The sequence below is a fragment of the Manihot esculenta genome, chromosome 8 (assembly GCF_001659605.2).
Source record: "Manihot esculenta cultivar AM560-2 chromosome 8, M.esculenta_v8, whole genome shotgun sequence".
Classification (NCBI taxonomy): domain Eukaryota; kingdom Viridiplantae; phylum Streptophyta; class Magnoliopsida; order Malpighiales; family Euphorbiaceae; genus Manihot; species Manihot esculenta.
Genome location: NC_035168.2, coordinates 6,280,795 through 6,341,742, shown reverse-complemented (window position 1 = coordinate 6,341,742; position 60,948 = coordinate 6,280,795). Strand labels below are relative to the sequence as shown.

The following is a 60,948-nucleotide window of genomic DNA, read 5'->3' as shown; positions in this document are numbered from 1 at the left end:
ATCAATTCCCAAATGATGAGACTTTACCGTATGACCTGCTGGAGACTAGAAGGTAATATAAAAATCCCTACAATATACATTGTTGAATGGTTGTTTATACAAGAGATCAACACTACAATCTTGGCTAAAATACGTTAAAAAAGATGGAAGGAAGTTGGTATTGCAAGAAATACATGAAGGATAGTGTGGGAATCGAAAAAAAGCCAAGGCTATAACTAGAAAGACGTTAAGGCAAGGGTTCTATTAGTCGACAGTAATACAAGACTTTAAGGGGATGGCCAAGAAATGCATTAAACATCAACATCACTCAAACGTTCTAAGGTTACAGGTTGAAATGCAAGCAACAATTGGAAGCTCGTGGCATATCTAATCAATGAGGAATTGATATACTTGGTCCTTTCTTGAGGTGACTAGATCCATACAATTTGTCATTGTGGCAGTTGCTCATTTTTCCAAATGGGTTGAGGCTGAGGCATCCCAGTTAGTAAATGAAGATAAAGTAATCACTTTTGCTAGTAAAAGTGTATTTTGCAAGTTTGGTGTTCCTAAAGTTTTGATTATAAATAATGGTAAGTTTTTTATAGCAAAACTTTTGCCATATTCTATTTGAGAATCATGTATTTCATTGTCTTTCTTGTTGTGAGCATTTACTCCATTTATATGAATCAAACACTAAAGCTCACTAAAGGGAGAATAGTATCGAACCACTCATCCATAATAGCTCGATATTATGAATAGCCTTGTATCAACCAAGATGAGAATATCCAAGTGTGAGACTCGGAACCTAAGGTTCAAGTGTGTATATACTAGGAATTTAAGGTTTGAGTGTGGATATATTCGAAAACCTAGAACCAAGTATGAATACTCATAAACCAATACTCGAGTACAAGACACTCAGAAATTCGAGATTTGAAGTATCAATAAAGTTAACGAATGCTCAAAAACTTATTGTTATCAAATAGCCAATCTTGTCTTCAATGATAGTATTTTTCCGTTTTTGAATTCAAAGCAACAATCACTTCTTCACACCATATAAACAATGACTTGTTATATTTTAGGTGTGCATCTCTAAGCATACTAATTAAGCACTTTTTATATTTCTTACTCTCAAAATGAGTAGGTTATAACTTGAGTATTGGAGTGACTATTGTTACGCAATATTCGCTTCACTTGTTTTTATTGTACGTATTAATTATTCATTATAAGGTGGATTTTGACTATGGACTATGTAAGATAGTTGTTAAAATAAGTTGATAGTTAATATTTAGTGTATAATATAGTACAGTATATTATATTTTAAATATTTTAAAAATGATTATCGTAATAAATGTGTTTAAATTAAAAAAAAACTTTTAAAATACAATTAATTATGTTTGAAATTTGAATTCAAGATATCCAATTGTTAAAACCTTGAAATTTATTGGCAAATTAAAAAAAGTTTCTTATTAATATTAGCCAATTATTTATTAAATTATTAAAATTAAATTAATTAATAATTCAACTCTTCAATTTTTGCATTTAAGGCCAGCTGTGCAGGGGATGAATTAGAAAAGAAAGGAAAAAGAAAAGAAAGCCACAAAAACTCCTTTAATTCTTGGATTGATCAGTTCTCACTCCCTCGGAACTAGAAAACACTTACGATGTTCAGAGCACTCTCTCTTAGACGTTCCATCCAATCTCTCCACAACCACCGCCACCCCTCTAAAGCTCTCGCCGCCGCCGCCGCCGCCGCTGGTGGCCCGCTAAAGGACCCGTTTTACCCAGTACGTGCATTCTCAACATCCACTCAGTCTTCTTCTTCAGATGCTGAGCTCCGCAAGTACCTAGGCTACACGGCGCTTGTCCTTTTTTGTGGAGCCGCCACCTATTATTCCTTCCCTTTCCCAGAAAACGCCAAGCACAAGAAGGCCCAACTTTTCCGCTATGCTCCTCTACCTGAGGATCTTCACACTGTCTCCAACTGGAGTGGGACCCACGAAGTTCAGACCCGAGCCTTCCACCAGCCTGAGAATCTCCAACAACTGGAGGAGTTGGTGAAGGAATCTAATGAGAAGAAGGCCAAGATCCGCCCTGTGGGGTCAGGGCTTTCCCCGAATGGGATTGGGCTGGCACGGGCCGGGATGGTAAACTTGGCGCTGATGGATAAGATTCTGGAGGTGGATAAGGAGAAGAAGACTGTGAGGGTTCAAGCTGGGATTAGGGTTCAGCAGTTAGTTGATGGGATTAAAGACTATGGCATTACTATGCAAAATTTTGCCTCCATTAGAGAGCAGCAAATCGGTGGCATTGTTCAGGTTTGCTGTCAGATTTATATTTTGGCTCATCAAATGTGTAAAGTTAGTCTTTTTATACAAGAAAAAGCTGTTGCACTGCACATTTATTAGTTGATTCTGACCCTTATCTTATAATTTTGGTTTTGGAGAGGGAAGTGTTTTTTTTTGGCTCCCTAAAGTTTAGGAATTTGAATGGATCTCACATTCATAGCATCTGAATTATTTTCCTGTGTTGGATTATAGAGAGTGAGGTTCCTGATCCTCGTAATGTTTTATGATTCCTACTTGAAATTGCTTGCGGGTTTTACAATGATCCTCACTTTTGGTTTAGGAGGCTCAACTAGTTGGCTTAAAAGATACTGAAATGTTAATTTGCAAGAATAATAATAGTAATGCTCGTTTCAGTCTTTCAGATTAGTTTGCTTTGATGCATATCTTTTATGCCCACTTGTTGCATCGTTCAGCAGCTGGAGCTTTTTGTCATATAAGATCCGGCAGTAGAAAGACATACCTGAACAATATTTGATTATTTCAGAAATGAAGTGTAGTTCCAAACAACGCAAATAGATTAGCTTTTGCACAGTCCTTGATAAGCACAGTCCCAGGAAGAAGCTGTGTAGTCATTGAATTTAGCTCCCCATTTAGAAATGGCTTTTCTCTCTGCTTCTTAATGTGATACTTAAAAGGGTATGAACAACCATAGTAATAAGAGAAATTCTGAATATCTAATTGCGCAAGGACTATCAGGATTAAATTGGTATAAAAGTATGCCTTTTTGCTTATTAGTTTGAATCTGAACTCTTCTTGTATTTGCTTCTCTTTAGGTTGGTGCACATGGTACTGGTGCGAGATTGCCTCCTATTGATGAGCAGGTAATTAGCATGAAACTTGTTACTCCTGCCAAAGGAACAATTGAGATTTCAAAAGAGAAAGATCCTGAGCTCTTTTATCTAGCCCGCTGTGGTCTTGGGGGCCTTGGAGTGGTTGCTGAAGTCACCTTACAATGTGTGGATAGGCAAGAGCTGGTGGAGCATACATTCATCTCTAACATGAAGGAAATCAAGAAAAACCACAAGTAATTATTTGCTTATTTTATTTGATCATGATGATGGTTGAAAATTCATACCAAATTCAAAGAAATTAGATTTTTGGGCAGTTGCAGCCTTTTAGTTTCTCCAAAGATTAATAATTTGAAAAACAAAAAGGTTGTTTGGATCCTTAACTTCTATCTCAATAATCTATTAGGTGCTGAAATAGTAGTAGTCAGAACACAAAAAATTGTCCAAGTCTAGTGTTTGACTATGAGTGTCTTGTAATTTAAGTTCACCCTGTAATATGTTTTATGCTAAAATTTTCTGCCTTGTAGTTGTGATGCATGTAGTGATTAAAGACATGCCTCAAGCTCAAGACCTACTCGGCTTTGACCCCCATGCATTTACAGGAGAAAAGCAAACGACATTCACCAAGCACCTGTGCTATGCGCTTAGGTATACAACTTGTTCTAGGCGCAAGGCTCTAGAAAAGGGTGTCTTGGTTATTTCAACCTTCGGTGTGCGCTTCTGAATGGCAGAAACGCTACTAGTTGACTGAAAATTTTTCGATCTTCTACTAGAATTTGATTTGACACACTAGGATGTTTTGGAATTAGCATTGCTAGTGATAACTACTTGCCAAAATTTTATCAAACCATCACACTTATGATTGCTAACCTCCCACATTTCCATTTTTAATATTTATGGTCAATTTAATCCCTCTTCTCACAAGTGTTTTTCAATATTCTCTTATAATCTTTTTCATCTTAACTGTTATTTGGACTCTTCTCTTTCTTGTTTATCTGAAATTGTCCTCTTCTTAAATATTGTTGACAATGTTATGCTGGTCCTTTATTTCAGTGTTTTTCTGATATTATTTCTTTATTTGTTATTTAAAAAAGATGCTGACATGTTATTTAGGTAATTTGTTCCTTGATTGTTTGCCATCTATTTCAAAAGAAAAGTAATATTAACATGTTATTTAGGATCTCCCTTTCTTTGTTATCTAAAATTATTTCATCTCATTTTATCGAACAACACTAAATGCTATTTGATTTGTTTGTGAATATAAAAGGTCAAGTGTTTGTTTTTGAATGTCCTCAATTTGGGCTTATTTTATTTTCTGACAAGCTCTAAAAAAATGATATTAATGGTAAAGTTTATATTTATTTTTTGCTTTTTTATGCTTCTCAATACTTTATAGATTGGTAGCTTTGATAAGTTTGGTTAAATAGAGCTACATCTATTATTATTTCATTTTAATTTTTATTAAATTTTAGTTTTTTTTAGCCTCACCCATTCATGCACATGCTTCTACTGAGGCTTCAAGATCCTTTTAGACCTCTGTGTGTCTTGAGACTTTAATAACTATGGTGGTGCATCATTACCTATATTTCTTGTGTTGCTTTTATCTCTTCAATTGTTTTAAGCACAAATGTCTCCTATCTCTCTCATTCCAAAGTTTAAAGAAATAATCATTTTCTATTTGTTTTTCTGGGTTTAAAATCCATGTATTTTTGTTTTGCAGGAAATTGTTATCTGAGAATAAGCATGTGAAGTACCTATATATTCCATACACTGACAGTGTTGTGGTTGTGACATGCAACCCTGTCTCCAAATGGAGAGGTCCACCCAAATTCAAACCGAAATATAGCAAAGATGAGGCTATACAGCATTTTCGCGACCTTTACAAGGAGTCCCTCACTAAGTACAGGTAAAGCTATTGTCTATTTTTATAGCTTAATGTTGTATATTTTACTTGTTTATTATTAGACTGCAGATTTAAATCAAGATAACTGATGATAGTTGTGCATTTTATTTTTGCCTACAATATATGCGTATCACAATAAAGAAAATATATTACAGATCTTGAATTTTCTAAATAGTAACCACGGTCAAATGAGGAGGGAAAACTGGAAATGACATTGCTTCTGGGCTTTATTAAAGTCTGCATAAGCTGAACTCTTCTGTTTACTTTCTTAAACTTTATTTGTCTCCTCTCATCTTTAGCTTGGCTTGAATATTGAGAGATCTTTACTCTTTATATTTAACCATTAGGTAGTAAAGGCATAAAACAATCTTTGGATTTGTTTGGCTCAATGAGAAGAGAAAATATTTGAAGTTTCTTGCTTTCTGCTTTATCTTATGTATAGACTATACAATATGGTTTTACTCATGTCTAGCATTAACACTTTATAAAATTAAGATATGAATTCTTTAAATAGTCATATAATTTTAGTAATAGGACTTATAAAATTATATTGGAATTAGATAAGATATAAAATATATTATTGAAACCATATAATGAAATCATAATATTACTAAAATTATTAAAATATATATATATAAAATTTGGTTCTTCAAAATGGCTCCGGTGCGTTCTTGACAAAGAACTAGAACCAGAACCAGATAGCTAAATAAGTTCGGTTCGGTACAATTTGGTTCTTTTCGTTTCGGTACAGTTATTGGGTTCGGTTTGGGATCCCCAAAAACTATGCTCAACCCTATCTAGCATATCCTTGGTTTATTTGGTACTGCAATCTGCAAATCGCCTGAAATTCTGCCAAACCAAACAAATTCAGCTTATCATTTTAGCATATGAATTTCTTGCAACAAATTGAACATACAGAATTCATAGAGGGTTTGTTAACAATGTTTAATTATCTATTGAAACAAATAAGAAAATGTCACTAACTAAGGGTACAATATATTCAGAGGGCTTACTCAGGAACAAAATTTAGAAGGCTTGTTTAAGATAAGAAGACTCAGAAGGCTTGCTCATGATAAAAGAAGAAAGTAACTTTGAAGAGAAAAATATTGATGCAATGAGTTTTGGTTGGTTAACACTTGTTTTTAGGGAGTTTGCAGCCACTGATTGAAATCTCGTTTATATGGTTTCTCTACTTCAGCTATTTGTGGTATCATTTTACTTTGGAGTTACTTTTTCTTCAATTTATCCATTTAACAATTTCTATTATTTTCTGTTCATCTGTCAGTTAATGGTGTACCTCAGTTACTTGCAGGACTGGTGAAAATGCAGCTAAATCAGTCGATGATGATGAAACAGACATAGATCAGCTTTCATTTACAGAGTTGAGAGATAAATTGCTTGCTCTTGATCCTCTTAACAAAAACCATGTCATAAAGATTAATCATGCTGAGGCTGAATTCTGGAGGAAGTCAGAAGGATACAGAGTGGGTTGGAGTGATGAAATCCTGGGCTTTGATTGTGGCGGGCAACAATGGGTGTCGGAAACTTGTTTTCCCGCTGGTACGCTCGCCAGACCAAGCATGAAAGACCTTGAATACATAGAAGAGCTGAAGCAGCTCATAGAGAAACAAGAGATACCTGCACCTGCTCCTATAGAGCAGCGTTGGACGGCTTGCAGCCAGAGCTCCATGAGTCCTGCTTCAAGCTCATCCAAAGATGATATATTCTCATGGGTAATTTCAGTGCATCTTTCACTAACTTTATTTTGATGGATTTATTATTTTTCTGAGTCTTTGTTTTGATGTAGTTGCTCTCGTATATCAACTTTGACCATGATGCAGATGCTTAATGATTTTTGTATCTTTTTTATCATGCTGCATGTAAGACCATGTTTAGTTCCTTATACACTATAACGGAAAATATCCTAGTAATACAATAATAGAAAAAGCATTGAGATATAATCGTCCATGTATCTGCATTTGGTAATCTTATTCCTTGTAAATATTAGGAGAGAGCATGTGGTTGGTTTGGTTCGATTAAGAAAAACCAAACAACCAAAATACTAAAATCATCAGAGTGAACCAAACTGATATTACAAGTATAACCAAATCAAACCCAACTGGCAAATATGAGTTGGTTTCGGTTCGGTTGATTGGAAAGCGAAATTATTCAACCTTTCTGGATTGGATTTTTCAAATCTCAATCCCAACATCTTAATCAAATACCCTTGTAATGGGTTCTCAGAAGCCAAGTAAATCACACATCACAGAATATAATTGAAGCTTATTAGCCTATAATCAGTAGTCACAACAAATCGAAAAATATAAAAGCCCAAAATTAGAATTGATTGCTTGAACACGACCATCATCCATCGACCATAAAGCACCAACCTGACCATTGAAGACTAGGCGCATCGGCCATAGAGCCACCGTTAATGTGCAGATCCATCAACACTCCCTGAAATCAAATCCATCTACACACCCATCAAGCTAGAGCCATTGACACACATCAGTGGAAACCAATCAATTAATGCAAATCAACACACCCTCAACCCAGAGCCATTAACATCCCTCAAGCAAGTGCCATCAACATCCTCTGTGAGCCAGAACCATTGACCCGTAATCAATCACATGCAAGCAGGAAGCACCTCCAGTCTCTGCTAGTGGCTACTACCGTGGCTTGTGATGAAGACAAGATGGACAGGTGGAGCTGTGGAGCCATGGATGGGTATTGCAGTTGCAAGAGATGGAATCAACTCTATCCCAACCATGCATGGCCTTCATGGCGATGAGTAGTTAGGGTATACAACAAAATTGATGGATGGGGGAAGAAGGATGGCAAGTGGAGATCTGAAGGAGGAGGGATGGGTGGGGATATGTGTCCCTAGAGATCTTAAGGAGAAAAAAGGAAGAAGAAAGGATGGTGAAGGGAATTGGAAAATTAGGGCTGGCTTAAAGGGAAACAATGGAAGGGAAGAGATGTATTTATGTATGATTTCGGTCAGTTTGGTTTTTCTATGCTTTTACTGAACTGCACCAATCAGGCCGAAAAACTGAACCAGTTCGATTTGGTTTGTCGGTTTTACGTGAATACTGCTCAGCACTACCTGTAATTTGTTTGATTCAGATTACTTTTGATTTCTTCAATTTACATACAGCTGACCTTTCTGAACTCAACTTCACTTAGTTCTGGTTAGGGGTATATGCAGTCTGGTTTGTGCAGTTTGAAGAAATTCTGATATCTAAAGTAAAATTCTGATTAATAATTTCAAATCCAACCTGAAGCATTTAAGTAAAAGAAACCAATTTGTTATAAGTTTGGTTTTGTTTCTTTACTGGTGTCCAGAGTATGCATCTTTGCAGACGTCTAATGCTGGCAATTGGCTTCTAACCTTTTGTTATTTTTTATCAGGTTGGTATAATCATGTATCTTCCTACAATGGATGCTCGCCAAAGAAAGGAAATTACAGAAGAATTCTTCCACTACAGGCATCTAAGTCAGACAAAGTTGTGGGACAAGTATTCTGCTTTTGAACATTGGGCCAAGATTGAGGTATTGATTGAATCATGAATCATTTCATGATCTTTTCTTTTAACTTGCGTTTGCAAGTTTAACGACAGAATGATGTAACATGGTATTTTCAATTAATCTTTCTTTTTTTGTGGGGGGATGTTATATGCACTTCAATTTCTTCATATTTTTACCCTGAAATTTTAAAATGTTGTATTTTTGTCCAGTTCTAGAAATTTGATGAATGTAGTCATTTTAAAGAGTAGAAATATTTTTATTTACCAACAAATATTTTGCAGGTTCCAAAGGACGCGGAAGAGCTTGCAGCTCTGCAAGTACGGTTGAGAAGTCGTTTTCCTGTGGATGCATATAATAAGGCACGCAAGGAATTGGATCCTAACAGAATCCTTTCTAATGTTAAGCTGGAAAAGCTGTTTCCACTCTCAGAGGCTATTTAAGAAGCTCCTTTTTTTTTATTGGTTAGTCATTTTGTTCTTTCATATTATTTGTGAATGCTTGATATTGTAACACGCTTTTGCCTGTATTCTGGGAATACTTAAGTCTATGTTGTTGACTGTACATTAATTTGACAGAATTTGCCATAAAATAAGAAGGTATATTGTTAACTATGCCATATTCAATAAAATTTTTCTAAGTGATTAATGCTTAGTCTTGTATTTTAAGGTGCAAGCATTTGGAGATAATCTGAGTCTGGTGATCAAATTCTTTGTGAGTTCCATGGATCATGATAGAAAGATCATCCTACAGAATCATTCTACTCTAGTTGTTTTAGATTGCCTAAGGTGGGAAGAATTACTTATAGTTCGCTATTTTCTGGGTATAACATCCAAAGCTTCACTCATTGAAAATAAGTATTCATGGCTTTTGCAAACCCTTGAATGATTGTAATCTTTTCAGACAAGGATAGGAGTATTGTTACTTCAAAACGACATAAACCTGCAAATCTAGATGATGAATCTAAATGAAGAGCAAAGAACAAGGAATTCTAGCTGTGGGCAAGGAACCATGTTGATCTGAAAGCCTCAATGTCGGTGTTGTTCAAAACTGATTGTTAAACCGTGAATCCTTTTTGATTATCTGCTTAATATATTAAACTGATCCGACCTAGATATAGGTCTTCTGGAAGGTTAATTCTGTGATTAGTGATGCTTCTAACTCTACTGTTAAAACACACTAATTTTTCATCACTTGGAAAATTTGAAACTGCTGGAGATATTGAAACTCAGAAAGAAGTGAAAATTGAACTAGGAAATACAAAGGGATAAATATATTAATAGATACTTTAGATAGATTGTTTGCTTAACATATATATCCTTCTACCTACATTTTATTACAATAATCAGATCAATTATAGAAAAGCTGAACAATCAAATACAAATCCATAGCAGAGGCTTTGCCTATTGGAGCCGCTGGTCATAATTCAGAAGCAAGCTTCACACAGCCAACAGCAGCACAGAGCAAAGAGGCTGCACCAGCAAAGGAAACAACAAAAATGACAAGTGTTGGGGGTGAAAGCAAAGAGAAGCTTTTTCTGAAGGCATCATTTTTTTCCCCAGATATCTATTAACATCCTCTGTTCCACAAACATAATCTTTGGGAGAAAGAGAGAAAAGTTATTCTTTTGAGACAGGAATAGTAGTTATGGAGCCTAATTAGACACAAACATGCGTAGTTGCCCATGCTACAAAAATTAGCTAGCCTGACTTACCATCCTTCAATAAAGCCTCTGTCTCCTTTCTTCTTTGAACGATTGAAACACTTCTTCCCAGTGGTGGGAGTCTCAGTTGGGTATCCTTTTTAAGAACAAAAAGAGATATAGAAGTCAGTTCTTCTCTACTGAAGAAAAGCCACACGCACACACAGAGATTAGATATCAGAAACCTGCAGAGGGGTTGTTTTCTTGCTTCTCTGAGGTTGGCATTTTAGAGTAAAAGCAGAAGAATCTGTTGTATCACGTTGCCTTGTCCTGTTTCTCTCTTAGATCAACTGTTGTATTCAGTTAGGGAAGAATGCTTAAACTAGGATATACCTGCAGTTGTTTATATACATTCACGCATAACTCATAGATGAAGAAGTTTGATGAGTAAGCTTTTCACTTATGCTTGGCAGTTGCACTACTTAATTCCTAAAGTTGCTTTTTTTTTATTCTGTCGGCAATTTATATTCCAAAGTTTTCTAATTCAGAGAGCCAATACAACCCTGTTCAGACTTTCAAGTATCAGTATGGAGTTGACATATATGTTGGTGATTGAAATTAGATATGGCAAAGGCATGTAGAGCTCTTAAAGGAGAGCTCCCATAGGCTGTAGGATAAAATATAATGCTACTGTTAGCCATTTATTTGACTTTGAAGTTATGTACATCTTTCTATTCTATGAAAGCATCCTAGATTGAGTAGATAAAAGCATCTGAAACTGATCCAGCACAAAAGATCACAAAAGAAGGGGGCCATGTGTGAGGGTTGATTATGATTCTTTACTTGGAACAGAAGAGAATAAAGGCTCCAGTGGAAAGCTAGGGGAAATAAAAGAACTAGAACTTGATATAGAGAATAATATGAAGGATGGTAAACATTTATCTGCTGTATCTTTCCCCTCAGAATATATGCTTTAGCCTACATTTATTAGAGTTTCACTTTCACAAGCAACATACTGAAAGAACACGGTTTTGACTTTCTGCAGATAAACTATACACATGTCTACACCACCATTAAAATCATTTGCTTTTTGTTTATATAGTAAATGAGATGTTTAGCTCAAATGGTACACTTGCAGGTAATTGCATGGGGAGATCAGGACTTGTCTTCTCAAAAAAATAAAAAAAAGGGAAATCTATATGATGAGGCTATAGGGGTGTAAATGAACCGAATTGAGCCAAGTAGAGTTTTGTAGATCTCAAGTTTAATTTGTCAAAATCTTTTCGAGTTCAAGCCAAACTCGAGGTTTACTCATTTTGAACTGGAGCCGAATATTAATAAGTTTAGACTTGGTTTGTTTAGTAAACAAGTTAAGACGAGTAGAGCTTTTATCGAGTTTAATATCGAATAGTTTATAAACATTTTTGCAACTCTAATAAGTTTTTGTTTAAAAAACTCAGGCTTTGGCTCATGAAAATTTATGTAAGTTCGAACTTGAGCTAAGTTCTATGACATTGGGCTTAGCTTTCTTAAACGAGCCTAGTCAACGAGCCAGTTTGCGAGTTTGTTCATAAGTTCGGAAATTATTTGAACTCGTAATCTCGATTGTTTATTGGACGAGTCTAAAAGTTGAGTTTAAGTTTGGATCGTTTAGAAAGCAAGCCGAATTCAGTTGAGTTTTTATTGAGTTGAATCTCAAATAACTTTATATCCTAATGAGGTCACGTGAGATGAATAAGATTCTAGTTTGAATGTGAATCAGAAGGTAGTGATTTTCAAATGGTGGAAAGTGGGTTGAATTCATTTGGGATTAGCATGAAGTTAACATCATTTACAGTGAAAATGGTGTGCATCCAAATGCACCTGTCTAGATATTATTATATATAATAATTTCATGGATATTCAAGTTTGTGTGGATCTCCAGCATCAATCTTATGATTTAAGAGTATTCCTGTCTCAAAATGTTGAAAGGTCATTTTCATTCTTGATTTCTCATTTTTGTGGCTATTATTTTATTGTTTGTCTCAGAAAAATAGGTTATGGACTGAATTCTCACCATCCTGTGTTGTAAAAGCCTTCTGAATAGAAATGGAAATCTACCCTTGTAAAAGGAAAAGTATATGATAAAGTTAATTTAAAATTAAATCGTGATTTAAATTATTTTTTATTTATGTTAGTTTCATCATCTTGCATTATGAATACAATTTGACAAATAAACTATAAGATTAAGTCTGAAGAAGAATCGACTTTAACTTATTCAAAAACTAGTTTAAGGTAAGCGGTGACATAGTTTTATAATAAATACATTATTTTTATTTTAAATTAATGTAAAATTTAATAGTAATCAATATAATTATAATCCACATTAGTCTTATAGACTTATTTTGTGGTATTTATTATATTTATTATTTATTTTGTTCACACTTAGTTTATTTTCCCATTAAATTAGATATTTTATCTATACGTCTAACGAGGGTTATTGACCAAATCAAAAGAAAATAAATTGAATGGCAAGTTTAAATATAAATTAAATTATTAAAGAAAGTATTGAATGATAACAATTATTATTTTTTATTAATTAATACTTAAAAACAATAAGTGGTTGTGAGTTTAAGATGGTATACTTGCATGTGGCAAAGAGGCTGGAGTGAGAGGAATTGAAATTGGTATTATTATCAAAGTTATGAGAGTTTGAATAAATATATTTTACATTTTCTAGGATATAGGTATTAAAAAAACTACATAATAGAAAATATTTTTTTGCAATTCAAAAAAAAAAAGAAAATATTTTTTTTAGTAAAAAGAATAAAAATGATTTTTTAAAATATTTTCTATACTTTTAAAAATATTTTTTATACTTTTGAAAATTTTATTAATACCTTATTTTATTTTTTAAATTAAAATAAATAATAAAATATTTTCATAAAAATATTTTTTAAATATAAATTAATTTTTGGGAAAGAGGGTATAATTATTATTGTACAAAATTATATTAAAATGTTCTTATATTTTGATTTTATTAACTAAAATGGACATTTGTTACTTTTTTTTTTTTCATTTTAGCATTAGTCTATTAGTCAAAGTTGAAAAGTATATATTTGGATATTATGCTCTTTGTAATTCGGTTGTTGCTATTAAAATCACTTTGCATAGAAGTGGCTGAAACAATGATAAAATCCTCACTATGCAAATTCCTCCTAAAAAGAAGACAGTTTCGACTCTTCCAAATATTCCACATTAATATAATGATGAGTTGAACGTCCTCTTTATTGCATTCGTTATTTGGTAAGGTTGTAAGGAGGTTCTGCCAGCAATCCTTGAAGGAACTCCCTAAAGGCATTTTGCTCAGGATCAACAATGGCATCCATGAAAGGGTGAAAGCGATTAGTAAATGACCTTGTAAAGGGCATTACACAACCCAATCGGACGAATGTCTTTCATAGATTCTACATTCTTGACTTTAGGAATTAAGGTTATTAGCGTGTGGTTGACTCCTTTAGGCAGCTTTCCACTTTGAAAGAAAAGAGAAATTGCATTACAAATATCCTCCCCAACGATATACCAAAAACGTTGATAGAAAAGCCTTGTCATCCCGTCCTCACTCGGTGCCATGGAAGAATTGATGTTAAAAGTAGCAGCACATATTTCCTCTCTAGAGACCGATCCGGTAAGGGTATAGTTCATCTCATCAGCGACCCGCGAAAGGATGTTCATTGTGACATCATTAAAGTTCATAGGATGTGTGAAAGTATAAATATTATGAAAATAATTCTATGCAATGCTTTGCATTTCTGGTAAAGAAGTTCTCCAAATGCCATTATGGTCCTAAAACCCCATGAGCGTATTCCTCCTTCTATATTGGGTAACCCGACCATGGAAATAACCAATATTACGGTCACCTAATTGAAGCCAACTTAGTCTAGCTTTTTGCGCCCAGAAGGCTTCTTCGCACTTACATTCTATCTCAAGAGCACTTTCAAGTTCCTTGATATGAGACCCATTCCAAGGAATCAAGTTTCTTTTGGCAATTTCAAGCTCTTTTTGAAGGAGATCAATTCTATGTCTCGCATTTAATGGATGATTTTTGTGCCATGAAACTAAAGTATGTCTGCATTGTTTGATTCTAAATTGAATGCTGGATAGGCCACTGTCTCTACTATTACTGCACCACCTCTTAGAAATAAGATTTTCAATCTCTTGAACATTACACCAACGGGAGTCAAACTTGAAATATTGCTTTGATTTTTGAACAAGGGGCTCAAAAGTGGTGAGGAGAGGACGGTGATCCGATCCAACATCCTGTAAATGGTGAACAACTCTCGAAAAATTAGAGAGTCAACGAGACGTAGCTAAGCACCTGTAAATTCTTTTCTAAATATTATTGGAACCGTCTCTCTTGTTATTCTAAGTCATAGCCGGAGCTTTCAAACTCAAATTTATAAAATTGATTCGATTAATAAAGTGGTGGAAGATAAGAGATTTGGCATCAACACATGAGTTCCCACCAATCTTTTCATTAGAATTAAAAATAGCATTAAAGTCTCCTGCACAAAAAATAGGATCATTAAGGTTGGTGCAATAAGGGGAGAGAAAATCTAATTGATCATGCATCACATATTCAGAAGAATTAATATAAATAAAAAGGAGGTTCTAATTCATTGCCAAAATTGGATTAGCTATTACAACAAATATGAAAAAGATGGCCATTTTAACAACGGGAATATTACAAAAAGAATTCTAAGCCAACACAAAGCCACCCGAGTTACTATGGGGATTAACCAAAACTAAATGTTGGAAACCACAACTGTTAATAACCTTCTTAACCATTCTGCTTTTATTTTTTGTTTCTATAATAAAAAGAAGAGGACAATGGATTCTACATAACCCATTGAGATGATGAACTGTCAGGGGATTTCCCATACCCTGACAGTTCCAAGAGATAAGATTTATTGATCATGTTGGGGTCATTTGAGGCTAGTCTCTCCCACCCTATCAGAAGAAGAAATACTAGAACAAAGCTTCTTGGTTGTTTCGATAGCTTGATCAACAGCGCGTGTACGTTTTTCTATATCAGAGTTTGGTTCTAATTCAATAATGATAACACCTGAATTTTGTGGTTGAGAGGATTGAGCTCTCCTCTTCCAGCTCATGTGAGATATTAATTCTGTATGAAGCTCAGTAGCTATTTCAGTCATTGTATTAGCTTCCACAGGTTTTTTACTGGAAAATTCTTTAGCTATAGTAATCAGGTTGCCCCATGAGATTAGGCTCTCTAGACCCAAGGCAACAGAAAAGGTTATCACTCTTGGGGCCCCGTTTAGGACTGATGCATTTTGAGCTGGGCTTAAAATGTCTTCTTTCTCAAATAGAAGGATTCTTGGGTCTTGTAGTATTAGAAGAAGAGGTGGCCCAGAAGAAAAAGAGAGGTTCAGGTGACTTGGGCCTCTTACCCTCTGAGTTAGGCCCAGTAAAAGAGTTATTCTCTATAGAATTATTATAATCCAGCCCAAAAGGATGATTACATATCTCTTGAAAGAAGCTCCCAAGAAACAGATCATCGGTACCCTAAAAAGACGGTGAAACAGATATCAGCTCAACTTTATGGTGCGAAGAACTTTACATTAAATTCCAAGCAGCCGTTTGAAAATGGTTAACCAGAAAAGGAAACTTGTCAAAGAAGTGATTAGCTCTGATGTGATTCCTTTCGGATTCATCTAAGTATTGTTGGAAAAAAGAGATCATTTGATTCCTCGTGAAGGGTTGTGGTAAAAAGAGGTTTGGTGGTTCAGAGGATGGCACAGGTATCTATGCATTTGCCGGGTCATTACATGTGGACAAAGATCTTGAAGACCTTTGTGTATTATCCAGGAAGGAAGGAGTCGTTATGGGTTGTGGGTTTAGTGGTTCACCGACAACGGTGGGGTTTCTGGCATCTGTATTGCATGTGGAAAGAAAAGGGAACTCAGATTCTACAAAGTTCATTTTGTTTGGGTAGGGAAGAGGAGGTAAGTATTGATGTGGTTGAGGTAGGGAGGATGTGGATATCTGTACCGTGAAAGAAAGGGGTGATAAGGTTTTTGGAATAGATGAAGAGGAGGTTGTGTTTTTCTGAATTCGTTGATCTTGAGAATTCTGATCCAATAAAGTAGAAGGAGGTTGCTTGTGCTCCACTTTGTTGGACAGATAAGCTTTTAGCTATGGGTCATAACCAACTGGCTTCTTATTTTCTCCATTATCATAACTAATATCCTTATAGGAGCAGTGTTTGATGAAGTGATTAAATCTCTCACATGAAAAACATAAATCTGATAGCTTTTCATACTTGAACTGAATCCAACTTAGACTTCCATTTATCTTTTTGTTGTTAAAACCAGTTGGGAGAGATTTTTCTAGGTGTATCAATATATGAATCCTGAGAAAAAACGGAACTCCAATGACACCATCTATAGTGAAATCCACATCCAGAAAATTGCCAATAAAATTCCTAATAAGAACAACACTTTGGGTTGAGAGATGATTTGGTGGGAGACCATAAGCATGAACCTAGAAAGGCAATTTGTTGAAGGAGAGTTCTTCGAAGGCCAAGTCTGGAGGCTATGGATATCAGTTGATTCTGAATACTCCATGGTCGATTCAAAAGAACTGTAGAAACATCAATCTCATGGTTGAATCTGAAGAGAAAAATATTGTTCTGCTTAGCCACAATAGTAAAATCCTTTTTTGGTTTACATGATTTGGATAAGGCCTGCTTAACCACATGTATATGAAAGGATTTTTGGGATATGATTTTCCCCACAAGAAAGAGATGTTGAGAGCTTTGATTCATATTATCTTTTGTGATGAGTTAGAGAATAGAATCTATGCAGTTAAGATGTTGAGCATTGGAGATGAGATTATTTATACTAACGATTACTTCAAATATGAATGAAAGAAAGGAGGTGAAGAAAAGAAGGATATAGGCTGAGCAGAAGAACTGGCTAAATTAGAGAAACGAGAGGCTATACCCAGATATAAAATGAGATGTTACTTTGCTTAACTTAAATACAATATTTTGCTCAATTGCTCAGCCATCGAAGAATTGTGCTTTATTTCGGGCTGAACCGATTTAATTTCTCTATATTATTGAACAAATATATTATTATTACTAATCGGTTCGGTTTGGTTTTTTTGGTTTTTTTTTTATCAAAATCGAACCGAACCGAAATAATCGAAATAACTGAAATTTCTGAAATTAAAAACCTAATTGAATCGAAATGTATAAAAACCGAACCAAATTTTTAAATCAATTCGATTCGATCGATTTTTTTGATTTGAACCGAATACTGCTCACTCCTAAGTAAATCTCTGTGTTTTAAGAAAAAAATATAAAGAGAGATATGAGAGACCGAGAGAGAATATAGACATAAATAAAAAAAAAAAAATAGGTGGTGAGTTTTATTTAATGAGAAAGATAATACGAATACAAAAATATAAGTGTTTTTTATTTAATTAATATAATAAAAATATAAGCGTATTTTATTATAATTTTAAAATTATATGAGTATTTTAATTATTTTAAAAAATTTTAACAATAAAAATATATAAAAATTAATGGATGTGCGTTTTAGTTAATAAAATTAAAATGTCTTAACATTTTAATATAATTATAAAACTACAAGAGCATCATTTTCATTAGTTAGAATAAACTACACTGACAAGATAGTAATTATTAAAAAACAATTGTAGGAAAAGTTTGGAAATAATTCAATTAAGGTACTTTAAAAAATATGAAAATTATTTTTATTTAGTTGGTATTTTTTTTTAATTTTTTAAAAAGTCGAATTTTTCTTTTATTAATATAGAAAATAACTTATTTACCCTAATCTAATTAAATTACTTATAAAAGAAAGCAATTGAACTAAATAAGGTCATAATATATGTATTTTTTTATTCATTATACAGTATTATAAGTTACTTTTTCTTTTTAAAATGATATTTAATTATTAACATATTATAATTTAATATATATTAAAAATAAAATTCATTAATTTTAAAAATACAATCTGAATTATTTAATTTGAATGACATCATATAAATGGAGAGTATATTAAAAAAATTAAATTAAATATTATTGTTTAATCATATTAACTATATATAAATGACAATAGAATTTAACTTTTTTTTTTTAATGAGGAAATATTAATTTTCCTTATTACTTATCATTCACTTTCTTTCCCTTCAGCAACCCTTTTCTCCCATCACTTTTGAGAAAATTCCTGTTTGATATTGACAAAAATCTCATCATAAAACAAGTTTCAGATTTAATTTGGTGCTTAGTTCTTATTGCACATTAATCTTTTTCTTCAACCTCTATTTATTTTACTTTACGGAAAATATTTTTTAAAAAAATATTTTTCATATTTTTTAATATTTAAAATTAAAAAAAAGTTATTTTTCATATTTTAAAGTTTTTATTAAGATTTCTATATATAAATTTATTAATAAATTTTATTTTTAAATTAAAATTAAATAATAAAAAATAAATTATATCATTCTAAAACATTTTTCATAAAAAATAATTTTTATAAAAAATATTTTTATGAAAAATATCTTTTAAATATAAATTATTTTCTATAAACAAACAGAATTTTAATATAACAAAATGATAAATATGCTTCATTGTCTATAAGATTGAAACCCAATAAGCAAGGAGCACAGCTAATGCACTAAGATATGTATTCATAAACTCTCCCTTTTAAAATCAATAAATTTTGTGAAAATTTAATTAATTAATTAATTTAATTAATTTTTATATTCAAATAAAATGATTCAATTTTTTTTAACTTTAAAAAAATTATTTTAAAAGAAACAGAAGTCATATAAATATAATCATATAAAAATTCAATTGTAATCTTTCTTTACATCTAATTTATTTCAAATGTGGGATATTAAGATATAACATAAAATAAAAAAAAATACTTTTACTTTAAGTATTGTTTGGTTCAAACTTTTTAACTTTTTAAAAAGTAATTTACCTTCTAAAAATTAAGTAAATTATTTTACTTAAGTGACTAAATTGGCTTCCTTGACTTACTAGCATGTTAAAAATAAAATATTGCCCAAACAAACTGAATTTATTATAACTTCTTGAAAACTTAAAATTTCTGAATTAATTGGTAATAATTCGGCCTAAACTGATCCAAATATTTTTTTGATCTACTTTTCACTTGAATAAAAAATAGTTAACCCAAATTATTTAGTAGTTTTGTATTACCTATTATATTAGTATTTCTGCCGGTTTTACCTCGTCTTACACGGGTAGCCTTTCCTTGCAGGTCCACCAACTCTGCATAATTTTCTGATCTAGAGTAACTCTGTTACCCAAACTGACCCAAATAACTTTTGAATCCACTTTCCACTTGACCCAAAATAGTTAATCCAAATTATTTAATAGATTCATACCAATTATTATATACAATTTTAATTTTCTGCATTTTGCTGATGTGTGATACGGTTATATATATATATATATTTAGGAAAAATTCTATTAGTTTTTCGAGTTATATCCGTTTTTACAAATTAGAAAATGAGTGTGACATAACTTACGCAAGCAAGCACCTAAAAAATCTGCAACAGAAGCTGTCTATCTCCAAACAATAATACATATGACCATAGGAACAGATGAAATGCTATTTCTTTCACCTTTTGCTTGGACATCTCTCAACTTTTGGAGTACTTAAACACGGACCCATTTGCTAAGCTTCATGATCATTTTATGAACTCAGCTTGGGGGTGGAACAGCATACTTTGTCTTGCCGACCAATAATTATTGTCCTTTCTTTTAAGCTAATAGAAATATATTTTATTTTCAATCTGTCTGCTCTTTACTATGTAAACTAATTATCCTTCCTTTGTATGATAAAAACTACAGCTTCCTTATAAGCTAGCTGTGTATGTGATGATGCATTCTAACTAGTTTTTGTTATAGTATCTGAACTTGACTTCTTATCTCAGTATCTCCATTTAGCGTGATTTATTTTATAAAAAAAGAATTTATATGAATTTTTATAAAATCATATAAGATTTTAATTTTTTTAAAAATATTTTTATTTTTAAGTTTTTAAACAAGAGAATTATAAAAAAAAAATCAATTTCTTGATTTCAAACGGAGAATGGAATTTCAAAAGAAATGGAAATTAGTTCCACTATAAATCTTAATGAATTCGCATAATTGATTAACAACATATATATGAAATGAATTCCAAGTTTAATTAAAGGTTATTTACATATTAAAATTCTTTTTTACTAATGTATAAATTAGTTTGTACATCCAAATTAAGTAAAATTTGTGAAACCATGTTTGTAAAAACTACTAGTATTTTATCACGTATTTGTTATTAGTTGCATATGTATATATACCGTAGTACATGCAATATTAGTCTTTATATACACATATTAGGGGTAAAATGCAATTAATTACAATCCTTCTAACACATTTTCTCTAATAAAATAACAATCTATTTCAATGTATTTAGTTCTTTCATAAAAGACTGGATTCTTGGAAATATAAATGGCTGAGCTACTATCCCAGTAGAGTTGCACAAGTTGAGGAATGGTTACATTTAGGTCTGTGACCAAAGCCTTTAACCACACTATTTCAAAAACTGTTGTAGCCATGATTCTATATTCTGCTTGAGTTAAGCTTCTTGAAACTATTGATTGTTTCTTTGATTTTCGGCTTATAAGAGATTTGCCAAGGAATATACAAAAACCAGTTAATGATCTTCTGGTTTCAAAATAATTTTTTCCTGTCACTATCAGAATATGCAATCAACTTTAGTTCTAAGCTTGTTGAAAGAAATAATCCTTGCTCTGGTGTCCCTTTTAAGTACCTAACCTTGTATGCTGTATCTAGATGAACATGTGCAGACTTGTCCATAAACTGTGATAATACACGTATAACATAGTTAATGTTTGGTCTTGTAAGGGTCACATACATAAGTTTTCCAATGATGTGCCTGTACATAGCAGAATTGACTGTCGGTTGTCGAAACCGGTCAAAAATAACATTTTTAGTTATCAACAATATTACTACTGCAGATAGTGGTGAAAGGATCGAATCCACAGGAAATTGAAAACTTACCTATCTTCCTTATCAAGACCAAGAAAATAGACTGAAAGCGAATAAACTGAAAGCGAAATAAACTGACAATAAAAGTAAAAGGGGGGGTTTTGAAATTGATTCAGTTAATCTAATGATGAAAGCAATAAAATAAAGCGAAGAATTAAAAGTAGAGTAAATCAAATATGAGAAAGGTCTAGTTGAAGATTAACCCCCAGGTTTGCAGGTACAGGGTAGACCAGGAGGTCAGCAAGAGTAATGAAGTCATGTGTATGTAATAGATAGAATGTGGACATGATAAATTGTAAAATGATGTAAAGTTATGAACAGCTATGTTATGTAAAAATGATATTGAGGTTTAGAAGTTGTGCTTGACCGAGTTTGTATAGAATTCCCTTTTGTAAGCATGATCTATGTTTTACGATGTTATGTTCCTCCAAGCTTGTGTATGATGAGATGCCCCATTGGAGCATTTGATGAGAGCTCCAGTGTGGGGTTTATGTTTATGTTTATGGTTATGGGCATGCACAGGTTGAGCTTGGTAAAAGAAAAGTTCAAAATTTTATGTATGTTGTTGATCATGTGTGGGATTAAACAGGTTTTCAGGTTGTATGTCAGGCTTGCTACGGGTTCCGGCGGCCTTAAGCCGACCTGGATCCTAGCGCCGGTAGCGGTCCGATGTTCGGGTCGTTACAGAATGGTATCAGAGCCCTAGGTTCATATGGTCGGACCTAGAGTGTTGGGCTCATAGATGTTATAGAAGGTCAAGCACAATAGGAAGATCATGTCCACTAGGATAGGATGTTGAGTCCTGTCTTGTATGATGATGTGAAATGCCATGATTATATGCATGAGCATTAATGCTATGATATGAATGATATGTATGTGATGCGGTTTCATGTGTTTCCATATGAACCATATGATACTAATGTTTGTGTGATGTGTACTGCTTTTCAGAAAATAGGATGAGAGGAACTCGTCGATCTGCACGATTGACTGGAGTACCACCTGAGGATGAGGGCACGAGCGCCCATCCTCCTGACATTGCCTAGGGCAATGTCATGTAGATCAAACAGAGAAAGAGTGTCAAGGGACTCTAGAAGGTCTTTTGATGCTAGCAGAAGGGGGACAGATAGAGGAGGAAGTTCTTCAGATGTGAGAGAGGTTACGGAAGAGGACCAGAGGAGGGATGGGAATCTGGATGTCAGCATGTCGGAAGAAGGGACAGGGGAGTCACAGGGAGGCGCTTAGGCCTCGGGGTATGGTTTTCCACCCCATTATCCACCCTTCCCACAGGTTCAGGGTACCCGATGGGAGGCACATCGGATTATTCCAGCTTTAACCCCTACCCTACCTACATGCCTTGTCCACCATTCTATCCACCTTACCCACAGTACCCAGCCTATCCACCCTCACCCTTCTATCCTACCCCGGCAAACCCCACCTCGGGGAATGCTGCACCCCCACCTCCACCACCTACAGAACCAGCAGCCCCAGTTACTAAACCTTCTAGACTTAGCTCAGCCGGTGGGAGCAAAGTGAAGATGACAGATTACCTTAAGATGGATGCTCCCAAATACAAGTCAGGGGATGATCCCTTTGAGTACCTGAGGGTAGTGAAGACGATAACTGACGAGCTAGGGGCAGACGACAGCAGAGCCATTCAAATGGCAGGGTTCACTTTAAAGTGCAAAAAGGCACGGGAATGGTTCAAGTGTTATGTGGACCCAAGACTAGACGGCATGTCATGGGAGGAATTTGCAAATGAGTTTGCTGGATGGGCTTTTCCAGACAGTTCCAGAGAACTGAAGATGATTGAGTTTGAGTAGCTAAGGCAGACAGAACACATGAGTGTAGAGGAGTACACGGATAAATTTTTGGAGCTATTGCCTTTTTCAGGGCAAGCTCTAGATACAGATTCGAAGAAAGCCAAGAGATATGTCATGAAACTGCATTCTAGGTACTCCTCTTTGATTCAGTCAGTTGAGAGGGAAAGTTTCCACACTGTGGTGGATATGGCTCGAAGGATGGAGGCTAGTGCTATAATTGAAGGGTCAGTGAAGCAATCAGTGACCCAGTCTTCAGGAGTTAAGACCCCAGGTAGAGGAGGGCCAGGTCCCTCTTCTCAGAGCTCAGGTAGCAAGAGGTGGAGTAACACCACCAAGAAGCCGAAGAAGAACAAGTTCTGGAGTAAGTTGAAATCCGGTCTGGGATTAGGCGGTGGCTCGAGCTCAGGCTCAGATGGTACAGAATGCCTAAGGTGTGGGAAGCCACACAAGGGAGTGTGTCGGGCTGGGACTAATGCATGTTTCAGATGTGGACAGGAGGGACACATGGCTCGGGAGTGTCCTAGAGCACCTTTTATGGGCCAGCCCCAGCAGACAGCTTCTGGTAGTGTGGCACAGCCAGCAGCTCCAGCCACAACTCAGGGCAGTGGCAGAGGTAGAGGGAGAGGGGCAGCCTCTTCTTCTGGTTCCCGAGGTGAAGGCCCATCAGCTCCAGCCAGGATCTTCACCATGACTGATAGGCGGTTGTCGAAGCCGTAAAAAATAAACCTATTATCAATCAACAAATAAATTTGCAGATAGTGGCAATAGGGTCGAACCACAGGGAATTGACACCAAGTATCTTCCTAATAATGACTAAGGCAAGTAATAACAAATAAGTAAAAGAGGGGGGTTTGTTTTGATGAGTTAAAAGCTAAAAGCAAAAGAGAACAATAATTTAATTGAAAAGGTATTTCAATGAGAAAGAGATTCTAGCTGAAGTGTGAGTCTAATTCAATTTGTTCAGAATTGATCATTGATTTCTTGGATACTCTTATTTATTTCAATAAGTTAGTTTAGGATGTGGAAGACGCTTCTCACAATCCAAATTCCTCCTTAATTCTAGTTTGATTAGGAAACGTTCGCTAATCAAACACTAGTTAACAAGTTGCCAAGGAATGTCCTTGGGGCCTTTGGCATCGAACAACTGTTAACTGCATGAAGACTTAGAGAAACCTAACTCTAACCTTGCCAACCGCGTGGTCAAGTTCAGATTATGCAACTTGATTAAATTTGTGTTTAAACAATCTAAGCAATTACGGACCTAAACCATTCAAACAACATATTACTTATGCAATTAAAAGCAACAGGCCTTAATTGATTCTAAAAGCAAAGCAATAATTATAGAAAGAATCAGATTGCATAAATATTGAAACAAGCAAGAGTTCAACAATGGAGTATTAAACCTCCCAATTCATCACAAATTTGAATATTCTCAACTTCAACTAGAAAATAATGAATTTAGCCACTCATGGTGACTAAAATACAAAAATAAAGAAGAAAAGAAAGAAAGAAAGTTTCTGCTGTGTTGCTGGAGAATTTCCGAGGATGGCAGATGCTGGAAGAGATCCTGAGATGCCTTTGATGCTGCCCTTTTATAGCTGGAGAGTCCCAAGTCCAATTTGATTAGGGTTTTGTAATCTCAATTTGATTTGGTCTTCTTTGTAGTTTTTGATTCCTCTTTGAATTTTGTGTTTGATTGAGAATGGAACTCTCTAAATGAGGGGCGTGGCTCTTGGGATTGATCTTGTAGTGTTTGAAGTGGGTTTGGACTTCTTTCCTTTGAATTTGGATTTTCTGCTCTTTTCCCGCCTCTGCTGTATTTTCTGCTATCAAAGTGATTTGGGCAGATTCTGCGAGTGATTTGGGCAAATCACTTGCTCAATTTGCCCCAATCGCTTCCTGGGGTTCAGTCCAGTTTCTGTCTCTGTCTCTGCGAGTGATTTGGCCAGTTCCTGCGAGTGATTTGGCCAAATCACTCAGACCCAATCACTTTTCCAGCTTTTTCTTCACTTTTTCTCAATCTTTCCAATTTCTTCCTTTTCTGCAAAAACATGACAAAAACACAAATTAAGCTAGAAAAATGTGTAAATAAAAAGTAATAAATATAATAAAAATGTGGCTAAATTATGCTTGATCAAATACCCCCACACCTAGCTTTTTGCTTGTCCTCAAGCAATAAATAACTTAGTAAATCAAGCCCCTTTTTCTTTTGAGCCTAAGTACCACTTAATCAGCCCCCCTAGACTCCTAAATTGAAACACTACAGTGTAGGATGCATGTACTAAGGTTGTCCCCTTCTTTCCTTGTTTCCTATCGCTCACATGGCCAAGGGAAAGTTTTTGATTTGATCATGCTTATTCTTTTATATTAGGTTTAATGCAATCCCTTAAGAGTGACTTGCCCTATTTTAAGCATTTTTAATTACCAGCACTTTTTATCCTTGCCTGAAAAAATCACCAACATTTTTACGCGATGGTGCATATGGGTGATACACCCCCAGTTACTCAATTGGTTACTTGTCCAAGTGGCTACTAGCTCTGTTCATAATCTTAGACCATCGAAACTTTATTTTATGCTTGAAAAGTCACCAACCTTTTTACGCGACAGTGCACATGGGTAATACACCTCCGGTTACTCAGTTGGTCACTTGTCCAAGTGACTATCAGCTCAGTTCATAGCCTTAGATCATAGGAACAGGTTGTGCTTTTTGATTTACTGAGTTTTTCTTTTTCTTTTTCCTTTTTATATCAATTTGGGCAAATCAACTCAAAGAGAATTACACTAACTTTTATTGCATGTATTTTATTTTCCTTTCCTATTGGCCACAGCAGTTTCAAGAACTCAATTCAAGAAGAAAAACTTTCTAAGTAAAGGCTACACACTGTGCATGGTTCAATTTAGGTTTAAAGGGTTGGATAATCAATGGGGTCATGAGATAGGAAGCTCTTTTAACCTTGTTATCTATGCTGAGTAGAGCAAAAACTAAGTCAAAATTCTGTGTGTGTGTGTGAAAAAAAAATGTGTGAAAAAAGAAAAAATTTTGGTGTGTGTTTATGGGGCAAAAAGATGCAAAATGAAACAAAAAAGAAAGCAAAAAGATAATGTAAACAATGCAAAAATATAACCTAGCAGTAAATACCCCCACACCTATCCCAAACATTGTCCTCAATGTTTAAACATAAATATGAAAAAATTAATAAGGAGAAGGAAAGGGACTGCCTGAGATGTGAGTGATTAGGCCAAGTGATTTGGGCAAATCACTCGGCCAAATCACTGTCGTGGCTGGTCTGTGGGCAGAAAAATGGTCCACCAGCAGCTGCAACAAGTGCTCCATATGCTGCATTCTGTCCTTGATTCTGGTGAGATGAGCCTCCACCAAAGGGTCTTGAGGTGCCTTTTACGTCCTCCAAGGTCCACCCAATTGCTTTCTTGTGTTTCCTTAACATATCAAGGAGCTTTTCGTCTTCCTCCTTGCTGAGTTGGTTGGAAATAATTACTGGAAGTGTATTTTCAACTTCCAAGTAGGCATATTTGAGGTGGCTGGGCAAGGGCTTCAGATCTGGTGCAGCTGCTATCTGGGACTCTGCCTGCTGTCTGCTGATTGATTTGGGCAGATCATCGCTGATGATTTGGGCAGATCGACTGCCTATCGTGTCTGTCTGCATTGGTGATTTGGGCAAATTGAATTCTGCTTGCACTGATGATTTGGGCTGATCACCTTCTGTCGTGTCCGTCTGCTCACTGATTTGGGCAGATTGTCTGGGTGATTTGGGCAGATCACCTTCTGTCATGTTTGTCTGCTCACTGATTTGGGCAAATTGTCTGGGTGATTTGGGCAAATCACTGCCCTGATCACTTTCTGGCAGATTTTTTTCCATGGCCTGTTTTTGCAATTTTTCAGCCCTACTGTCTTGCAGCTCTTTTTCACTCCTCAATGTGATGGCATTAGCATTTTGCCTTGGATTTATCTCAGTTTGGGAAGGTAGCTTTCCTTGTGATTCAAGCTTACTCAAGGATGAAGCCATTTGTCCCACTTGTTGCTTCTTTGCTGGCTGTTCAGGAGCTGTTTGAGTGGTGTATGTTGCTGGTTCAGCGAGTGCAACAACTTCTGGTTCAGTGGTGTCAATTTCTGAGGTTGCTGGTGTTTGGACAACAACAAGGGATGTAATGGTGGTAGATTCAGCACTTGCTGATTTTTGGACAGCAGGTGCAGCAATTGCTGATGTAATTGTGGAATTTTCAGCAGGTGGACAGCAACTGTTGTCTCTATTTGCAGTAGGTTGGACAGCAGCAAAGTCTAAATTTTTTACAGTAGTTGCTGTCTCTTGGATGGCAGAAGCTTCAACAAGTGTTGTTTGGGCAGTAGCTGGTTCAGATTCAAGTGTAGTGGTGATTTGTGCAGCAGACTCAACAGCTCGGTCTGTTTCTTGAGAACCTTCGTCATCGTCCCATAGATCTTGAAGCTCTTCCTCTCTTCTTAACATGTATGCGTCCACTGAGTTGACCGCTTGATCCACTTGCTGTTGGAGAATTTTTCCAGAAATTTCCAATTTCCTTACCATCTCTTCAAGTTCCATATTGGAGTTTTGAGGTGTTGCTTGGGCTTGATAGTTTTGGTAGTAGTCAGCCCTTGCATAGCCATAATTCGGATTGTCCCCCCAACATGGATTGTATTGCAGATCTCTTTGGTAGTCATGGTAGTGGTCTGTCCTTGTATAGCCATAGCTCAGATTGTCTCCCCGTCCTGTATTGTATGTGTCAAGGTAGGGATTATGTCTTGGCTGTCCGTAGAATCCTTCAAATGCATGTGCTTGTTGAAGTTGTTGGGCTTGACTTATACCATAATTTCTCACCATAGAGGTTAGTTCAGAAATTTGAGAAGAGAGAAAAGACATACTTACCGTAGCCATGCTTGTAAGGTCTTGGCAGTGCGTTCAATTTCTGGATCGTAAAGAAGAGCTTCTTTACGATCAGCCCTGGTCACAAAAGGAAAATACGTTAGTTTAAATCAACTCCCCGGCAACGGCGCCAATTTTTGATAGGCGGTTGTCGAAGCCGTCAAAAATAAACCTATTATCAATCAACAAATAAATTTGCAGATAGTGGCAATAGGGTCGAACCACAGGGAATTGACACCAAGTATCTTCCTAATAATGACTAAGGCAAGTAATAACAAATAAGTAAAAGAGGGGGGTTTGTTTTGATGAGTTAAAAGCTAAAAGCAAAATAGAACAATAATTTAATTGAAAAGGTATTTCAATTAGAAAGAGATTCTAGCTGAAGTGTGAGTCTAATTCAATTTGTTCAGAATTGATCATTGATTTCTTGGATACTCTTATTTATTTCAATAAGTTAGTTTAGGATGTGGAAGACGCTTCTCACAATCCAAATTCCTCCTTAATTCTAGTTTGATTAGGAAACGTTCGCTAATCAAACACTAGTTAACAAGTTGCCAATGAACGTCCTTGGGGCCTTTGGCATCGAACAACTGTTAACTGCATGAAGACTTAGAGAAACCTAACTCTAACCTTGCCAACCGCGTGGTCAAGTTCAGATTATGCAACTTGATTAAATTTGTGTTTAAACAATCTAAGCAATTACGGACCTAAACCATTCAAACAACATATTACTTATGCAATTAAAAGCAACATGCCTTAATTGATTCTAAAAGCAAAGCAATAATTATAGAAAGAATCAGATTGCATAAATATTGAAACAAGCAAGAGTTCAACAATGGAGTATTAAACCTCCCAATTCATCACAAATTTGAATATTCTCAACTTCAACTAGAAAATAATGAATTTAGCCACTCATGGTGACTAAAATACAAAAATAAAGAAGAAAAGAAAGAAAGAAAGTTTATGCTGTGTTGCTGGAGAATTTCCGAGGATGGCAGATGCTGGAAGAGATGATGAGATGCTGGTTTGGATGTTGCCCTTATATAGCTGGAGAATCCCAATTCCAATTTGATTAGGGTTTTGGAATCTCAATTTGATTTGGTCTTCTTTGTAGTCTTTGATTCTTCTTTGGATTTTGTATTTGATTGAGAATGGAACTCTCTAAGTGAAGGGCGTGGCTCTTGGGACTGATCTTGTGGTGTTTGAAGTGGACTTGGACTTCTTTCCTTTGAATTTGGATTTTCTGCTCTTTTCCCGCCTCTGCTGTATTTTCTGCTATCAAAGTGATTTGGGCAGATTCCGCGAGTGATTTGGGCAAATCACTTGCTCATTTTGCCCCAATCGCTTCCTGGGGTTCAGTCCAGTTTCTGTCTTTGTCTCTGCGAGTGATTTGGCCAGTTTCTGCGAGTGATTTGGGCAAATCACTTTGACCCAATCACTTTTCCAGCTTTTTCTTCACTTTTTCTCTAACTTTCCAATTTCTTCCTTTTCTGTAAAAACATATCAAAAACACAAATTAAGCTAGAAAATGTGTAAATAAACAGTAGGAAATATAATAAAAATGTGGCTAAATTATGCTTGATCAAATACCCACACACCTAGCTTTTTGCTTGTCCTCAAGCAACAAACAACTTAGTCAATCAAGCTCCTTTTTCTTTTGAGCCTAAGTACCACTTAATCAGCCCCCCCTAGACTCCTAAATTGAAACACTACAGTGTAGGATGCATGTACTAAGGTTGTCCCCTTCTTTCCTTGTTTCCTATCGTTCACCATGGCCAAGGGAAAGTTTTTTATTTGATCATGCTTATTAATTTATATTAGGTTTAATGCAATCCCTTAAGAGTGACTTGCCCTATTTTAAGCATTTTTAATTACTTTTTATCCTTGCCTGAAAAAGTCACCAACCTTTTTACGCGATGGTGCATATGGGTGATACACCCCCGGTTACTCAGTTGGTCACTTGTCCAAGTGGCTACTAGCTCTGTTCATAATCTTAGACCATCGAAACTTTATTTCCTTGAAAAAGTCACTGACCTTTTTACGCGATTGTGTACATGGGTGATACACCCCCGGTTACTCAGTCAGTCACTTCTCCAAGTGGCTTTTAGGCACAGTTCATAGTCTTAGATCATAGGAACAGGTTGTGCTTTTTGATTTGCTGAGTTTCTTTTTTTTTTTTCTTTTTCCTTTTTATATCAATTTGGGCAAATCAACTCAAAGAGAATTACACTAACTTTTATTGCATGTATTTTATTTTCCTTTCCTATTGGCCACAGCAGTTTCAAGAACTCAATTCAAGAAGAAAAACTTCCTAAGTAAAGGCTACACACTGTGCATGTTTCAATTCAGATTTAAAGGGTTGGATAATTTAATGGGGTCATGAGGTAAGAAGCTTTGTTGACTTAGTCATCTATACTGAGTAAAGCAATAGGCTAGAAAAAAAAAAACAAAGTTCTGTGTGTGTGTGCATATGTGTGGCAGAGACAAAAAATTTCTGGTGTGTAACAGAGGTAAAACCTAAGCAAAAATAAACAAAAAGAATGTAGAAGAAAACTAAACATGTAAGCATGGTGAAGAAAAAAATGTTCCCCAAACACCCCCACACCTATCCCAAACATTGTCCTCAATGTTTAAACATAAGTATGAAGAAAATTAATAAGGAGAAGGAAATGGACTGCCTGGGATGCGGGTGATTTGGGCAAATTGCCCCAGTGATTTGGACTTCAACAAGTGTTGTTTGGGCAGTAGCTGGTTCAGATTCAAGTGTAGTGGTGATTTGTGCAGCAGACTCAACAGCTCGGTCTGTTTCTTGAGAACCTTCGTCATCGTCCCATAGATCTTGAAGCTCTTCCTCTCTTCTTAATATGTATGCGTCCACTGAGTTGACCGCTTGATCCACTTGCTGTTGGAGAATTTTTCCAGAAATTTCCAATTTCCTTACCATCTCTTCAAGTTCCATATTGGAGTTTTGAGGTGTTGCTTGGGCTTGATAGTTTTGGTAGTAGTCAGCCCTTGCATAGCCATAATTCGGATTGTCCCCCCAACATGGATTGTATTGCAGATCTCTTTGGTAGTCATGGTAGTGGTCTGTCCTTATATAGCCATAGCTCGGATTGTCTCCCCGTCCTGTATTGTATGTGTCAAGGTAGGGATTATGTCTTGGCTGTCCGTAGAATCCTTCAAATGCATGTGCTTGTTGAAGTTGTTGGGCTTGACTTATACCATAATTTCTCACCATAGAGGTTAGTTCAGAAATTTGAGAAGAGAGAAAAGACATACTTACCGTAGCCATGCTTGTAAGGTCTTGGCAGTGCGTTCAATTTCTGGATCGTAAAGAAGAGCTTCTTTACGATCAGCCCTGGTCACAAAAGGAAAATACGTTAGTTTAAATCAACTCCCCAGCAACGGCGCCAATTTTTGATAGGCGGTTGTCGAAGCCGTCAAAAATAAACCTAATATCAATCAACAAATAAATTTGCAGATAGTGGCAATAGGGTCGAACCACAGGGAATTGACACCAAGTATCTTCCTAATAATGACTAAGGCAAGTAATAACAAATAAGTAAAAGAGGGGGGTTTGTTTTGATGAGTTAAAAGCTAAAAGCAAAAGAGAACAATAATTTAATTGAAAAGGTATTTCAATGAGAAAGAGATTCTAGCTGAAGTGTGAGTCTAATTCAATTTGTTCAGAATTGATCATTGATTTCTTGGATACTCTTATTTATTTCAATAAGTTAGTTTAGGATGTGGAAGACGCTTCTCACAATCCAAATTCCTCCTTAATTCTAGTTTGATTAGGAAACGTTCGCTAATCAAACACTAGTTAACAAGTTGCCAAGGAACGTCCTTGGGGCCTTTGGCATCGAACAACTGTTAACTGCATGAAGACTTAGAGAAACCTAACTCTAACCTTGCCAACCGCGTGGTCAAGTTCAGATTATGCAACTTGATTAAATTTGTGTTTAAACAATCTAAGCAATTACGGACCTAAACCATTCAAACAACATATTACTTATGCAATTAAAAGCAACAGGCCTTAATTGATTCTAAAAGCAAAGCAATAATTATAGAAAGAATCAGATTGCATAAATATTGAAACAAGCAAGAGTTCAACAATGGAGTATTAAACCTCCCAATTCATCACAAATTTGAATATTCTCAACTTCAACTAGAAAATAATGAATTTAGCCACTCATGGTGACTAAAATACAAAAATAAAGAAGAAAAGAAAGAAAGAAAGTTTCTGCTGTGTTGCTGGAGAATTTCCGAGGATGGCAGATGCTGGAAGAGATCCTGAGATGCCTTTGATGCTGCCCTTTTATAGCTGGAGAGTCCCAAGTCCAATTTGATTAGGGTTTTGTAATCTCAATTTGATTTGGTCTTCTTTGTAGTTTTTGATTCCTCTTTGAATTTTGTGTTTGATTGAGAATGGAACTCTCTAAATGAGGGGCGTGGCTCTTGGGATTGATCTTGTAGTGTTTGAAGTGGGTTTGGACTTCTTTCCTTTGAATTTGGATTTTCTGCTCTTTTCCCGCCTCTGCTGTATTTTCTACTATCAAAGTGATTTGGGCAGATTCTGCGAGTGATTTGGGCAAATCACTTGCTCAATTTGCCCCAATCGCTTCCTGGGGTTCAGTCCAGTTTCTGTCTCTGTCTCTGCGAGTGATTTGGCCAGTTCCTGCGAGTGATTTGGCCAAATCACTCAGACCCAATCACTTTTCCAGCTTTTTCTTCACTTTTTCTCAATCTTTCCAGTTGGACTGCAGAGACAAGGTAGTCAGGTTTAGATATCAGAACGGGTCAGAGGTCGTCTTCAGAGGAGACAAGAGGGTACACATAGAGGTCTGATATCAGCCCTTCAGGCTCGTAGGTTGCTTAGGAAGGGGTGTCAGGGGTATTTGGCTCATGTGAGAGAGCTAGATAGTCAGGTCAGGGAGCTAGTCTCAGCGCCAGTTGTCAGAGAATTTCAGGATGTCTTCCCAGACGAGCTGCCAGGTTTACCACCTGCTAGGGAGATAGAGTTCGAGATAGAATTGATGCCTGGAACTAGACCGATCTCTATTCCTCCCTACAGGATGGCTCCAGCGGAGTTGAAGGAATTGAAAGAACAGTTGCAAGAGCTGGTAGAAAAGGGCTTCATCCGACAGAGTACCTCACCTTGGGGTGCTCCAGTCTTGTTTGTGAGAAAGAAGGATGGATCCCTTAGACTTTGTATCGACTACAAGCAGTTGAACAAAGTCACTACTAAGAATAAGTACCCATTGCCAAGGATCGATGATCTATTCGACCAGCTAGCAGGAGCGGGTTGTTTCTCCAAAATAGATCTGAGATCTGGGTACCATCAGCTGAGGATAAGAGAGGAAGATGTGCCAAAGACAGCTTTCAGGACCAGATATGGGCATTTTGAGTTCCTTGTTATGCCGTTCGGGTTAACCAACGCCCCTGCAACATTCATGGATCTTATGAATAGAGTGTTTAGCCAGTACCTGGATCACTTTGTGATTGTCTTCATAGATGATATCTTAGTGTATTCCAGGAATGCAGAGGAGCATGCCCATCATCTGAGGTTGGTTCTGCAGACCTTGAGGGAACACGGCTTGTATGCCATTCTGTAACGACCCGGAAATCCGGACCATGTGAACCTAGGGCTCTGATACCATTCTGTAACGACCCGGAAATCCGGACTGCTATCGGCGCTAGGATCCAGATCGGCATAAGGCCGCCGGGACCCGTAGCAAGCCTACTATGCATTCTGTACAGCTGGTATAATCCCATACATGATCAAACATATCCATAAAACATATAAAACTTTACCTTTTCCCAGCTTGACCTGTGTATGCACTATGACTGAACTCATAGAACCCCTAGGGTCAGCATACCCTATGTCAAACTCGGTCCAACACATATATCGACATGAAATAAAACTCATGTATAAAGGGATTAACCAACTCGGGCCAAGCACAATACTATAACTCTGAACATATAACATAATGTCATATTACAACATAACTCTTTTACATCCTTACACAACTTTACGTTACATCATGTCCACTGCTATTCTATTACATAACGTGACCATAACCATATCTTGTCATCTTCCTGAACTACCTCTGACCCTGCAAACCTGGGGTTAGGGGAGAGGGGTGAGCTAAAAAGCCCAGTGAGCAGAAACCATAAAAGAAAACAGTTCATTTTAACATATGCTATCATGGAATGCGTCACATCACAAATATATCACCTCAAGGATGAATCTGTCACCAATAGCCCTCTACATATTAATCTCGTACCATAAAAAGTCAACAATGCTTTATGCCAGGGGCGATACGGCCACGCCTGGACTTCACATACTTTATGCCAGGGGCGATACGGCCACACCTGGACTTCTCATACTATATGCCAGGGGCGATACGGCCACGCCTGGGCTTCTCGTCTCATATCATATCGTACATGCCATATCATATCATTTCATATCATGTCATAACATACTGAGGGCTAGAGGATCATCCAGTATCCATCCACATCATTATCATCGTATTATGCAATGCATCATATTCGTGAATTCTAATGCAAACAACCTATTGCATAACATGGTATTCATGATGCATGAACATGCTTGAACATGCTAAAAACATTTGATTTAAAACATAAGGGTTAGTTCCACTCACCTCTGGCTAGCTCTGGACTAACTCTGAAGCAGCTAACACTGCTAAACACCTCGGTTCCTCGGGTCCGATCCTACACAGGTGGACTCTAGTGAGGTGCCAAACATACTCTAAACAACTCATAAACAACTACCCAAAAACCCCCTAAAGAATCACTTAAACATGCATAGAAAATACTCATGAAAAGGCTGGACAGGGCACTTTCGGCGGCACCTTCGGCGGCCGAAAGTCCCAAACAGAGACGAAAGTCAGGCAGGTTTGGCGGCACCTTCGGCGGCCGAACTCTCTCTCCAGAGACGAAAGTCAGACACTTTCGGCGGCCGAACATTACCTTCGGCGGCCGAAAGTCTGCTTTCAAGCCAAAACTCAACTTTCGGGGGCAATGTTAGGCGGCCAATCCCTGCATCCTCAGGCAGGTTCGGCGGCCGAAACCACCTTCGACGGCCGAACCTGAGTTCATCCAGAACTCAGCCTTTGTGCATTTCAAGCCTTCCAAACCTTCCATACACCCCAAAACAAGCATCCAACTCCTCAAACACATGCATACATCCTTAACCATGCACAAAGGAGCTCAAACAAGCTTAAACTCCCCAAAAACAACATCTAAAGCATACATAGATAGTTTATGACCCACATAGGCCAAAACCATCAAAACAAACCAAACCTCACATACTCTTTCCCAATCATGCATACTCTCTCCCATAAGTTCAAGGGGCTTGAAAACTAACTTAAACCCCAACACAACATCACATGAACATACATTATCATACATTGGGCATAAAACCCACATAAACCCTAACATGCATATCTACCCATACTCAACCATCAAAACCTCTTAAAACTCACTTAAAACTTCATGAAACGTAAAAGAAAGCATAGATCCACACTTACCTCTTGAAGATCGAGGGTTTGTGCGAGCTCTAACTTGGAGATGGGAGGAAACTACTCCTTGGGTCTCTAAGCTCCCAAAACTTTAATCTAAGCTTGAAAACTCTTCAAAACAACCATGGAACTCATAAAAATATGAAGGAGATGAAGAGAAAACATGAAAATGACCAAAGGAGGACATGAACACACCTGAGCTCGAGAATGGGGAGAAATCTCGCCCATTTTCGGTTTGAGGGGCTTTTATAGGTGGCCAGCCAAACCTCCTTCGGCGGCCTAACATGCATGCAAAACACCCCCATGTTCGGCGGCCGAACTTGAGGTTCGGCGGCCGAACCTGGTTTGTTCAAACATAGCTTTCGGAGGCCAAAAGCGCTCCCAAAACCAACTCATGTTCGGCGGCCGAACTTCACTTTCGGCGGCCGAACCTGGCAAAAACCTCCTTAGTCTTTTCTTTTCAAAACTCACTTCTTTTTCATTTAAAACCATGAAATTAGTAAAAAAATCATTTTAGAAATCACATTTTACCCCTCTAGAAGACTCTGGCATGATCAAAATTCCATATTCCAACGGAGATTCCGCCGGAAGGTAGGGATTCCGATGCCGGGATCTAGCCGGGTATTACATTCTTCCCCCCTTTAAGAACATTCGTCCTCGAATGTTCAAACAAACAAACAGGCAACTCAAAGCATAGCATCTAACATACATAAGCAAGCAAGCAACAAGCAAGCAAAACCTAAAAACCTTTCTTCTAAAAGAGAGACACGGTCATTGCTAGAGTATAAACTCTCGGTCTCCCTGGTGCACTTTTCATCTTAAGGTGATTCTAATGGGCTTTCACCATTGGGATTTCCTTGTTTCCACACTTTCTGACTTGTGTGTCTATGGTCCGTACTAGCTGCTCAACATAGGTGAGATCCTCTACGGTCTCCACCTCTGGTTCCTTTAAGAACCTCACTCGGATCCGACACGAACTCATATACCGTGGAAACATGGAAAAACGAATGGATCTCTTCCATAGAAGTGGGTAAATCTAACTCGTAGGATACATTCCCAAATCCCTTGCAGGATTTCAAAGAGTCCAATGTATCTGAGAGCTAATTTACCTTTCTGCCCATAACGAATCACCCTCTCTTTTGGAGACACCTCCAGCAAACCTCGACTTCCTCGAGAACCTAAACACGCTTCCGCCGCGCACTCTGACAAAACTCTTCTTCTCTTCTGAAACCTTACATGCCTCTTGCGGACGACTTCATACTCTCCTGCTGACTCACAGCAGTTCTGATTCTTCTCATCTTCTGACTATGCAGCTCTTACTCCTTTTTTCTGCCTCTGATTCTCCTCTCTTGACTCAAGATGTATTGCAAGCTCTTTCGATCTGTAAGGATCTGTCCTCATACCTTATACAGGTATCGCCTCCACATCTTGAGTGCAAGTATTCCCATTGCCATCTCTGGATCGTGTGTAAGGTGATTCAACTCATGCTTCTTCAGCTACCTAGAAGCATAAGCAATCATTCTACCACTTTACATTAAACACTCAACCTAGTCCAACACGGGACGCATCACAGGACACTGTGAAATCTTCATCACTGGCGGACAGAGCCACCACTGGTGCTGACATCAACATTTCCTTTGGCTTTTCAAAGCCCTTATCACTCTGAGTAGACCACACACCCTCTAGTTCTTCTTGATCCATCTGGCCATAGGAGCGGCAACTATAGAGAAGTTCTAGATGAACCTCCATTAGGTAACCTGCCCAACCCAAAAGTTCTTAATCTTTGTCATTACCATGGGCCTGGGCTAGTCGGCTACAACTTCAACTTTCTCAGGTCTACTTCACTTTCCTTTCTCCGACACACATGACCCAAGAAGGATATGCTCCTCGACCAGAACTCACATTGGAGAACTAGGCATCCAAGCCATGTTCTCTCAGGATCTGCAATCCTGATTTCAGATGATGGGCATACTCTTCTGCATTTCTGGAACTCGCCGAGATACCGTCAATGAAGACAATAACGGAGTGATCCAGAAACCGACTAAAACTCTGCTTATGAGATCCATGAATGATGTAGGGGCGTTCATTAACCCGAACGACATTCCTAGGAACTCATAGTGCCCATATCTGGTTCTAAACACTGCTATCTGCACATCTTCTTCCTTGATCTTAACTGATGGTACCTAGACTTCAGATCTATCTTGGAAAGGCAACTAGCTCCTGCTAGCTGGCTTAAAATAGATCGTCGATCCAAGGTAACAAATACTTGTTCTGGGTAGTGACTTTGCTCAACGACTTGTAGTCGATACAAAGTCCTAGGGATCCATCCTTCATCCTCATAACAACACTGGAACACCCCAAGGTGAAGTGCTCAGTCAGATGGGAACCCTTAACTACCAACTCTTACAACTGATCCTTATAACTCCTTTAACTCTGTTGATACCATCCTGTGGGGAGGGATAGAGGTTGGTCCAATTCCATGCATTACTTCTATTTTTGAACTCTATCTCCCTGACAGGTGATAGTCCTGGGAACTCGTCTGGGGAAACATCTAAAACTCTCTAACAATGGGCACTGAGGCGGGCTCCCTGACCTGACTGCTATACTCTCTCTGAAGAGCTAGAACCCCTGACAACTTTTCCTGAACAACCTACGAGCCTATAGGGTTGATACTGAACCTCTAGGTATCCCTATTCTGTCCCCTCTAAGGACTACCTCTGATCCATCCTGACCTCTGAACCTGACTACCTTGTCTCTGCAGACTAGGCAGTACCACTAGTAGAAGAACCAATCCAACCCTAGAATGACGTCAAACAGTCAAATCTAGAACCGCTAGGTCAGCTGGAAGGCATCTACTCACAACACATACTCTGACTATACCGGCAGACTGACTCTGCCACAGATGGATCACACTTGGGTGCACTGACCCCAAGGGAATACTCTAACCCATAAGCTATCAACCCAACCTCATAAGGGCTCACAAGCAAACAAAGGAAAGAGAAACATCAGGGTTCATGAAACAGACACACCAGAACATACCAGAGTGAGATTACCTGATCCCATCGGGTTCGATGTGTTAGCCTCCTGCTGAGTCATGGCGAAGATCTGCGCTGGAGCTGATGGACCTTCCCCACGGGAACCTGCTGAAGAAGGGGCTGTCTCCCTGTCTCCGCCTCTACCACTGCCCTGAAACATGACTGGAGCTTATGGCTGAGCCATACTGCCTGGAGTTGTCTGATGGGACAATGTCATAAAAGCTGCCTTAGGGCACTCTCGAGCTATGTGCCCCTCCTGGCCGCATCTGTAATATGCTGTAGTCCCAAACCGACAGACTCCCTTGTGCGGCCTACCGCACCTCGCACACTCTGCAACCTCTGTGCCTGAGCTCGAGCCACCTCCTAATCCCAGACCAGACTTTATCCGATTCCAGAACTTGTTCTTCTTTGATCTTCTGAGACCTCTGTCTCCCTTCTTACTTTTTGTGACAGCCTCACTTAGAGGGGAGAGATTAACATCACTTGTCCTCGGGAGTTTGGAACCCGAAGACTGTGCCACGTACTGTTTAACTGTCCCTTGGACAATGGCACTAGCCTCCATTCTCCGCGCCATATCCAATATAGCATGGAAACTCTCCCTTTCTGCTGATTGAACCAACGAGGAATACCTGGGGTGAAGCTTCATAACATATCTCCTAGACTTCTTTAGGTCTGTATCAAGACCTTGTCCTGAAAACGGCAACAGCTCCAGGAACCTGTCTGTAAACTCATCTACACTCATCTCTTCCGTCTGCCTTAGCTGCTCAAACTCAATCATCTTCAGTTCTCTGGAACTATCCGGAAAAGCCCATCCTGCAAACTCATTGGCAAACTGCTCCCAGGATAAGCTCTCCAACCTTGGGTCCACATAGTTTTTAAACCATTCCCTTGCCTTCTTGCATTTCAATGTGAACCCTGCCATCTGAATGGCTCTACTGTCACTTGCTCCTAGCTCATTTGTTATCATCTTTACCGTTCTGAGGTACTCAAAAGGGTCATCGCCTGCTTCGAACTTGGGGGCATCCAACTTGAGGTAATCTGTCATCTTTACTTTACCCCCAACTGATGAACCAGGTTTGGGTATCTGGACATCAGGGACTATTGGTTCTGCTGGTGGAGGAGGAGGTGCAGCATCCCCTGGGTTAGGGTTTGCTGGACCTGAGAAAAAGGGTGAGGATGGAAACATGGGGTACTGTGGGTAAAAGGGAGGATAGGGCATAAAGGTGGGATATGGGTTATGGCTAAAGAAATCCGATGTACCTCCCATCGGATACCCTGGCCCTTGCGGGTAGGGTGGACACTGTGGTGGAACAAAGCCCGAGGCCTGAGTGCCTCCTTGGGACTCTCCCATATCCTCTACTGACATTCTCATGCCCAAACTACTATCTCTTCTCTGGTTATCCTCCTCTGTTTCCATCACATCCGCTGACATACCTTCATGAACTGATCTCCTCCGACCTGCATCAAAAGACCTTCTAGGGTCCCTTGATGTACTTTCCCTGATCGTCCTACAAGATCTTGCCCTCTGCAGAGCAGGGGAATGGGCATCCATGCCCTCATTCTCTGGCGGAGCTCCAGTCAATCTCGCAGATCGACGAGTTCCTCTCATCTTAACTTCTGAAAGCATAACATAGCACATAAACATTAGCATCTTATGGTTCATGTGGAAACACATGAACCTGCATCACATACATAACATAGCATTAATGCACATGCTCATTATCATGGCATTTCACATCATCATACAAGACAGGACTCCATATCCTATCCTAGTGGACATGATCTTCCTATTGTGCTTGCCCTACTATAACCTCTATGAGTCCGACACACTATAGGTCCGACCATGTGAACCTAGGGCTCTGATACCATTCTGTAACGACCCAGAAATCCGGACCGCTACCGGCGCTAGGATCCAGATCGGCATAAGGCCACCGGGACCCGTAGCAAGCCTACTATGCATCCTGTACAGCTGGTATAATCCCATACATGATCAAACATATCCATAAAACATATAAAACTTTACCTTTTCCCAGCTTGACCTGTGTATGCACTATGATTGAACTCATAGAACCCCTAGGGTCAGCATACCCTATGTCAAACTCGGTCCAACACATATATCGACATGAAATAAAACTCATGTATAAAGGGATTAACCAACTCGGGCCAAGCACAATACTATAACTCTGAACATATAACATAATGTCATATTACAACATAACTCTTTTACATCCTTACACAACTTTACGTTACATCATGTCCACTGCTATTCTATTACATAACGTGACCATAACCATATCTTGTCGTCTTCCTGAACTACCTCTGACCCTGCAAACCTGGGGTTAGGGGAGAGGGGTGAGCTAAAAAGCCCAGAGAGCAGAAACCATAAAAGAAAACAGTTCATTTTAACATATGCTATCATGGAATGCGTCACATCACAAATATATCACCTCAAGGATGAATCTGTCACCAATAGCCCTCTACATATCAATCTCGTACCATAACAAGTCAACAATGCTTTATGCCAGGGGCGATACGGCCACGCCTGGACTTCACATACTTTATGCCAGGGGCGATACAGCCACACCTGGACTTCTCATACTATATGCCAGGGGCGATACGGCCACGCCTGGGCTTCTCGTCTCATATCATATCGTACATTCCATATCATATCATTTCATATCATGTCATAACATACTGAGGGCTAGAGGATCATCCAGTATCCATCCACATCATTATCATCGTATTATGCAGTGCATCATATTCGTGAATTCTAATGCAAACAACCTATTGCATAACATGGTATTCATGATGCATGAACATGCTTGAACATGCTGAAAACATTTGATTTAAAACATAAGGGTTAGTTCCACTCACCTCTGGCTAGCTCTGGACTAACTCTGAAGCAGCTAACACTGCTAAACACCTCGGTTCCTCGGGTCCGATCCTACACAGGTGGACTCTAGTGAGGTGCCAAACATACTCTAAACAACTCATAAACAACTACCCAAAAACCCCCTAAAGCATCACTTAAACATGCATAGAAAATACTCATGAAAAGGCTGGACAGGGCACTTTCGGCGGCACCTTCGGCGGCCGAAAGTCCCAGACAGAGACGAAAGTTAGGCAGGTTCGGCGGCACCTTCGGCGGCCGAACTCTCTCTCTAGAGACGAAAGTCAGACACTTTCGGCGGCCGAACATTACCTTCGACGGCCGAAAGTCTGCTTTCAAGCCAAAACTCAACTTTCGGGGGCAATGTTAGGCGGCCAATCCCTGCATCCTCAGGCAGGTTCGGCGGCCGAAACCACCTTCGGCGGCCGAACCTGAGTTCATCCAGAACTCAGCCTTTGTGCATTTCAAGCCTTCCAAACCTTCCATACACCCCAAAACAAGCATCCAACTCCTCAAACACATGCATACATCCTTAACCATGCACAAAGGAGCTCAAACAAGCTTAAACTCCCCAAAAACAACATCTAAAGCATACATAGATAGTTTATGACCCACATAGGCCAAAACCATCAAAACAAACCAAACCTCACATACTCTTTCCCAATCATGCATACTCTCTCCCATAAGTTCAAGGGGCTTGAAAACTAACTTAAACCCCAACACAACATCACATGAACATACATTATCATACATTGGGCATAAAACCCACATAAACCCTAACATGCATATCTACCCATACTCAACCATCAAAACCTCTTAAAACTCACTTAAAACTTCATGAAACGTAAAAGAAAGCATAGATCCACACTTACCTCTTGAAGATCGAAGGTTTGTGCGAGCTCTAACTTGGAGATGGGAGGAAACTACTCCTTGGGTCTCCAAGCTCCCAAAACTTTGATCTAAGCTTGAAAACTCTTCAAAACAACCATGGAACTCATAAAAATATGAAGGAGATGAAGAGAAAACATGAAAATGACCAAAGGAGGACATGAACACACCTGAGCTCGAGAATGGGGAGAAATCTCGCCCATTTTTGGTCTGAGGGGCTTTTATAGGTGGCCAGCCAAACCTCCTTCGGCGGCCTAACATGCATGCAAAACACCCCCATGTTCGGCGGCCGAACTTGAGGTTCGGCTGCCGAACCTGGTTTGTTCAAACATAGCTTTCGGAGGCCAAAAGCGCTCCCAAAACCAACTCATGTTCGGCGGCCGAACTTCACTTTTGGCGGCCGAACCTGGCAAAAACCTCCTTAGTCTTTTCTTTTCAAAACTCACTTCTTTTTCATTTAAAACCATGAAATCAGAAAAAAATCATTTTAGAAATCACATTTTACCCCTCTAGAAGACTCTGGCATCATCAAAATTCCATATTCCAACGGAGATTCCGCCGGAAGGTAGGGATTCCGATGCCGGGATCTAGCCGGGTATTACATGACCAGTGCGAAGAGAGTTTAGAAGAGCTTAAGAAGAGGTTAACGTTAGCACCAGTGTTAGCTTTGCCAGCTAGCAATGAGGATTTAACAGTTTTCTGTGATGCATCCCGAGTGGGATTGGGTTGTATGTTAATGCAGAATGAAAGGGTGATTGCTTATGCTTCTAGACAGCTGAAGAAGCATGAGTTGAATTATCCTACACATGACCTGGAGATGGCAGCAGTAATTTTTGCACTCAAGATGTGGAGGCATTACCTCTATGGGGTTAAATGTGAGATCTTCACCGATCATAAGAGCCTGCAGTACATCTTGAGTCAGAGGGATCTGAATCTGAGGCAGAGGAGATGGGTAGAACTGCTTAGTGACTATGATTGCAAGATCCAGTACCATCCGGGTAAGGCGAATGTTGTGGCAGACGCTTTAAGCCGGAAATCGCTTGGCAGTTTGTCCCATATTTCAGCAGAGAGGAGGCCAGTAGTGAGGGAGTTTTTCGAGCTCATGAATGAAGGTCTACAGTTGGAGTTGTCTGGTACAGGTGCTTTAGTAGCCCAGATGAGAGTGGCACCCGTGTTTCTGGAGCAGGTGGCTCAGAAACAGCATGAGGACCCAGAGTTAGTAAAGATTAAAGATTGCCAAGACTGTTCAGTCAGGCAAGCATAGCAAGTTCAGATTCGACAGCAAGGGGATCCTCCACTATGGGAGCAGATTGTGTGTACCAGACGACATAGGGCTAAAAGGAGACATTATGAGAGAGGCTCATAATGCAAGATACAACGTTCACCCCGGAGCCACCAAGATGTATCAAGATTTGAAGAAGGTCTATTGGTGGCCAGCTATGAAGAAAGAAGTGGCACAGTTTGTGTCAGCCTGCAAAGTGTGTCAGAGGGTGAAGCTGGAACATCAGAAGCCAGCTGGAATGCTTAACCCGCTATCTATTCCAGAGTGGAAATGGGAGAATATAGCTATGGACTTCGTAGTGGGGTTACCGGCGGCGTCCAACAGATTAGACTCCATATGGGTGATTGTGGACAGACTCACCAAATCTGCTCACTTCATCCCTATCAGGAGTGGCTATTCTGTGGACAAGTTGGCGCAGGTATATGTTGAGGAGATCGTCAGGCTGCATGGGGTTCCCATTTCAATAGTGTCCGATAGAGGACCCCAGTTCACCTCCAGGTTTTGGCGGAGTTTGCAGAATGCCATGGGTACCAGGTTGGATTTTAGCACTGCTTTCCATCCACAGACGGACGGACAATCAGAAAGGACCATCCAGACGATAGAGGATATGCTCAAAATGTGTGTGCTGGACTTTGGCGATTCTTGGAGGCAGCATCTACCTTTAGTGGAGTTTGCCTACAATAACGGCCATCATGCTAGCATCGGGATGGCTCCATATGAAGCTTTGTATGGGAGGAAGTGCAGATCACCTGTTTGCTGGGAAGAGGTTGGAGAAAAGGCCTTGGCAGGGCCTGAGCTAGTAGAGATCACCAGCAGGGTGGTACCCATAATCAAAGAAAGAATCAAGACTGCTGCAAACAGACAGAAGAGTTATGCAGACCTCCGCAGAAGGCAAGTAGAGTTTCAGGAGGGAGATCTGGTATTGCTCAAGGTGTCTCCTATGAAAGGAGTGGTTCGCTTTGGGAAGAAAGGTAAACTAGCCCCACGATACATCGGACCCTTTGAGACCTTGCAAAAGATTGGGAATGTGTCGTACAAGCTGGATTTACCTGCTTCAATAGAAAGGATCCATCCGGTGTTCCATGTTTCAATGTTGAGGAAGTTCATGTCAGATCCGGGCAAGGTTCTTAGTGAGCCTGATGTGGAGATCCAAGAAGATCTCACTTATGTTGAACAGCCAGTACGGATCATAGACACCCAGATCAGGAAGCTGAGAAACAAGAAAATCCCGATGGTAAAAGTCATGTGGAACCACCACAATTTGGACGAATGTACTTGGGAGACACGGGAGTCCCTGCTCCAGCAGTACCCTTATCTCTTCTGAGGTTAGTTTTATGTGTGTTTTATGTGTATGATGTGTGTTATGCCTTGTGTAATACCCGGCTAGAGTCCGGCATCGGAATTCCTGTCGTTCGATGGAATCCGGGATGTTGGAATTCTATAGAAGGGTAGGATTTATGTTTTTCTAAAATATTATGTTATGTTTTACGGTTTTTAAGTTGAAATGATTTAAGTTTTGAAGAGAAAAGGCTATGGGGACTTTTGTCAGGTTCGGCCGCCGAAGGTAAGTTCGGCCACCGAAAGTGCCCAATGTTCGGCTTCCGAAGTTCAAGTTCGGCCCCCGAATGTTGCATGGTTTTGCATGCGATTCGGCAGCCGAGGTTGAGTTGGCCAGCCAGCTATTGTGCATTCCTTAGTCAGTGATTTGGACAGGTGTTGCCTCCAGATCATTGCCAGAGGTTAGGCCACATCTCTCATGACTCATCTGCAAGGTTTTTAGCTGCTCATGCAGAGTTTTGTTGGTTTTCAAGGGTTTTGAAGGTTTTGAAGTTAAAAAACCAAGTTTTGAGGTTTAATGAGTTTGAAGAGGAGTTGATCCATTTTTCTTGTTTACAAGAGGTAAGTGAAGATCTTGAACTTGTTTTAATGTTTTACAGAAGTTTTATGGAGGTTTGGGTAAAGATGCATGTTTAGGTGAAAAAGGATGTTTTTGATGATTTATGCATGTAAGCATGATTATGTGTTATGTTTGATATGTTTGTTGGGGTTTTTAGATAGTTTTGGACCCCTTTGTACATATACTTGAGTATATGTGTGTTGAGGAGTTGAAGTATGCATGTTTTGAGAGGTTGAGGGGATGGAGGAGCTAGGTTGCCGTCGGGGCTGAGTTCTGGATGAACTCAGGTTTGGTAGCCGAAGGTGTATTCGGCCGCCAAACCTCTTGCCTGGTGGCTTTGGCTGCCACAGCTTGCCCTCGAGAGTTTTGAAGTTCGGCTCTGTTTGGGGGATTCGGCCGCCGAAGGTGCCGCCGAAGGTTAGAGACTTTCGTCTCTGGAGTGCCTTTCAGCCCCCGAAACTTGCCCCCGAAAGGGTTCGGCCGCCGAAGATTGAGATTCGGCCGCCGAAGATTGAGATTCGGCCGCCGAAGATTGAGATTCGGCCGCCGAAGGTGCATGAGTTTCGTCTCTGGAGAGGACTTTCGGCCGCCGAACCTGCCGCTGAAAGTGTTCTGTCCAGCTTTCCTTTGCATGCTTTGCATGGATGTTAGAGTGAGTTTAAGGGGATTCTTGGGGAGTTTAATAGAGTTGGTCATAAGCTAGTTTGGTCCCTCATTTGAGTTTATCTGTGCCTATACAGACCAGAGGAACCAGAGAGAGCAACAGTGAGTACTGCTCCAGAGTTTACAGAACTTGCAGAGTCAGTCCAGACAGCCAGAGGTGAGTGGAACTAAACTTATTACTTGTTTTAAAGACATTAACTGCTTTTGGCATCTTTCATGCATCATGTTTATGCAATAGGTTGATTGCATTAGAACTCACAAAGATGTTGCATTGCATTGCTATATTGTTGGTGTGGGTAAATGCTGAATGATCCAATAGTTTCAGACAGGAAGTCCAGGACCCCATTCTACGGCCTGGCAGGTATAGGAAGTCCAGGACCCCATTCTACGGCCTGGCGGGTATAGGCAAACAGTCTATGCTTAGTGAATGGTAAGTATAGGTGTTATATACACATATACATATATGGGACAGGAAGACTAGGACCCCAGTCTATGGCCTGGCACGGTTTACTGGGACTATGTGGTGACAGGTTTACTCTTGATGTGGATTGTCTGTGTTATGATGCATTCCATCATATCATATTTTAATGAATTGTTTTACTGTTCTACTCACTGGGCTATATAGCTCATCCCACTCCCTTAACCCCAGTCTTGCAGGTTCATTGTACAGTGTACAGGGGAAGTCCAGAAGAGTTCAGAAAGAGAGAAGAGTTTTGTAACAGCTTAGAGTGGACATGTAATATTAAAGAGATGTACTAGTTGTGTTTCCAGTTAGACTTGTGCTTGACTTAGTGGTTTGTGATGTAAATCTTTTGTTATGTACATGATCTGTATATGTATATATTTTACAGAGTATGTGAAAAACCAGGCTTAACAGGTATGAGGGAACCCATCTAGAGCAAGCTCTAGTCAGGGAATACAGAGTACAGAGTATAGGGTACAGAGTACAGAGTTAGTGCATGCACAGGTTAAGCCGTGGTTCAGCAAAGAGTTTTATTTTCACAGAAATGTATGATCATGTATGAGATTTACAGGTACACAGAGAGTATAGCAAGCTTGCTACGGGTTCTGGCGGCCTTAAGCCGACCTGAATCCTAGCGCCGGTGACGGTCCATTTTGGGGTCGTTACAGATTGGTATCAGAGCCCTAGGTTCACATGATCGGACCTATAGAGAGAGTGTCGGGCTCATAGAGATTATAATTGGTCAAGCACAATAGGAAATCATGTCCACTAGGATAGGATGTGGAGTCCTGTCTATTTGATGCTATGAAATGCATATGCATGTGCTTTATGTTTGAGATATATGTTTATGTGCTGATATGCTATGGTATGTGTTGTTTTTCATAGTTAAGATGCGAGGAACTCGTCGATCAGCTCGATTGACTGGAGTCCCATTAGATAGTGAGGGATTAGCTGCTCGTCCTCCTGCATTGCCGAGGGCAAGGTCACAAAGATCTAGCAGGGAAAGCATGTCAATAGACCCTAGAAGGTCTGTAGACGAGAGCAGAAGAGGGATAGTTAGAGGAGGTAGATCAGAGGAAGTGAGGGAGGCCATGGAGACTGATCCGTCTATGGATGAAGGTATGGGAGAATCTCAGGGAGGCGTTCAGGCCTCAGGTTTTGATTATCCAGCTGTTTCCCAGGATCCAGAGTATCCGATGGAGGGTATGTCGGAGTACTCTCGATTCGACCCATATCCTACATACATACCATATATGCCATATCCTCACTATTACCCACCATATCCTATGTATCCACCCTCCCCTATCCATCCAAGTGCAGCATACCCAGAAATAAATGAACCAGTACCTCCACCACCACAAACAGAACCAGTAGCCCCTGTTGCCCAAATACCTCAACCTAGCTCGTCTGGAGGTAAGGTGCAAATGACAGAGTACCTGAAATTGGATGCTCCTAAATACAACACGGGAGATGATCCATTTGAATACCTCAGATCAGTTAGGATGATAACCAGTGAATTGGGAGCAGATGATAGTAGAGCCATTGAAATGGCGGGGTTTACACTAAAGTGTAGGAAGACTCGAGAATGGTTCAAGAACTATATAGAGCCCAGAAGTGACAGTATGTCATGGGGAGAGTTCGCTAATGAGTTTGCAGGGTGGGCTTTTCCTGATAGCTCCAGGGAGATGAAGATTATAAAGTTTGAACAGTTGAGACAAACAGATGAAATGAGTGTTGATGAGTTTACGGATAAGTTCCTTGATTTGCTTCAGTACGTAGGTCAGGCCTATGATAATGATCAGAAGAAGGCAAGGAGATATACCATGAGACTTCATCCCAGGTATTCTTCTTTGATCCTTCCAGCAGAAAAGGAGAGTTTCCACTCTATAGTAGATGCAGCCAGGAAAATGGAAGCAAGTGCCAATATTCAGAAACAGTCAAAGGCACAGGCTTCGGGTTCTACGGCCCCCAGTTCAGGCACTTCAGGTAGCAAAAGATGGGAAAAGGCAAAAGGAACAAAGAATAGGTTCTGGAGTAAAGTCAAGTCTGGTCTGGGAATGGGTAGTGGCTCAAGCTCTGGCACAGCTATTCCAGCATGTAGGAGATGTGGGAGACCACACAGAGGAGCTTGTCAGTTGGGATCTTCAGCATGTTTTAGATGTGGACAGGTAGGGCATTTTGCTCGAGAGTGTCCTCAGGTGACTTTTGCACCATCCCAGCAGATGAGTTCAGGCAGTGTAGTACAGCCAGCAGCTCCAGCCGTACCTCAGAGTAGTGGCAGAGGTAGAGGGAGAGGGGCAGCCTCTACTTCAGCAGCAGGTTCCCGAGGTGGAAATCTGGTAGCCCCAGCACGGATTTTCACTGTGACACAGGAGGAGGCTAATACATCGAACACAGTGGTGTCAGGTAATCTCATCATTGGGTGTTCAAATGTGTATGCTTTGATGGACCCCGGTGCTTCTCATTCCTTTATTGCTTCGAGAGCCATAGAGCGATTGGGTTTGATCAGTTCTGAGTTAGAGTATCCTCTCTGGGTCAGTGGACCCAAGTGTGACCCATCAGTGGCAGTGTCAGTCTGTCGTTTCAGTCCAGTGTTCATAGAGGGTAGATACCTTCCAGCTGACCTTGTGGTTCTAGACTTGACAGATTTTGATGTCATTCTAGGGATGGATTGGTTATCTGCATATGGTGCAATCTTGGACTGTAGAGAGAAGGTAGTGAGTCTCAGAGACCAGGATGGTTCAGAGTGTGTCTTCAGAGGAGACAGGAGGGGTACACCCAGAGGTTTGATTTCAGCCCTTCAGGCTCGTCGATTGCTGAGGAAGGGTTGTCAGGGGTTTTTAGCTCATGTGAGGGAGCTAGATCGTCAGGTTAGGGAACCAGCCACAGTACCAGTAGTCCGAGAGTTTCTTGATGTGTTCCCAGACGACTTACCAGGACTACCGCCTGGTAGGGAGATCGAGTTTGAGATAGAATTGTTGCCTGATACCATACCTATCTCTATTCCTCCCTATAGGATGGCACCAGCCGAGTTAAAAGAGTTGAAAAAGCAGTTGCAGGAGTTGGTAGATAAGGGTTTCATCCGCCCTAGTACCTCACCTTGGGGTGCTCCAGTGCTCTTTGTCAGAAAGAAGGATGGATCCCTCAGACTTTGTATCGACTACAGACAGTTGAACAAGGTCACTACCAAGAATAGGTATCCTTTACCTAGGATTGATGATCTATTCGACCAGCTATCTGGAGCAGGTTATTTCTCTAAAATAGATCTGAGATCCGGGTATCATCAGTTGAGAGTCAGAGAGGCAGATGTGCCAAAGACAGCTTTCAGGACCAGATATGGGCATTATGACTTCTTAGTAATGCCGTTCGGGTTGACTAATGCCCCTGCAGCATTCATGGATCTCATGAACAGAGTTTTCAGTGAGTTTCTGGATCACTTTGTCATTGTTTTCATCGATGATATCTTAGTGTATTCCAGAAGTGCAGAGGAGCATGCCCAGCATCTGAGGATAGTTCTGCAGACATTGAGAGAGCATGGTTTGTATGCCAAGTTCTCAAAGTGTGAATTTTGGTTGAGGAGCATTTCCTTCTTGGGACATGTAGTATCAGCAGAGGGTATTGAGGTAGACCCCAAGAAGATAGAGGATGTAGCTAACTGGCCCAGACCCACTACAGTGACTGAGATTAAAAGCTTTTTGGGACTGGCAGGTTACTACAGGAGGTTCGTACAGGACTTCTCAAAGATAGCTGCTCCTATGACCAAACTGACTCAGAAGAACCAGAAGTTTATCTGGTCAGACCAGTGTGAAGAGAGCTTTGAGGAGCTCAAGAGGAGATTGACATCAGCACCAGTGCTAGCTCTGCCTGTTAGTGATGAGGATTTCACAGTGTTCTGTGATGCATCTCGAGTGGGATTGGGTTGTGTTCTGATGCCGAGTGATAGGGTGATAGCTTATGCTTCTAGACAGTTGAAGAAGCACGAGTTGAATTACCCCACCCATGACCTAGAGATGGCAGCAGTTATCTTTGCACTCAAGATGTGGAGGCATTACCTCTATGGGGTTAAATGCAAGATTTTCACTGATCACAAAAGTTTACAGTACATCTTGAGTCAAAGAGAGCTGAATTTGAGGCAGAGAAGATGAGTAGAATTGCTTAGTGATTATGATTGTAAGATTCAGTATCATCCGGGTAAGGCTAATGTTGTGGCAGACGCCCTAAGCCGGAAGTCACTAGGCAGTTTATCCCATATAGCAGCAGAGCGGAGACCAGTAGTGATGGAGCTTTATAAGCTCATAGAGGAAGGGTTACAGCTAGAGTTGTCTGGTACAGGTGCGTTGATAGCGCAGATGAGAGTGACACCAGTGTTTCTGGAGCAGATAGCTCAGAGACAGCATGAGGACGCTGAGTTGATGAGAATTGCCAGGACTGTTCAATCAGGCAACAGTGCAGAGTTTCGATTTGACAGCAAAGGGATCCTTCGCTATGGGAATCGCCTTTGTGTACCAGATGTTAGCAGTCTGAAGAAAGACATTATGAGGGAAGCTCATAATGCGCGATATAGTATTCACCCAGGAGCCACCAAGATGTATCAAGATCTAAAGAGAGTATATTGGTGGCCAGCCATGAAGAAAGAAGTAGCACAGTTTGTGACAGCCTGTGAGGTTTGTCAGAGGGTGAAACTAGAGCATCAGAAACTAGCTAGAATGCTTAACCCACTGCCGATTCCAGAATGGAAATGGGAAAACATAGCTATGGATTTTTTCGTGGGTTTACCAGCAGCGTCCAACAGGATAGACTCCATATGGGTGATTGTGGACAGACTCACAAAATCTGCTCATTTCATTCCAGTTAGGAGTAACTATTATGTGGATAAGTTGGCACAGGTTTATCTGGATGAGATAGTGAGATTACATGGAGTTACAGTGTCTATAGTCTCAGACAGAGGACCTCAGTTCACCTCCAGATTTTGGCAAAGTCTGCAGAGTACAATGGGCACGAGATTAGATTTTAGTACTGCTTTCCACCCACAGACTGATGGACAGTCTGAGAGGACCATCCAGACCATGGAAGATATGCTCAGAATGTGTGTGCTAGACTTTGGCGGTTCTTGGAGGCAGCATCTACCTTTGGTGGAGTTTGCCTACAATAACAGTCATCATGCTAGCATTGGGATGGCTCCTTATGAGGCATTATATGGGAGGAAGTGCAGATCACCTGTTTGCTGGGAAGAGGTAGGAGAGAAAGCTCTCGCAGGGCCAAAGTTAGTAGAGATTACCAGTAGAACAGTGCTAGTGATCAGAGAGAGGATTAGAACAGCTCAGAGTCGACAGAAAAGCTATGCAGACGTACGCAGGAAACTGTTAGAGTTCCAGGAGGGTAATTGGGTATTGTTAAAAGTGTCTCCAATGAAAGGAGTGGTTTGTTTTGGGAAGAAGGGTAAGTTAGCTCCACGGTACATTGGACCCTTTGAGATTTTGCAGAGGATCGGAAATGTATCATATTAGCTGGATTTACCCACTTCGATGGAGAGGATTCACCCGGTATTTCATGTTTCTATGCTACGGCAATTCGTGTCAGATCCGAGTCAGGTTATTAGTGAGCCTGATGTGGAGATTCTAGGGGATCTCACTTATATAGAATAGCCAGTACGGATTCTTGACACGCAGATCAGACAGCTAAGGAACAAGGAGATTCCAATGGTGAAAGTCCTATGGAACCACCATAATCTCGAAGAGTGCACGTGGGAGACGCGGGAGTCTATGCTCCAGCAGTATCCATATTTGTTTTGAGGTTAGTTTTTCTCCTTTTGTTGTTTCTTTTGTTTGTTGTCGGAACATCCGAGGACGAATGTTCTTAAGGGGGGGAGAATGTAATACCCGGCTAGAGTCCGGCATCGGAATTCCTGTCGTTCGATGGAATCCGGGATGTTGGAATTCTATAGAAGGGTAGGATTTATGTTTTTCTAAAATATTATGTTATGTTTAACGGTTTTTAAGTTGAAATGATTTAAGTTTTGAAGAGAAAAGGCTATGGGGACTTTTGCCAGGTTCGGCCGCCGAAGGTAAGTTCGGCCGCCGAAAGTGCCCAATGTTCGGCTTCCGAAGTTCAAGTTCGGCCCCCGAATGTTGCATGGTTTTGCATGCGATTCGACAGCCGAAGTTGAGTTGGCCAGCCAGCTATTGTGCATTCCTTAGTCAGTGATTTTGACAGGTGTTGCCTCCAGATCATTGCCAGAGGTTAGGCCACGTCTCTCATGACTCATCTGCAAGGTTTTTAGCTGCTCATGCAGAGTTTTGTTGGTTTTCAAGGGTTTTGAAGGTTTTGAAGTTAAAAAACCAAGTTTTGAGGTTTAATGAGTTTGAAGAGGAGTTGATCCATTTTTCTTGTTTACAAGAGGTAAGTGAAGATCTTGAACTTGTTTTAATGTTTTACAGAAGTTTTATGGAGGTTTGGGTAAAGATGCATTTTTAGGTGAAAAAGGATATTTTTGATGATTTATGCATGTAAGCATGATTATGTGTTATGTTTGATATGTTTGTTGGGGTTTTTAGATAGTTTTGGACCCCTTTGTACATATACTTGAGTATATGTGTGTTGAGGAGTTGAAGTATGCATGTTTTGAGAGGTTGAGGGGATGGAGGAGCTAGGTTGCCATCGGGGCTGAGTTCTGGATGAAATCAGGTTCGGCAGCCGAAGGTGTATTCGGCCGCCGAACCTCTTGCCTAGTGGCTTTGGCTGCCACAGCTTGCCCCCGAGAGTTTTGAAGTTCGGCTCTGTTTGGGGGATTCGGCCGCCGAAGGTGCCGCCGAAGGTTTTCGTCTCTGCAGTGCCTTTCAGCCCCCGAAACTTGCCCCCGAAAGGGTTCGGCCGCCGAAGATTGAGATTCGGCCGCCGAAGGTGCATGAGTTTCGTCTCTGGAGAGGACTTTCGGCCGCCAAACCTGCCGCCGAAAGTGTTCTGTCCAGCTTTCCTTTGCATGTTTTGCATGGATGTTAGAGTGAGTTTAAGGGGATTATTGGGGAGTTTAATAGAGTTGGTCATAAGCTAGTTTGGTCCCTCATTTGAGTTTATTTGTACCTATACAGACCAGAGGAACCAGAGAGAGCAGCAGTGAGTACTGCTCCAAAGTTTACAGAACCTGCAGAGTCAGTCCAGACAGCCAGAGGTGAGTGGAACTAAACTTATTACTTGTTTTAAAGACATTAACTGCTTTTGGCATCTTTCATGCATCATGTTTATGCAATAGGTTGATTGCATTAGAACTCACAAAGATGTTGCATTGCATTGCTATATTGTTGGTGTGGGTAAATGCTGAATGATCCAATAGTTCCAGACAGGAAGTCCAGGACCCCATTCTACGGCCTGGCAGGTATAGGAAGTCCAGGACCCCATTCTACGGCCTGGCGGGTATAGGCAAACAGTCTATGCTTAGTGAATGGTAAGTATAGGTGTTATATACACATATACATATATGGGACAGGAAGACCAGGACCCCAGTCTACGGCCTGGCACGGTTTACTGGGACTATGTGGTGACAGGTTTACTCTTGATGTGGATTGTCTATGTTATGATGCATTCCATCAGATCATATTTTAATGAATTGTTTTACTGTTCTACTCACTGGGCTATAGAGCTCATCCCACTCCATTAACCCCAGTCTTGCAGGTTCATTGTACAGTGTACAGGGGAAGTCCAGAAGAGTTCAGAAAGAGAGAAGAGTTTTGTAACAGCTTAGAGTGGACATGTAATATTAAAGAGATGTACTAGTTGTGTTTCTAGTTAGACTTGTGCTTGACTTAGTGGTTTGTGATGTAAATCTTTTGTTATGTACATGATCTGTATATGTATATGTTTTACAGAGTATGTGAAAAACCAGGCTTAACAGGTATGAGGGAACCCATCTAGAGCAAGCTTTAGTCAGGGAATACAGAGTACAGAGTACAGGGTATAGAGTACAGAGTTAGTGCATGCACAGGTTAAGCCGTGGTTCAGCAAAGAGTTTTATTTTCACAGAAATGTATGATCATGTATGAGATTTACAGGTACACAGAGAGTATAGCAGGCTTGCTACGGGTTCTGGCGGCCTTAAGCCGACCTGAATCCTAGCGCCGGTGACGGTCCATTTTGGGGTCGTTACACCTTGCTTATCCTAGTTGAGGAACATTCGGGGACGAATGTTCTTAAGGGGGGGAGAATGTAATACCCGGCTAGACTCCGGTATCGGAATTTCTACCGTCCGGTGGAATCTCGGGTGTCGGAGACCTCTAGAAGGGGTAAAACCATGTTTTTATAAAATGTTTTAATATGTTTTATGGTTTTAACCAAGTAAGAAATGAGTTTTTGGCATAAAAATAGCCTTGGAGGAAAACTCAGGTTCGACCGCCGAACCTCAGGTTCGGCCGCCTAACATGCATGCCTTCGGGAGCGCTATTAGGCCCCCGAAAGCATAAGTGAGGAAGTCCAGGTTCGGCCGCCGAACCTCATGTTCGGTCGCCGAACCTCATGTTCGGCCGCCGAACATGGCATGCATGCGGAGGCACGTTCGGCTCCCGAATGTGGCCTGGCCAGCCACCTATAAAGGGGTCCCTTAGCCGAAAACGGGCGAGCTTTTCCCCCATTTTTGACCAAGGTGAGCTCTCCGCCACCCCTCACCGATCTTGAGTTTCTTTCTTCAAGTCTTTCACGATCTTCACTAGTTTTCACCATGTTTTGAAGATTTTTGAGCAAAAGGACAAGTTTTGAGCTTGGAGACCTAAGGAGCTAAATCTCTCTCAACTCCAAGTTAGATCGCCTCTACTCTCGATCTTCAAGAGGTAAGAGTCGATCTTTAGCTTATAATGTGTTTTAAACAAGTTTTATACAAGTTTATGGAGTAGAAATGCATGTTTAGGTTGTTTTGAGTTTATGGGTTTAATGTATGTTTGATGTGTTGAAGTTGGGGTTTAGGCTAGTTTGAGACCCCCATGAACTTGTATGCTTGATTGTGTATGTTTGGGAGTGTTGTAGAATAGGTTTTTGCATGTTTGAAAGGTTTGGGAGGCATTTGTGCATGTTGGAGCTGAGTTTCTGCCACTTTGGAGAAACTCAGGTTCGGCCGCCGAAGGAACTTTCGGCCGCCGAACCCACTTGTGGAAGCAGCCTTCGGCTGCCGAAGCCTGCCCCCGAAATAGGACTTTCGTCTCTGGAGGGCAGTTTTGACCTCCGAAAGTGCCGCCGAACATGCATGAGTTTCGTCTCTGTCTGGGAGTTTCGGCCGCCGAAGGTGCCGCCGAACCTGCCTGACTTTCGGCTCTGGAGGGACTTTCGGCCGCCGAACCTGCCGCCGAAAGTGCCCTGTCCAGCCCTCCTTTGCATGTTTTTCTATGATTGTTTCATGATGTTCTAAGGGGTTTTTGGGGAGTAGTTTAGAGTTATGTTCATGTATGTTCGGTCCCTCATTTGAGTCCACCTGTGTAGGTTCGGACCCGAGGAACCGAGGACCCCAGCAGTGAGTCAGCTGCTCCAGTGTCTGGTCAGAGCTATCCAGAGGTGAGTGGAATAACTCATTTACGTTTTAAAGCAAATAATGTACATTTTAGCATGATTCACGCATCATTAATGCCATGAGATATACTAGGTTGTTTGCATTAGAATTCACGAATATGTTGCATTGCATATTTTTTGTTGATGTGGGTGAACGTTGGATGATCCATAGCCCTCGACTTATGATGTGACGATATGATATGTACGGTATGGAATGTAAGACCAGTGGGACCCATTCTACGTTCGCTGGGACTATGTAAGAGAAAGACCAGGACCCATTCTACGTTCTGGCACATTGGAATGTTATGTTATGCTATGTAAGAGAAAGACCAGGACCCATTCTACGTTCTGGCACTATTGGATATGTAGAGGGCTACTGGTGACAAGTTCATCCTTGATGTGATATGTTTGTGATGTGATGCATTCCATAAAGGCATGAAAAGTTAAAATAATGTTTTTATTTATTCTGCTCATTGGGCTCTAGTAGCTCACCCCTCTCCCTTAACCCCCAGGTTTACAGGTACAGGGTAGACCAGGAGGTCAGCAAGAGTAATGAAGTCATGTGTATGTAATAGATAGAATGTGGACATGATAAATTGTAAAATGATGTAAAGTTATGAACATCTATGTTATGTAAAAATGATATTGAGGTTTAGAAGTTGTGCTTGACCGAGTTTGTATAGAATTCCCTTTTGTAAGCATGATCTATGTTTTACGATGTTATGTTCCTCCAAGCTTGTGTATGATGAGATGCCCCATTGGAGCATTTGATGAGAGCTCCAGTGTGGGGTTTATGTTTATGTTTATGGTTATGGGCATGCACAGGTTGAGCTTGGTAAAAGAAAAGTTCAAAATTTTATGTATGTTGTTGATCATGTGTGGGATTAAACAGGTTTTCAGGTTGTATGTCAGGCTTGCTACGGGTTCCGGCGGCCTTAAGCCGACCTGGATCCTAGCGCCGGTAGCGGTCCGATGTTCGGGTCGTTACATATTTAGTGAAATCATCAACCACAATGAGAAAGTAATGATTTTTATTGATGTCTGATTGAGAATAGAGACCTCATACATCCATGTGTACAAGTTCAAATGGTGCAGAAGTAGCAAATATATGATGAGGAAAAGAAAGCGTTTTTTGTTTGGATTTAGAACAAGTAAAACATGGCATAAACCTTTATTTGAGTAAAATTTCAACCGAGATTGCAAAATAAGACGTTTATCTATCATCTGCTGGATGTCCCAGCCTATGGTGCCATAAATCAAAAGAAACTTTCTTGGTAGTAACAACTGAACAAGATTTTCTAGCTGACTGAGGATTGTTGAGTCAGGTAGAATAGGCCATTTACTTGCTTAGCTATCCCAATCAATTTCTATTTGGAAAGGGCTTGGACGTAATAGTGATCAGTTATGAACACAAGACAAACTTGATGTGTATGAATCAGTTTACTAACCGATAAAAGATTGAAGGCAAACTCTGGGATATACAAAACATTATGAAGAATAAAATATGGATTGATCAACAGTCCCAATAACAGCTACTTGAACTTTGTGACCATTAGGCAGAGAAACAAAAGCTTTTAAAATAGGTTCAGATGTAAGAAATAAACTAGAATCACATACTATATGATTAGTTGCTCTAGTGTCCACAATCCAAGTATTAGACTTAGCTTCCATACCTGCAATATTGACTTAAGGAGTTCCAGAACCATTAGCAGTACCAAAACCAGAGCTGAATGCTATATTGTGATAGCAAGAAGCATCATCAACTTCTGGACCTGGTCCTTTGAGAGATTCAATTGAGAATTATGCTCACTGGCATTTGAGGATGATGAGGAATCAAAACCAGTGACTTGGTGCACCATAGGTGCTTTGATTCCACCAACACTACTCTTGGATTTGGTGAACTTAAAATCAGGAGGGAAACCAATAAGTCTATAACATTGTGCTTTGACATGACCAGACTTTCCATAGTGAAAACATATAATGTCACTCTTATTCTTTCTTATTGCCATAGTAGTTGATTCAGTGAGAGGTTGAGTTTGAGCCAAAATAAATCTTTGTGCCTCTTCCTTTAAAATCATATTATAAACTTGATCTAATAAAGGTAAGGGATTCACTATAATTATTTGTGATCTCACTCCTTGATACATATCATTTAAACCGTTCAAGAGTTTAAAAACACAATCTTTCTAGATTGTTTTAAAGATTTTCTAAAAACAGTTAGAATCACACTTATCATATGAGCAGTATGGATATAGCCTGAATAGCCTCAACTCCTCCCAAATTTCATTTAATTCTATACAGTAGGCATCTACTGATTTAATACCTTGTGTAAGTGAATTCAGAAGATGTTGCAAGTGACAAATTCTTGAATCATCTAGTACTAAGAAATATTGATGGAGCTTATCCCAGATCTGCTTCGCATGTACAAGATAGAATACAGTTGAAGCAATTGCTGGTGAGATTGACCTTAGTAGCCAAGCCACAAGCAAATTGTTGCATTGAATCCAGGGAAGATACAATTGATTTTCTAGAGTAGGTTTGGGAATTGATCCATCAAGAAAGCCCTGTTTGTTTCTCATTGATACCGCAAGCAAGAAAGATCTCTTTCAAGAAGGAAAATTGCTCGAGGTTAATTTTGGTGTCACAATCACTGAGCTATGGTTTTTTGAGAGATGCAAATAGTATGGTGATGAAGCATCCTCTGAAGGATTGATATTGCAATTTGCAGAGCTTGAATCTTCAACAGCCATGGTGTGAACTACTGTTGCACTTCATAAGATTAATAATCGTTTTCTTTATTATTCTGATACCATGTTAATAAGTAGGCTTTGAGAGGGAAAGAAGATAGATTCTTATTTAGCTCATCAATCCACATATAAACAAAGCAATTCACACTATTCACGTGTGTATACCTTTCTCGCCAAAAGCTAACTAACTAAAGAACAAAAAACTAATTAAGTTATAATAGACCAGCTGTCATTTAGTACTTCTAGCTTCTTTTTCTTCTTTATCTTGGCTCGGCTAATAATAACCCTATCTCTAATTCTTGTGAATGAGCTTGGAGACCTTAGTAATATCCATGATCATACTCATCATTTTACTGTTTTGTGGATAAATGGTTAATGTATGAATGAAAATATATGTTTGTCGTGAATATGTATATAATATGCATACAAAATGATTAATATGCAAAGTAAGATCAAATAGGAAATAGTTTCAGCCTAATAAATCTTTTAACTAAATGACTAAAGTAATGGTTCTCCACTAAAGCAATTATTTAAGAAGTTTTAAGTGTTATATTATCAGCCATGGATACATGAGGTATTGTATATCATTTAAGAAATCTTTTGTAAATAATTGTTAAGTATGAGATGTTGTAAGCTTATGGACATCTTAATGGCCAATAAAGACAGTTATGTGTATCTTGAGGTTATTATGATAAAGTTCATATATTTATTAACACAGTGGGTCTAATATAACAAATTCAAGATGAACCAATAAAGATAATGAGTACCTTGAGATTTTAATCATTAGTATCCAAAAAGGATTGATCCTCACATGAGTTGTAAAGAGCAAGTGTTGCTCACTTATTATCTATCTATACTAAAGGGAAAATTGTGGTTATAAGAGTTCAATCACTCGTTAAGAATCTATTCCATGAAGGAACTGAAAAGATAGTGTAAGGACCAAAAGATAAAAAAAGACCATGATCCCTAGTGTATAGTAATCATTCAAAAATTATATGATAACCATTCACAAATATACTAATTAATCTTTATTTTCTCCTATTATTCTAATAAGTAACATAAAATCATTATCCATCATCATTCTCACTTAATTGCTTTTTTTCATGATAGCTCATTGGACCTAATTCGAAGTTGGCTATAATTTTAAAAGGTGTTTCTAAACTGAATTTTATGAGATATGATTTTGGACCATATATACTTAGATACTTAGTTGAAGGAATATGAATAGGATAGGCATGACACTTTGAGAAAGTTTTATAGTAACAATTTGCATTAGGTATGTTACATGTTCACCAAACATGCAAATGAATTGCATAGGGAGTTTACAAATATATGGTATATTTCAAAGGTCTTGATTTAAAAACAAGAGTTGTATTGCGAATAAGCCAATATTGCTAAATATGGGATATAAAAGCAATTGTTCATGTTAAAGTTTATGGTAAACTTATACATAAACAACTTTACGTTTACATTTGCAAGATAGTTAAAAGATATTCATATAATGCAAAGGCCAATTAAAGAAAATGAAGGTTTGCAACTAAAGCAAATGAAATTGTTTCAATTGCTAAAAGATAAGGGATAGCCTCTTTGTTAACTATCACAAATGTTTTGATATGCCGGCTTATGCAAAGAGTAGCTTGGACATATATGAAGATGGATGTTAATTCGCTAAAAGCAAGAGTTACTACCAAGGTTGAAGAAGTGTTTAATTTTATATATGTAGCTTGTATTTATTAGATCACTTAAACATAAATTAAATTCTTCTACGAATTATATTTATATGGACATGAATATGATTCATGAATAATATACGTATTTTATTTGATGGAATAAAATTTTAGTATTATTTATTATTTATGATCATATTATAATGATTAGTGCAACAACAAGTCATATAGAGATTAACATTCATCAAAACCAATTCTAATATAGAATGATCTCAGTTTTTAATAATAATATCATATTATAGAGAATGACATTGAACTACTCGGAAAAGAGGGAAAC

General features: G+C 39.2%; 1 protein-coding gene across 4 annotated transcripts; it reads left to right on the top strand.

Moving 5' to 3' along the window:
- The first annotated feature begins 1,544 nt into the window (after positions 1 to 1,544).
- Positions 1,545 to 12,115, top strand: LOC110620975 (L-galactono-1,4-lactone dehydrogenase, mitochondrial). Of its 4 annotated transcripts, XR_002488876.2 has the most exons (8): positions 1,545 to 2,294; positions 3,098 to 3,348; positions 4,833 to 5,018; positions 6,328 to 6,748; positions 8,427 to 8,567; positions 8,825 to 9,004; positions 9,210 to 9,328; positions 9,444 to 9,674. XR_002488876.2 is itself a non-coding variant. In XM_021764936.2 (7 exons), exons 1-6 carry the CDS (start codon positions 1,641 to 1,643, stop codon positions 8,981 to 8,983), a joined length of 1,812 nt encoding a protein of 603 aa, XP_021620628.1. In that variant the 5' UTR covers positions 1,545 to 1,640; the 3' UTR covers positions 8,984 to 9,004; positions 11,321 to 12,115. The 4 variants fall into 4 exon arrangements, 3 of the variants coding, with proteins under 3 accessions (XP_021620628.1, XP_021620626.1, XP_043815114.1); XM_021764936.2 differs by lacking the exons at positions 9,210 to 9,328; positions 9,444 to 9,674 and adding an exon at positions 11,321 to 12,115; XM_021764934.2 differs by having other exon boundaries at positions 9,210 to 9,674.
- Positions 12,116 to 60,948: the final 48,833 nt, after the last annotated feature.

What these genes read in the sequence shown, in the direction of transcription:
- LOC110620975 (XM_021764936.2), top strand. Translation starts at nt 1,641, where the DNA reads ATGTTCAGAGCACTCTCTCTTAGACGTTCCATCCAATCTCTCCACAAC. An exon ending in GAAATCAAGAAAAACCACAA is followed by an intron (nt 3,349 to 4,832) that starts GTAATTATTTGC and finishes TTTGTTTTGCAG; the next exon opens with GAAATTGTTATCTGAGAATA. An exon ending in GAGTCCCTCACTAAGTACAG is followed by an intron (nt 5,019 to 6,327) that starts GTAAAGCTATTG and finishes AGTTACTTGCAG; the next exon opens with GACTGGTGAAAATGCAGCTA.